The following is a 72,089-nucleotide window of genomic DNA, read 5'->3' on the forward strand; positions in this document are numbered from 1 at the left end:
GCGGAAGCAAAAATCCAAACTTCCTGCTTCAAAACAGGGGTGCTCGCTCGATCGGTAAGAGTCTGCCGATCGAGCGAGACACCTGCCCAGAAAAATCTTTTGGTTTTTCTTTCTTTCTTTTCAATCCCAAATCAACTCAATAATCCATCAATTCAACAACTTGCATAAATTGAAATCTTGGAACTAAACTCAAAATCATCATACATACTATATACGATATTCCATACATCCAAATTATAAACGTGCTTTCAATACATAAACTAGATTGACATGCATTTCCAATCCTAACTCGAAGTCTCACTTCTATTCTTCATTTCGTTCTAGCCCTGTCGTCTCTGACTCGATCCTGCCCCACCTGTTGCCATGCACACATACAAAAACAAGAAAACAGCCGGATAATCCGGTGAGAATACAATTCCCAGTAAAAGAGACAATCATGCAGTATCAATCAAACATATCAATCATGATACACAACAAATCCATCTTATATATCAACTTCAGATATAAATCACATCAAGACATGTATGAATTTCCAAATATCTATCACATCAAGATCAATTCAAGTAATTCATCCAAGTACTGGAGTAAAATGATATGCATGTCTTTAAAACATCTGGATTATCAGACTCAGATAATCAAATGGAATTCTTCTTTCTTTCTTTCGTTGGTTTGGGATCCCGAGGTTAAAATATCCAACAATCACACCGAACTCCCCTCTCGAGGTGGACGAGGCATATTTTAATCCTCTAGACTCCAGAGCATTATAAAGAGTTTATTTGACAAGGTATAAAATCTCCAACCAGGTCACTCAACTACAATCTCTAGATTTTCTAATCAAATTGAAATGAATCAAGGCTCAATATGAATGCATATGTCATCTCATGCATTCTAATATCATTTCAATCATCAGTTTATATAAGCATTCAATCATGCTTTCATTCATCAATTCAAATAATCATTCAGACATTATTTCGTCAATATAAATGCATATATAATCTCATGCATTCAAATAAACATTCAAATATGATTTCAAATAAGCATTCAATCATGCAAGTATGTGATTTCTTCGGAACACTCGAATAAAGTCTAATTCGAGTTAATCGTTCCATTCAATTCTAAATCGTCTTTTACCTTATTCTCTTCGAAGGTACTGAAATCCGAAAATCAATAATAAGGATAATAATCAATATCCAAACAAATTCATTCAAAACTCAATCAACTTCTTCAATCGATAAATAAGAAAATCGATACTATACCGACTTCAATCTTCCAACTGACCAAAGCTGCTACCTCGCAACTCTGCTGACTTCAATTCAATCTATCATAAGAAGTCAATAGGATCAATATCGACATCCAAAAGCTCAACAAACTCGATACGATCAAAATATTGAACGATGACCAAAACTTAAACTGACGGCATAACGACTAAAAACTGATCAAACCAGAAACGCAGACAACAAGATATCAATTCAATAAACTCATAATCATCTCAATATCATCAAAAAAATTCAAATCCTTCAAATCTAAAATCTCCATTTTTGAATAATCTTCCTAAAATCAAAACAATTCCGAACGACGCTCTATTTCAAAACCGACAAAGAATAAACGATCAGAACTCTGTCAAGATCAACATACTCCAAACTCAATCGATTCGAACAACATCCGAAAATAGAAGTCTAGTTGATCGGAGAAAAACTTACTATAGAACGAAGCTCTCGCAGCCGTGATCGCTAATCTTCCTTTAGAAATAAATTCCAATGGACGGATCGACAAAAACGGAGAATTCTAAAGCATGAAACTCACTTTTCTCTCAACAATGGAGGAAGAAGGCGAGATGGGGGAGGAGAGAATGGAGGAGACTAAGTCAAATCCCTCATAAATATCTAACAAAACCCATTTTTGCATTTTAGTCCTTGAAAATTCCAAAAATTGCATTCTAGTCCCTGATCAAAATCGAATCGGCCCTCGACTTCTAAAATCTCTAATTATCTCAAATAATGTCCATTAAGATAATTTTGGGGCGTTACAATAGCAGAGCGGTTAAAATAATTTAAACAACTAGACGAACGTTTAAAATTAATTTAAATAAATACACAAGCAGTATAAAAACCTTTAAAATGATTTGGACGGATATAAGAATTTAACTAAATAAGATAGACATTTAAAATTATTTAAATGAATAAACTAAACAATTAATTAAAATCATTTAAATAAGCAAGCTTATACCTTTAAAATATTTAAAATAAATAAGTTGCACAATAAAATCATTTGAATAAATAAATAATATTCTATTAACACATAATTCAAATAAATAATTTAAATCAATTAAACTTAAAAAAAATAATAATCATAATATTTATTTAATTTAATATATGCGAATTAGTAGATTGGATTTTAGGTACTACAATTCCTTCCCCCCTTAAATGGAATTTCGTCCTCGAAATTCAGGATTTACTAACTAGGTCCAGATATATTAAACCCGGTTGGCACTAACTTTTCTTACCGATCACCCACATGAGTTGACGTTAAATAACTTTCGATGTACACTTTGATACTTATTAGTGTCTATATCATCCAGAATCGGACTAATTATTACTGCAATACATATTCACAATTCTTATTTGTTCCCAAATGACTGCTTCCTAAGAGAGATTTCAAATAACTGCTCTCATGTGACTTTAAAAGTTTTAATTTGTCACCTAAAGTCCTAAAATATCTTATACCTGCCTTGGTTCGATAACCTTAAATCCTGGATCGCAAATTCTAAGCATTAAAGTTTTGTATACCCAATAAAGAATTTATGTCGATCTTTACCATAAATTAGAAGCTTTATAACCACGAAACTATGCTTAATGTCTATTCACCAGTTAAACTTAACTCATATAATCCAGAACTTGAACTCTTGAGATATCCACAAGTTCCCAGAATACTTAGCAACTAAACACTAAACTTTTCTAAATAAGATAACTAAGGGACTATACAATTCCACCTCATTAGACCTTGAGATAAGATATGAATCTAACCCATATTTCCCCAACATCGATACTAAACTTTTCTAAATAGGATAACTAAGGGACTATACAATTCTACCTCGTTAGACCTTGAAATAAGATATGAATCTAACCCATATTTCCCCAACATCGATACAGGAAACCCATCATGTATCACTAACAACTCTGTGTCTGCTCGAATGATAAAACAAATTACCTATCTCCTCAACAATTGCATAAGGACCGACAAATCGAGTTAATTTTCTTATATACCCTAGTCAATAGTACAATCGAACAATGATACCTTCAAAAAAAACCTAACAACCATTTTGAAATTCTAAAGGTCTACGCCACTTATTAGCAATGATTTGATCAATGCTCTTGGACTATGCTCATTCCCTTATTAGTTACTACATCTCACAACGCCTCTATGGATGATTAAAATTCTCTTAAGCAACGACTCTAGTTTAGCTAACCTTTAACTGGAACAAATGACTCTACTCAACTTAGGATTGATTGACCCATTTCTCTAAATAAATCTAAATTAATCGTTGATAAGAAAATATAACCATATAATCCATTGTTGCTCAGCTCCAAGATGTTATCCAATAATATAAAGAATCCAATTAGGAAACTACACAGATCTAAATTATCCATTCACCAACTTATACTTTCGTCTCTTAGGCATTCTTGATTCTATCGAAAGTTTGATTCTTAGTTAAAATCTTCCAATGGATTAATCCACCTTTTCTATCCCAGACGCAACGACTAGGAGATCCATATTTACACCTTAAGTCAAATTATACCACGAGTTATTATCCACTTATTGGATTAGATAGCCTCTAAGTACCAAAAAATTCTTACATATCGCCTGAAGTCATTTCTCAAATCCCTAGTTCAATTCGACATCATGTTCGAAAATCCAAAATTTCCAAATTATTATATCTACAACCTGAATTTATATTTCAAGAACTTAGTATCCAATAAGGTACCTTTAAGAGTTTGTAACCGATCGTATATGCTTCCTCAGTATTCCCCTAGTACCTTAGTGTTTCACCGGTAATTAAATCTATAGCTTATCCGGTAAACCGCTTGAATATTCTATTCGTCATTTTGTTCCCATATTTGGTGCAATAGTCCTACTGGTTGACATTCACAAAACCTTAGAATGCTAATATAAAGTACCCAAAAGTCTCTAGGGACAACTCTATTTCCTATCTCGCAAGTGTTCACCCATTTAGCTTAACAAAAATAATATGTTTACTCTTAATGATCCTATTTAAAATTGAAACAACCCATTCAAATAATTTACTACCTAGAAATCTACTCACTAGAACTAGATACAATTGATAGTCGCCACTCCTAGGATCACAACAATAACTTAGGGTTTTATCTAGTATGAATGCTAAATTCCAACAGTCTAAACGCTCACTAAGTGGCTACGAGTTAATTATCTACACAAGAATTTGAAATAATAATTGAAATTATGATCCACCCAAATCCTCATCATGATGGATCATGAAAGGAAACAGATATACAAGTAATTATGCTTAATGTGAAATGAAATGATGCAAACATTACAAACAAAACGAGCTGAAAATGTAAATCTAGATAAGTGAAAACAACCAAGTCATAATTAAATTTCAGGGATGGGTGAATAATAATGGAGGCTCCAAGAATAATGAATATGAGCCAACAAGATACAAATCTCGTGATCATTCATCCATGAGCAATGAAATCATGCTCAAACAATCAAAGCATGATTAAGAGCAATCGATGTGACTTCAGTCGAGAGAAGTCCACACAAGTCAATAATCAGGGGAAACAACGGTCCCAACACATATTCGAATATCAACCACAAAATAAATAGATCACCGAAAATAAGGACAAAATAAATCTCACTCACATCAACATGTGACTCTAGAACCGAAGAAAAATTTCAAGAAGTGTGAGATAAGAATAAAGTCTTATTAAAAGTTCAACCTATGTCAAAGTAGCAAAATATAACGTTGACTAATGGCATACGAATCCATAAATGAACAAAGGATGTGCAAAGAAATTTTGGATACTCAAGCGTATTCTTTGCAATGGATATGAACACAAAAAATGAAAAAGGAATTAATGATCGGAATAATAGTTCATATAATTGAAATGCTCATAGTAACTGACTCACTATTTCCAAAATCATATTTTCCCATATAACAAAAGAGAAACTCAAACTATCCATAATAATATAAACAAAGTATATACCTCAAGTCTTCACACCAGTCCGATTCACAACTTAACTGACAAAACATACATCTATAAATTTCTAAGCAAACTATACACTTAGTTTATCCGACTAAATTCTATCCATAAGAGAATAAATTACAACAAGGACACATCAATTAATATTTCCTAATGTGCAAGTTTAATGTTTTCAACCAACTCCTACAATCTCATCAAAAATTGTTAACACTGCCTAATAACTCAAACAATTTTTCTGTACTGTCCAAAACTGGAAGGAATATTGGTACACCAACTCCGTTTAAATTGAAGTCGCATGCTACAAAAATAAACATTTGAATGACACACTTTAAAACTACTAACAAAAATTTTTAAACAAAATTAAACACTAAAATTACACATTTAAAGGATTTAAACATCTATTTTAAAAATATTCTTAAAAAGATGACATCAAAACATTTAAAGCAATAAATCAATTACGACTATCATATAAAATTCATTAAAACTTAATGACCTTGAGGCGAGATCCCTTGAGTTTCGGCAACCGGCAGTAGGCTCAGCCAAAACCAAGACCGTGCTCTGATACCAATTGAAACGACCCTACACTCTATACTTAATTAAATAATAAAAGAAAATACGGATTTTTAAAATTTTTTTGCCATGACTTGTTTGTAAGTAGACAAGCCAACCTGTCACAAGCAAACAACCGAGCATAAAAGACAAGAAGAAGACGTAGAAGAAAAGAAGGTTCCATACTACGACAGTCATCAATAAAGAAAATAAAGGCAACCCCACACTGTTGCAATAATATCGATAACATACTTTAAATCGTAAACTCCAAGTACAGGGAAAACACATCCTGGCTATCACCAAAAGTACTTAATTTAAAAATTTCATTATTACAACATCACTAATGCAGAAAACATGAAATAACAATGGTCATAGGGCCTCGCTCCGCAGGAGACCTCCCCTCAAGGACCCTGCCTCTCGGTCCCTACAAACTCCTCCTCACCTGGCAATCAAACAAGCATAGTGAGTATAATGACCCAGCAAGTATAAACAGTGTAATAACAATGGTTTAAAATAACTGCAGTAATACTCAAAATACTATACATAGTATACTTGAAACATAAGCTGTAAAAATGCGCATGCTACAAAAGAATGAGACAACATGTAAACGATGAACACACACCAACTCATGCTATGAAACTCTGGAACTCTATTAAATTTATTGAAACTCATGCATGACTGAAAACTTAATGCAATAAGACGAGTCAAACTGATACTGAAAGTGAAACTGTAAACTTAGATCCTTGAATTGTGACCCTTTGTTTTGATCGATCAATGGCTGCAGTGCACTATGCTGGCAAGACACCGACATTTCTCCCAACTGACGTTGCCCCTTTATGGCAAGGACACCAAAATTTCTCCCGGCCCCGCATTGCCCTCCTTGGCAAGGACACCGAGATTTCTCCCGGCCCCACATTGCCCTTCTATTTTGGTAGGGATCCCGGGATGTCTCCCGATCTCGATCTACCCGTTTATGGCAAGTTAGTGAGGCATCCCCCACCCATCAATACCCTGTCTCGTCACAATCAAATCATTTTGTTCAAAAATATTTTTCTTTTCTTTTTCCTTCTTTGACTCGGCATTAAAATACTTAGCATGCATGAAAAAGCCTTTCTTTGTAACCTTTTTGCTTGACCCATAGCCAAGGATTAAAGACACATGTATGCAATTATATGAATGAATACTCAACACATAAATGTGGGTATTAGGTGAGTAAGTGGCTTTCCCTAGGTGCTAACCCAACCTTAACTCAAAATTCTCACATACAAGGCACAACCCGAGCAATCGCACCGAAAACCGCTTAACTCTATCTTTCTTTAACCAAATTCGACACCGCTCAGACCAACACTCTCCAAACACTACAAACAAACCATAGGACCTGTTTTCAACCTCATTTGACAGCCTAAGCAACTTGAACAAAAACCCTTTCCGGACAGCCCACTTTTCCCTCTAAAATTCTGCACCGACACCATAACTTCAAAAACCCATAACTTATTGAAATCTTAACCGAAACGAGCCCATTTTATACCGACGCGATCACAACATAATGATCGTGACCTAGGACCAGCCCTAACCATGTCCAGACCTCATATGATGCCTCCCCTGCCCCAAACTCAGACTGCCCTGCCCAATGCAAACCTCAACATTCCACACATCTACTTGGAGGAAACACCACCGAGCCCTACTCCATTGCCCCCACCTACTTCCAAACCATCAAACGCACTAAAAAAAACATCTCTTAGGAACTTAGCACAAGCACCTTGGCAGCCCTCAACACTACCTCCACTCCACAATTCAAAATTCAACAAGATTATGCACCAAAAAAGCCATCAATCTTTGTACAATCAATGGAACCAATACCAAAAAAAAAAATACATAAACAACCTTCAATTTCAGCCCTAACATCATGCAAAATTCGAAATTTATAGGGCATGAACTTCTCAATTTTCGAAAAACCATCATATGCAACCAAGACCTTTCATGCCTTCAATCACAAATCACCATACTACAACTTCAAACCCATGCTAAAGCATAAATTCAAAAATCACACATGAAAATCTAAATTTTCAGAGGTAAAATCGAGCCCTACATGTTGAAAATCACATTCATTTCGAAATTTAAGAAAAATCTAGGAGAAAGAACATAATAGCAAGCTTGAATGCCCAAGAAATGCTCATACTTGCCTTCACTAAAAATTACCCAAGAACAATTCGAACAAAAGGGAAAGGAAGGGCTGAAATCTTTGCACCAACACTAAGTTGACTTCCCACAGTGGTTTCCAGGTGGTGGCGGCGGCGTGAGGTGGCCGGCGGCAGCCGAAAAGTTGGAGGAGGGGGCGGCCGTGAGTGGTGGAAGGGAAATGGGAGAGAATAGGGGTGGAGGCGGCTACAATGGGATGAGAGGCTAGGGTTTGTGTAATCTTTTAATTTGTATTTAAAAGTTGAGTGTGTAGTGTGTACATGTGTGTGTAAGCATATGTGTAAGTAATTAAAAGTAGGTGTGAGTGTTGCTTTAATAGTACAACTTTTACCTACTAACTTACACTAATAAAATTCCTATGTTTAAAAATCCCATATTAAAAATATTAAATTGGGTTTTACTAATCCGGGTTTATGAAAATCCTAACTTTTGAAAAAGTTAAAGAATAAGTTCAATATTGAAATAAAAAGAAAAATGCTTTCTGATACCCGAAAACTTATAATTTTTGAACTCTCATCTAAATTCCACCTACCTCCCTACTAAACTTTTAAAATAACAAATCTTGGAATTCACCGCCGAAATCCACCATCGCCAAACGCCGGAACCGAAAGTTACTGTCTCAAAAATTTTAGTAATAAATAACTTAAAATATCTGAGCACTAGAACTTTAAAGGAAACTTAAGCAATTAATTCCAAGCAATAAAAATCATAGTTATAATAAAAAAAATATTTAGGCACTATCTTAGGAATTAAAATCAACATTTTAAATATTTTGATGTCACTGTAATATATGGAATATTTAAATAATAGCAGAGCGATTAAAATAATTTAAACAACTAGACGAACATTTAAAATTAATTTAAATAAATACACAAGCAGTATAAAAACCTTTAAAATGATTTGGACAGATAAAAGAATTTAACTAAATAAGCTAGAAATTTAAAATCATTTAAAAGAATAAACTAAACAATTAATTAAAATCATTTAAATAAGCAAGCTTATACCTTTAAAATATTTAAAATAAATAAGTTGCACAATAAAATCATTTGAATAAATAAATAATATTATATTTACACATAATTCAAATAAAGAATTTAAATCAATTAAACTTAAAAAAATAATAATCATAATATTTATTTAATTTAATATATGCAAATTAGTAGATTGAATTTTAGGTACTACACGAACGATGCCTCCAATACTCGAAACTCCTCCCTATTTTGAGCATCCATCTGTATTAAGTTTGAAATAACCAACTGGAGGTGGAATCCAATGCACCATCCAAATAATAATTTTCGAATGAACCATGGAGTCTACCCCCACTGATTCACCACATGACCAAATCCACTCCAGTTCACCGCCTTAAATAAACCTGCATGAACAACTGACACAATAAAATAATCAATTTTACAAATAATCCTGCTGGCCAGAATACAAATTCTTCTATGCTTTTGTTCGTTTCTGGCATTCCAGAGAAACCAAATAATGAGGAACGACAAAATTTCCCTAATATGACCATCCTTCCTCCAACTCGACCCTACCATCCACTGATTAAAATTATACGGGATATGGACATTGAAAATTCAAGCATAGTGATTCCATACGGCCATACCCGGAGTACTATCCAAAAATATCTGCCTAAATGTTTCCTGACCCGGACAACATTGACACAAAAAATCCAAAGAAAGTCCTCTAGCCTACAAAATATCATCAGTAGGCAGTCTGCGAAAGAACCAATGCCAACAAAAAATCAAAATGGATGGTCTCAAGAGTTTAGCCAGCAACCAGAGAACAACCCATTCGAATGGGTTTTATTCCTCACAAGCTCCCTGTAGTGACCCGTATCCGTGATTAATGATTAATGAGTAATTAATCATGTAATCATGTTTGGGTTAAGTAAAACATGATTAAGGAAATTCTAGGAGGATTAACGGAGCCCAAAAATGGATCCAGGACACTCGAAATTGGTTTAGAGGGTTCCAAGACTCGAGTGGGATCGGAAGCAACGATCTAGGATCGGAGCGTCCGATCGACGATCGGAACGTTCGATCAAGAACGGAGCTTTCGATGGCTGTCGGTGACAGGTGTGTGGTTTCATGTAGACCAAATTGACACGTGGCGAACGGAGCATCCGATCGAGGAACGGAGCTTCCGATCTTCCGGAATGGAGCTTCCGATCAACGTCTATAAATATAGGGTCCGAGCTCCTCATTTCTTACCAATTCCGAATTCCTCTCCTTCGCCCTAGTAGCTGTATTTTGGGCTTTGGGTACTCTTATTTTAGAGTTGGAGTAGGAAATATACTTTAGTATAGTCAGACAGTGTCTGACATAGTAGCGGGGTAGTGCTCGTGTAGCGGAGCAGTGCTCGAAGCTGTGAAGCTGCAGCAGGGGTGTGCCCTAGTTGCGGGATAGTCGCCATCAGTGGGCTGACGACGGACGCAGGTATAGCTATGGTCTCCTTAAATTATTTAAGAGTATGCAATAGCTTAGTTAATGTAGTGACCCTTACCCGGATCACCTACTAAACAGAACTTATGCATGCAATTAACTTAATAAAACAGATATCAGAATAAAACTGCGGAATCCAATAACATTATACAATCCCAAGTAAGGAATCTGTAATTATCCAATAATATACAACCAAATCGAATAGCTGTATAAACCCAAACAATAGTAATAAAACCTAGACGAAGCTCCAGCTGGCCAACCACTGACTAGCCCCTCCTGGATCCACCCTCCTCGTCCAATCGCAAACCTGCCCCATGGAATAGGGTGTCCAGAAAATACAGAGTACGAGACGTGAGCATAAAACGCTCAGTGCGAGAGTATGAGTATACATGCATGCAAAGTGAACTCCCTATAGACTCAAGGTCAAAGATCAGATAACAGAGACAGACCGGGCCCTGGTATGTAGCACGCTGTGCCATCGCTTCAGGAGGTGGCTCCCATACCGAGATAATTGTGGATACGCCGGACCCAAATCGATGGAAGTCCATCCACTAACAGGATAGGGTACAACCCTACTACAGACATCTCGAAGGAGATACAGCAAGATGCAAATGAATGCAGCATAATATCATGGCATATAAATCATGCAGTCATATAATACATGCATACTCAGTCAGGATATCTCGAACAGTACTTTCGTACCTCAAAACAGTGAAAGCTCTACCAACTCTAGGTCCACGCCTATAGTCTGCTCTACACTGCCAAATGATACTACTATCATTAAAGTGCTCTAAAAGCCTTAACTAAGCTATTGCATACTCCTAAATATTTATAGGAAGCAAAAGCTATACCTTCGTCCGTCGTTAGCCCTTTGATGTCGATGCCTCCAGAACTTGGGCACGACTCTGCTACGACTACCGAACGCCTCTCCGACCTCCGGACCAAGCCTAAGAAGACTAGAACAGCTCCAAAAGGACTAGAAAGGAAAGGAGAACTCGGAATTGGCAAATGAAAGTGAAGCCTCGGCCTTCTATTTATAGACAATGATCGGAACTTCCGATCCTTGATCGGAACGTCCGAACCTCGATCGGAACGTCCGATCCTGCCATCGGAGCTTCCGAAGATCCTGATCTGCCACGTGTCAAAATATCACTTGTTGACTCCGGATAGGGGTGATCGGAGCTTCCGGTCCTGATCGGAGCTTCCGATCCAACCACACGTCATGCCTGACGTAATAACATCGGTGCCTCCGATCGCTCATCGGAGCTTCCGATCCTGTTCGGAGTTTCCGATCGTGCCTTCGGAGCTTCCGATCCGTCCGATACCTAATTCAATTAATTAGCATTAATCCTTTAATTACTCAATTAGGGCACGGGCTACTACATTCTCCCCCACTTAAGATATTTCGTCCTCGAAATCAGATCTTAAGTACCGAATGCAAATACAGAAATCAGAAACATTTTTTATTCAAATCAAACGTTTACAGAGTTTGCAACTGAATACAACTTAAAGAATGAAATCAAAACAACTCAGGATGGTCTTTACACATCCTGTCCTCAAGATCCCAAGTAGCTTCTTCAGTGCCTCGGCGCTGCCACTGAACTAAAACCAAAGGAATGACTTTGTTCCGTAAAACCTTATCCTTATAATCCAGGATACGAAGAGGTTTCTCAACATATGTCAAATCCTTGTCTACCTGAACCTCAGACCGCTGCAGAATATGAGATTCATCCGCCACATACCGTCGCAACAGAGATACGTGGAACACGTCATGAATGCTGGATAGATGCGGTGGCAATGCTAGTCGATAAGCCAAATCGCCAATACTCTCCAAGATCTCAAACGGACCGATAAATCTGGGAGACAACTTGCCCTTAAGGCCAAATCTGAGAACCTTGCGGAAAGGTGACACTCTCAGAAACACTTTCTCCCCGACCTCGAACTGCAAAGGCCTACGCTTGATATTAGCATAATTGGCCTGACGATCCTGTGCAGTCTTAATCCGTTTCTTAATCTGATCAACAATGTCTATCGCCTGCTGGATAAACTCCGGTCCTTCAGCCTGTCTCTCCCCCACTTCTTCCCAGAAGAGTGGAGTACGACAACGTCACCCATACAACGCCTCAAAAGGTGCCATCCCAATACTAGTATGATAGCTGTTGTTGTAAGCGAACTCGATCAACGGCAATTGATCCTGCCAGGCTGAACCAAAATCCATGACGCACGCTCTAAGCATATCCTCTAACGTACGGATAGTGCGCTCTGACTGACCATCAGTCTCCGGATGATAGGCTGTACTCAAACTGAGAGTAGTACCCATCGCACGCTGAACACTCCCCCAGAACCTAGAAGTAAACCTGGGGTCCCGATCGCTGACAATGCTCACAGGCACTCCATGAAGTCGGACGATCTCCTGAATGTACATCCGTGCCATGCGATCCACAGAGTACTCTCGGCTATAGGCAATGAAATGCGCTGACTTGGTGAGTCGGTCCACCACAAGCCAGATAGCATCACAGTTCCTCGGGGATACCGGCAAATGGGTCACAAAGTCCATTGTGATAAACTCTCATTTCCATTCAGGAATAGGCAGACTGTGCAGCAATCCTCCAGGTCGTCGGTGCTCTGCCTTGACCTGTTGACACACCAAACATCTCGAAACAAACTGATAAACACTACGTTTCATTCCCTTCCACCAAAAACGAGTACGTAGGTCCTTGTACATCTTGTTGCTCCCAGGATGAATACTCAACTTAGTGCGATGTGCCTGAGACAAAATCTCCTCTCGCAACTCTTCATCCTTTGGAATCACAAGCCTACCAGACAAACACAGAAAGCCATCTGACTGATAATGAAATCCAGACGAGCTACCCTCGTTAGCTAGATGAGCTAAACGCTGGGTCTTTGAATCAGACATCTGAGAATCTCGGATCCGCGAATACAAGGCTGGCTCAGATAATATCGCAAACATCTGGATACTCTGCATACCTTTCTTATGCTTGAAGGTAAAACCTGAAGTACAACAGTCACTGATCGCACTAGACATCGAACAAGTCTGAAGTGCGGATAGTCGCATCATGCGACTCAAAGCATCAGCGGTGAGATTAGCAGCTCCCGGATGGTACTTAATCTCGCAATCATAGTCCTTAAGCAATTCCATCCAATGTCTCTGTCTCATGTTCAATTCTGCCTGAGTGAACAAATACTTGAGACTCTTATGGTCGGTGAAGATCTCAAATTTCTCGCCATAAAGATAATGACGCCAGATCTTCAAAGCGAACACAATGGCTGCCAATTCCAAATCATGGACTGGGTAGTTGTCCTCGTGAAGCTTCAGCTGTCTAGAAGCGTATGCGATCACATGCCCATTCTGAGTCAGGACACAACCTAACCCCTGAAGAGAAGCATCCGTGTAAACTACATACCCTCCAGATCCTGACGGTAATGCCAACACCGGCGCAGAAGTCAACCGCCATCGAAGCTCACGGAAATTCTCCTCACACTTGGAGGACCACTCGAAATCCACACCCTTGCGGGTAAGCTGCGTCAACGGTCGAGCTAACTGAGAGAAGTTCAGAATGAAGCGACGATAATACCCTGCTAGACCCAGAAAACTACGGATCTCAGCAACCGTCGTCGGACGCGACCAATTAAGTACCGCTTCAATCTTGCTTGGATCAACAGAAATCCCTTCCCTGGATATGATATGGCCAAGAAAGACCACTCTATCCATCCAGAACTCACACTTGCTCAGCTTGGCGTATAACTGCTCATCTCGAAGAGTCTGTAGTACCAACCGCAAGTGAGAAACATGCTCTTCCGTATTACGTGAATACACCAAGATGTCGTCTGTAGTGACCCTTACCCGGATCACCTACTAAACAGAACTTATGCATGCAATTAACTTAATAAAACAGATATCAGAATAAAACTGCGGAAACCAATAACATTATACAATCCCAAGAAAAGGAATCTGTAATTATCCAATAATATACAACCAAATCGAATAGCTGTATAAACCCAAACAACAGTAATAAGACCTAGACGAAGCTCCAGCTGGCCAACCACTGACTAGCCCCTCCTGGATCCACCCTCCTCGTCCAATCGCAAACCTGCCCCATGGAATAGGGTGTCCAGAAAATACAGAGTACGAGACGTGAGCATAAAATGCTCAGTGCGAGAGTATGAGTATACATGCATGCAAAGTGAACTCCCTATAGACTCGAGGTCAAGGATCAGATAACAGAGACAGACCGGGCCCTGGTATGTAGCACGCTGTGCCGTCGCTTCAGGAGGTGGCTCCCATACCGAGATAACCGTGGAAACGCCGGACCCAAATCGATGGAAGTCCATCCACTAACAGGATAGGGTACAACCCTACTAACAGACATCTCGAAGGAGATACAACAAGATGCAAATGAATGCAGCATAATATCATGGCATATAAATCATGCAGTCATATAATACATGCATACTCAGTCAGGATATCTCGAACAGTACTTTCGTACCTCAAATACCAGGTAGGCACTACCAGCTCTAAGTCCAAGCCTAAAGTCCGCCTACACAGCGAAATGATACTACAATCATTATAGCGCCCTAAAAGCCTTAACTAAGCTATTGCATACTCCTAAATATTTATAGGAAGCAAAAGCTATTCCTTCGTCCGTCGTTAGCCCTTTGATGTCGATGCCTCCAGAACTTGGGCACAACTCCGCTACGACTACCGAACGCCTTGCCGACCTCCGGACCAAGCCTAAGAAGACTAGAACAGCTCGAATATGACTAGAAATAGAGAGGAAATCCGGAATTGTCAAGGAGAAATGAAATCTCGGCCTTCTATTTATAGACAACGATCGGAGCCTCCGATCCTCGATCGGAACGTCCGAACTTCGATCGGAACGTCCGATCCTGCCATCGGAGCTTCCGAAGATCTTGATCTGCCACGTTCTTCTATGAGTCCTACGTCTTGTCTTACTTATTTAGCTGATGTATTTGGTCAACTGTTCAAGTTCATAAAGCAAAAGCAGCATCAGTGAATAAGCAGAATAAGATTGAGGAAATTGAATCCCAACTTAATGTAGTTGAGGATATTGTAAGAGATCTCAGAGAAGAGTTGAGTGTAGTGCGTGATGGGATGGAAAAGGTAAAAAATGACAGTAAGCGTCTCATTAATGAAGTTGATGCTCCCTTTTCCCAAAAATAGCCGTTGAGAATCCTATTTTTTACTGGCGGGGAACCGTAGTCACTATTTTTTGGAGGCGTAAAGACACATATAAGATAAACCTACAGAAGACTGCAACATATAAGACTTTGGTGGGATTCAAACTTAAGACCTTATCCCTAAGTTTCATGCACTCAACCAACTATCCAACTCAGTTAGCATCGGGGTTAAATTTGAGTAACTTTACTCGAGGGTTGCTAGCTATATATTGACTGATCACTATTATTTTCTCATCGACAAAATAAGTTCAAAGGCAAACAAATTTTAGCATCAGGATCTAAAGATGGAAATGGGGTCTCAAGGAACAAAAATTTGGGTACCGGTGTAAAACTAGCTGAAAAGAAGAGTAAGCCTGAGCCACCTAAAGGTTACATACATGTTAGAGCAAGAAGGGGTCAAGCTACTGACAGCCACAGCCTAGCTGAAAGGGTATATATATATATATATATTTATAGAAATGTAGGGTGCAGGGGAACTTGGGCGCCAGCTGGCACCCCATCATTTATTTATTTTTTTTTTAAAATTTGGGCCCAAATTTAGGCCCAATTTATCAATCGTCTTTCTTCCTTCTCTGGAATTCATTCATCGTTCGCACATTCCCCTTTTCAAAATCGAGCGGCCGGGGTGATTTGTTGTGACGGGTGGCTGTCCGGGGTGATTCGTGGTGGTGATGGTGCTCGGACTGGCGTGGTTGGGAGTGGTCGGCAAGGCGTGGTCGGGCATGAGGTGGTCAATTGACTTCGGTGTCGGGATTGGGGTGTCAGCTGAGGTGGAGGTCTCGGTGGTGGTGCTGGTTGGGGCGGCGAGGAGATGTTGGTTCAGGTGGTACCAAAGGTGGAGGTGCTGGTGGGGCGGCGGGCATGGTGCTTCAACCGGCGGAGGAGGTGCTGGTTCAGCAGCGGCTGTGGTGCTTCGACTGGTGGCAGAGGTGGAGGTGCGTGTTGGGGCGGTGGAGGAGGTGCTGGTTCATGGGCGGCGGTGGTCGGGCTTGGAAGGGCGGCGGCGACAGATTTGAAGACTTGAAGGTAGAGGATTGGGAAGAAGACGATTGCTTTGGGCCCATATTTTTTTAAATAAAAAATTTTTAAAATAAAGAAAAATACAAAAAAAAAAAAGAAAAATTATGTGGGCGCCAGCTGGGCTGCCAGCTCAGCTGGCGCCCAAGTTCCCCTGCACCCCTAGGGTGCAGGAGAACATTTCTCTCGCTCTCTCTCTCTCTCTCTATATATATATATATATATATGCGTCGAATGTTTCGAAATATATGCACTCATATTATCAAGAATGTTGTTTATAATGGAAACTTTTCATTTTAAGGCCCGGAGAGAAAAGTTCAGTGAGAGGATGAAGATCCTGCAAGGCTTGGTTCTTGGATCTAACAAGGTTTTTCAACTTTTCTACATGCTTTTTTAGGAGAAATGTGTAGTACTAGTCTTATCGCAAAATCCGGATGATGGTTTTTATATGGTGTCCGTGTTTGGTTTTATGATCATCCGTGTTTGATATGTGTGATTAAATTTTTCATCTATTCAGGTTATTGGAAAAGCTCTTGTTCTTGATGAGATAATTAACTACATTCAGTCATTACAGCAATAAGTTGAGGTATCTTTCTTATCTTGCATCCTGTGTAGTTTCTGTCCACGAAGCTTGAAGCAGTTAATTCGAGACTGAACCCCACACTAGAAGGACTGCCTTCAAAAGATGTGAGTCATACAACATTTTTTTCACTTTTCTCATGTTTCCTCTGTCTGGATGAGAATGCAAATTGCCTATGATAAATAAAGTAGGATAAGAAGATCGATGTTGCATGTTCCATTGCAGTAACATCTATTTTGTCATGAATTTTTGTGCTTCCAAGAAGTAAAGAAACACTATATTCTTCCTATTCGAACAAAATACTGGTTAAATTAGAATGTAACATTTTTTTGTTCAAAACAAGAGACTCCAGAGCCTTTAAAATTCTTCTCTTTCGAGGTTGGATTTCAAGTTCTGTAGGTTTTTCTTCATCCTTAGCCTCAATCATGTCACACTTCTACTGAACACAAAAATGATCTGTATCCACATTCTCTATGTAATAATTCAAAAAGTTATTGCTTATCATCATCCTATCTGTTCAAATTTGGAATATTTTTGATAAGTCCAGTGATTTAGCGTGATTTAGCTTTATGAAAGCTGTTTCACATCAGATTTTCATACGTATCTATGAGTCTCATTTCGACCCAATTGGTTACATGCAGCAAGAAAAAATAGCCATTGAGAATCCTATTTATTCATATCAATCCTATTTATTCATATCAATCCATAATTGGACCTGCTTCATCACTATTTACTCCCCTTTTCTTTCCCTTTCCTGCCGTGTTTTTATGCATAATTGGACCTGTCAGTTTCCCTTGAAAATTTGAGTTCGTTTAACTTTACACTATAAATATTATATTTAGTTTTAGATTTCACAATTCGAATTAGTAAAAAATTGTTGCAACACCTGCGCAAAAAATACTTTTTCCTTTCACTTTTGTTGATACAGATGTAATCCGAATTTTGTTTGACCAAACACAAGTTTTTGTCGGTTTGATTTTTCTTGATATGTAATTTTCTTCTCTATCTGGAGGCTTCACTGTCTCTAGCTAATTTTAAATCTTTTACTCGGAATCATAAATTGAAATTGAGCATCCTGTAGCTCTTGCCCTTCGTTTCTTCACCGTGAATCCTAGATATTTCCATATTTTATATAAATATTACTTAATTTTCTTTGATCTCTTGTCAAATTATGATAATTTATTTATCATAGATCTGAAAAAATGGACTTCAGTAAAATTACTCATTTGGTGCCTTAGTCAAACCATTTTTACTTGTACAACTCAAATACGTTGGATACCCATGTGTTACATTGTAAAACAATGCTAGCTGAAACCATGGAACATTGAGTTGGATACGCGCTCAACTTGAATAACCATCCATCTTTAAGGAAATAAAGTATAGATTTTCTTGTAGAATCCAAATTTTCAGGTCAGTAGTGATACCAAGTCTCAAATTCAGCATCTATCTTTCTTGCTAGATTCTTGTGGAATTGTCCAGAATGAATGCTTCTTGTATTGATATATGCTTTAGCAACTTGTGGCTTGAATTTGTTCAACCATTCATTGTCCAGAACGAATGCTTCTTGCAATGATATATCCATTATAATTTGTTCAACCATTCATGTTTAACAACTTGTGGCTTGAATTTCGTAATTCGTTGTTCATGTTATTTGCTGCCAAATTTGTGTTTTCTTTTACTTTTTATTTTAATCTATTCATATTTGTTTTATGATTGTTTTTATTTTTATAATTTACAGTATAGATATAAAATTAAAGGAAAAGAGATTGTTGCGGCTTTTATGAAAGCTTGGGACGCTAACATGTGCTGAAGGAAGGAATCAAAGTTTTTCGAGATTAATGCATAGTTTTTTTCTAGTGTTCATTAATTTAGAATTCGATTATTTATATTTGAATGATTTATAATATTGGTAGACTTTATATTAAATTTTATTTTACAAATTTTTGAATTTTGAGTGATTTATAATATTTAAAATTTGTGAATTAATTTTTTTTTGTTTTTTATTTGAACAAAGACAACGCTTTTTTTAAGCGTTGTCTTTGCCAGAAAAGACAACGTTTTTTTAAGCGTTGTCTTTTCCAGATACGACGACGCTTAAAAAGCGTTTTCTTTTCCAGAAACGACAACTCTTTTTTATAAAAGACAACGCTTAAATCAAAAATGACAACGTTTTTTTATAAAAGACAACGCTTAAAAAGCGTTGTCTTTTTTAGATACGACAACGCTTAAAAAGCTTTGTCTTTTCCAAAAACGACAACGCTTTTTCCGCGTTGTCTTTGAGTGTGGTCTTTTAAAACACTGGCTACGACAACGCTTTTTCGAGGACATTAACAACGCGGAAAAAGCGTAGTCTTTAGCTGTTTTTCTTGTAGTGCATGCCGAATTTTCTGTAGGCCCAAAACACAAATTTTTAACTCGTTTTCGTTATTTATATTAATTAATCTTGGTTGTTTGCTCATTAAATATAAATCAGGACACGGGCCCTTTCATTTGGTATCAGAGCATAAACTGGGATATGCTCGAATTAGAGTATAGGACACTCGAGTTTAGACACTAACAAAATGGTTGCGTATGTGTGTGATTACTTGTTCTTACATGACTTACTTGTTGTGTTTATTATTTGAACTTATCTGATTGAACCAGTAGTTCTTGGCTTTAGAACTTAGTTTATGAATTTTTTTTAGAACTCTGAGTTCCTATCATATTTTTCAGTTCGTTAAGATATTTCTGCCTGTATTTAAATCCTTGTGTCTTGTAGTATGGCACCGGGAGGAAGAGTTAGAAAAGGAAAGGAAGTTGTAGAAGAGTCTGCAGCAGAAAATATTAGAAATATTGATGATATTGCCAGGGGAAGACGTGGTCGACCAGCTGTTCAGCCTCCGAAGAATGTGGAATTAGAGGTGGAACAACAACCATGGGTAAATCCTGACAAAGGAAAATCGATTCAGGCTGAGGTTGATCCAGTAGCCCAATTGACTGAGAAAATGGGAGGAATACGATTAATAATTTCTCAATTTCAGGAGTTGCATCCTCAAAAGTTCTTTGGCAATGAAGGAAGTGAGAAAGCTGCTAGTTGGTTGAAAAGTCTCAACAATATGTTTAATGGACTAGAATATCCTGATGAAATTCGATTGAAGTTAGTTCCTTTTCAACTTAAAGACCGAGCGCAACTTTGGTGGGAAATGACAACAGAAACACTTTTTGATTCTGGCGAAAAGATCACATGGGAAGTATTTTGTACTTAGTTTGCACAAGAATATGCACCACCATCCTATTATTCTGCTAAAGAAGATGAATTTAATCTGTTGGTGCAAGGCAATAAATCTAACTATGCTTCTCAGTTTTCTGCTCTTTTGCCTTATGTCCCACATGTTGCAAAGAATGATCGGTCAAAGCTTTCACATTTTCTGAAGGGGCTTACACGAACGATCCATAATTTGGTGACTACTGGAACTCCATCGACTTATATGAAATCAGTAGAAAAGGCAAAGAAGATTGAAGCGAGTTTACTAAGGGGTGAACCACAATCAATCCCAGCATCTGTTCCTCAAGGAGCTGGAAGCACTTCGCAAACACCGGTAGGTTTACCTTCATATCAGCCTAGGCAATCTTCTCAGCAAGAGAAGAAGCCTTGGTTTAAAGCTAGAGAAAAGCCATTTAAAAAGAAGTCACAGTCTAGTTCCTCCAGTTCCAGTCGTAGTCGTGGTGGAAGTTCAGTTAGATTGTCTGGTAGGGTGTACTGTGATATATGTGGTGGTAATAATTTGAGTGCACATTGTACAGGATTTCCAGGAACTTGTTATACTTGTGGGCAGGCTGGACATTCGTCTAGAGTATGTCCAAATGCTGGAAGACAGCAAGTGCAACCACAACAGTTTGGTCAGTTTCCTGGAAGACCATCGTTCAGGCCATATGCTCCTGTACCGCAATTTGCTCCTACATAGCCTTATGTTCTGGTACAGCCAATGCAGCAAACTAGGTATCCATCTCAGAGTCAGCAGCGTTTTCCAGGTCCACAGCAGGCTCAAGTGCATGCCATGACTCAGGATAGGGCACAAGATGCAACTGGGGGGAGTTATTGCATGTATTTGTTATATTTTTTATTATCCTGCACGTATCTTGATAGACACAGGAGCATCTCATTCATTTTTATCTGTTACATTTGCTGATGAGCATGAGATTGCTTTTACTCCGTTGTTGGATACTGTGTCTGTAGCTACTCCTGCTGGTGTTTTCCTGATGTCTAATGAGATAATTTTGAATTGTGTGATTAGATTTGAGGATAAGATCATGATAACCAATCTAATCGAACTAGCTATGTCTGATTTTGACTGTATTCTGGGTATGGATACACTGATGAATTATAGAGCTACTGTTGATTGTTTTCATGGAATTGTGAGATTTAGACCGTATTATGGCAATAAGTGGAATTTTTACGGTACTGATTCAGAATCTCGCATTCCATTAGTATCGGCAATGGAAATTTTTAGATTATTGTCGATAGAAAATGAAGGTTTTATGATCTATGCTCTTGATACGACGAAGGATGAGAAATTGAAAGTTTCAGATATTCCTGTCATCAAGGATTTTCATGATGTATTTCCTGATGAGATTCCGGGTTTTCCATCTCAGAGGGAAATAGATCTTAGCATTGAGTTGATGCCAGGGACAAGTCCGATTTTTCGAGCTCCATATCGATTAGCTCCAGCAGAATTGAAAGAACTCAAGACGCAATTGCAAGATTTGCTGGAAAAAGGTTATATTAGACCAAGTGTGTCGCCTTGGGGTGCTCCAGTTTTATTTGTGAAAAATAAAGACGGAACGATGATAATGTACATCGATTATCGGCAACTGAATCAGGCTACTGTGAAGAATAAGTATCATTTGCCACGAATTGATGACTTGTTTGATCAGTTGCAGGGTACATCTGTGTATTTTAAAATTGATCTTCGTTCCGGATATCATCAACTTCGAGTTCGAGAGGATCGTCAATCCAGCTATGCTAATAACAGGCGTAGACCTTTAGAATTTCAAGTTGGCGATTTTGTTTTTTTTAAAGTATCACCATTTCGTGGTACTATGAGATTTGGGCGTAAAGGGAAATTAGCTCCCCGTTATATCGGTTCGTACGATATTGTTGAGAAGATTGGTATTTTGGCGTATCGTTTGAACTTGCCGCAGATTTTGTCTGCGATACATGATGTATTTCACGTATCTATGTTGCGGAAGTATGAACAAGATCCTTCTCATATCTTGAGGGCTTATGATGTGGAGTTGGATAGTTCCCTTAACTTTGTTGAATATCCAGTGAAGATTCTTGATCGTAAAGAAAAGCAACTTAGGAACAAGACGATTCCTTTGGTTATGGTTGAATGGAGTAGACATGGGAGAGAAGAAGCTACATGGGAATTGGAGTCTCGAATGCGTTAAGAATGGCCTCATTTGTTTGACTCTGTGATGACTTATTCTATGTACTCTGATTTTCCTATGTACTATCACTGGTAGATGTTTGACCACTATGTATATAAGTTTGATGTGTGTTTGATTTCGAGGACGAAATCTTTTTTTTAGAGGGGGAGAAATGTAAGGACCCGATTTTAATATGTTAATTAATTTGTGTGTTACAAATATGTAGTATTAAATTGTGTTACAAATATGTAGTATTAAATATCGGTTAATAGACGATATTAATATGCATATTTTATTTATAGAGCACACAGGAGTTGAAATAAGTCAAATCGGGTCAAGTTTCAACCCGGAATGAATAAATAGAACACACATTTAAAACTAAAGCATATGTTAATTATAGATATACATATGCGTAGACATATATAGATATATGATACATATCTTCTATCTCCTCGTACGTCATCATCTTCCACGCCTGCGTCTTCTTCGTCTTTTCATTTCAAATATTTCTCGTCGCTTTAACTGGTCGTATCTCCTTCGTTTGTGGCTTATTTTCAAAAGTAAATATAGTTCTGGAATCCTCGCGACGTAAGCTTTAATTTGATACCGATCATGCAAGGTTTCTCGCAACCTGTTCGAATGCGATTTCCGACAGCCGCCGTCGTTCGTCCTCCCTCGCCACCGTTGATCGCCGCCGGAGTTTAGGGGGTTGTGGTTTCGATTGATTAGACCTCTAATTCGAATATTTGAGGTAGATTTCGAGACTAGGGTTTCAAATTTTGGGAATATTGATTCAATTGACTTCCGATAAATATTTTTTTTATTATTGGTTGTAGGTATTATATCGGAGTTGATTAAAGGTATTGACTATTTTTTAGAAATTATTGGGGATTAATTTCGAATTTTCAGATTTTTAATATTGGGAATTTTCGAATTTTAGTGTTGATTATTCATTAATAGAGTGCTTAGATGCTCTAGAAAATATAAATGCGAATTTTCGAAATTTGTAGGAATTTTCGAAAAAATTCAGATTGTTCTAATTTCAGTATTTCGACGTTTTGGAGTCATATATTCGATATTTGGTCATTGATAGAATATTTAAATATGAAAATATGAATTTTAGGATTTATGAGCAATTTTTCTGGAATTACAGATTCTAAAAATTTGGGATTGGACTATCCGATAAATACTTGAGATATTTTCTGTGGTAAATTAAGTGTTGGTTGAGGTACGTATGAGCTGTTTATATTACGACGCCTATAATGACATGTAATGATATTCAGTATTTTCTAATGAGTGATAACGTGTTTTATGTGCTTATGTGAATTATATGATTGCATTCACTCATTTACATTGATTGTTAATGTGCAGAATTGAGAATAATCCCTTTTTTCTTGTAATAAAATAAAATAAATTTCAAATATCTTTTTATTGGAATTATTAAGTGATACTCGTCAAATAAGCATGTTAACAATTCTACATAGCACGTTGAGCCTTGACTCCTTTGATTGCTATTGATATTGATCTCTTGAGATGTATTGAGTCATCATGGAGCGAGTGACATTGTTTAGTGCACTCCTGAGATAGCATGAGGCACGAACAGGTTGCTCCTGTCGCCCTCCGATGCTACGTACGACACTCCTGATGACAGCATGAGGCTGGACGGGTCGCTCCTGTCACCCTCCAATGCTACGTGTATGGATTAGCAGTTATGATTCGAGGTCTGCTACATTCCTGGCACGGGTGGCCATTGAGATTATTGTGATACGATTATTTGGACTCCATTTGGTTTCCCTTATTCCATTGATACCTATCACGCATTACATTGCATTGTACTTGATTTTATTCATGTCAGTTATATTTGTCGTAATTTTTATAGTTCGTCGTACTGGGGTCCGACCCTTGTGTTCTTTTTATTCTATGGTTGTTTGTGATTCCATTGCAGGTTATCCAGGGGGATTTGACGCATCTGGTGGAGCGTCATCTAGTGGTACCCAGTGAGACGAGCGTGGAGTCGATTTCCCAGATATATGTATATATTAGTTTAGCGAGTTTTATATTTGCCGGGGTGATGCCCTGTGTATCTGTATTGATAGTTTTTGACTTTGTTTTGGATTTTTTGGTGTGATCGAGCCTTGCCGGCTCTGCATGTGTTTAGTCCTGGCCAGTACGGCTATAGGTTTGTAAATTGGTGTTGTGTCTCTATTTTCGAGTATATATATTGCTGGTTGTGTTGTACAGGTTTTTGGGATGTCCTATTTATGAATAGTTCATGCCGAATTTTCTGTAGGCCCAAAACGCAAATTTTTAACTCGTTTTCGTTGTTTACATTAATTAATCTTGGTTGTTTGCTCATTAAATATAAATCAGGACACGGGCCCTTTCAGAAGAAGCTAGAAACCATTGATCAACACCTAGAACAACCTCCTTATATGGTCTTCCGGCGATGGCGGCGGCGGCTGGAGGCGACGGCGGGAGGTGACAGGAGGCGGCGGCGGCGGCGGCGGCGGCGGCGGCTGGAGCTCAAAGAATGGGGCGGCCGATAAAAAAAAAGAGAATGGGAGAGGAGAGAAGAATGGGGCGGCTCTTTGATTTGTTTGGAAGACTAGGGTTTCCCAAAAATATTTTATTGTGTTTAAGATTGAAGTGTGTAGTGTGTAGGTGTATTTTAAAAGTGCCACTACACTTAATAAAGTGCTAGTCCAACTATTACAAGTTTTGCTCTACAACTTGGCACCTTTAAAACACTTAAGTAAAAAAAAATTATTCCTAGTCAAGATATTTAAATTGGGTCTTTACTAATCCGGGTTTATTAAAATTCTAATTCTTGGAAAAGTTTAAAATTTAGGCTCAAGAATGCAATAAAAGTTATTTTCATCACCCAGAATATTCTAAAAACTAACTTTCACCTAATTTCCTCATTCCTCCCAATTTAAAATTTTAAAATAAAAGCCTTGGGAATTATACCGCTGAAACCCTCCATTGTCGCTTGCCGGGACCGGAAACCTTTTGCTCAAGCATCTTTAAATAAATAACTTAATAAATTGAGCAACTATATCTTTAAAAAAAAATTAAGCAATTAAATTCAAATAATTAAAAGTATAAATATTAAAAAGAATTTAGGCATGAAATTCGCATTATGAAATTCTTGGCGCTACAATTCCTCCCTCCCTAATATGGAATTTCGTCCTCGAAATTAAAACTTACCAATTAGTTCTGGATAGCGAGTCCTAATATCTGCCTCTGTCTCCCAAGTGGCCTCTTCATCTGAATGATTCAACCACTTAACTTTGACCATTGGGATAGTCTCATTACGGAGTCTCCTCTCTTGCCTCTCCATAATCCGGTCAGGTCTCTCTTCATAAGTCATATGAGGTGATAACTGAAGAGGCTCAAGGTTGAGCACATTAGAAGGATTTGAGATTTACTTCCTTAGCATGGATACGTGGAAGACGTTGTGTACTCCAGCAAGATTAGGCGGCAAAGCCACCCTATAGGCTAACGTCCCCACTCTATCAAGAATCTCAAAAGGTCCAATGAACCTCGGAGCCAATTTCCCCTTCTTCCCGAATCTAATCACGCCTTTCAAAGGGGCTACTCGGATAAAAACATGATCATCCACTGAGAACTCCAAGTCTCTCCTCCTGTGATCGGCGTAACTCTTCTGCCTGCTCTGTGCAGTTCTCATCCTATCCCGGATCTTGGCTACAACTTCAGCAGTCTGCTGAACAATCTCGGGTTCCAACTCCAACATCTCACCAATCTCGGTCCATAATATCGGTGATCTACAAGGTCTCCCATAGAGTGCCTTGTAAGGCGCCATAGCAATGGTGGCCCGATTGCTGTTGTTATAAGCAAATTCCACCAATGATAACCTCGACTCTCAAAAATCATGAAAGTCAATAACACAGGCTCTCAAAAGGTTCTCTAGAATCTGAATCACCCTCTCGGACTGTCCATCCATCCGGGGGTGGAAGGCAGTGCTAAATGAAAGCTTCGTCCCCAAAGCTGAATGAAGACTCTTGCAAAAAGACGAAGTAAACCGCGGATCTCTATCAGACACTATGGAAACAGGGATACCATGTAGTCTGACTATCTCCCGGATATACAACTCCGCATACTGAGTCATGGAGAAATTCGTCCTTACTGGCAAAAAGTGCACCGACTTAGTGAGACGGTCGACAATAACCCAAATAGCATTCGAACATCTCACTGTCCTTGGCAAGCCAACAACGAAATCCATGGTAATATTTTCCCATTTCCACTCGGGGATAGGAAGTGGCTTAAGCAATCCTGCAGGTCTCTGATGTTCTGCTTTGACCTGCTGGCATGTCAGACACTCTGACACAAATCGGGTGATATCACGCTTCATGCCCGGCCACCAATACAACTTCTGAAGGTCTCGATACATCTTGGTACTGCCTGGGTGAATAGAGTACGGTGATGTATGCGCCTCTGCCATGATAGTATCTCGCAGAGAATCATCTGCAGGCACCCAAAGTCTATCTCTGAACCTCACAATCCCATATACCACTGAGTACAAATCACTGCCTCTCTCGTCAGCCCTTCGTCTCCACTTACTCAACTGCTCATCAACTGCTTGAGCAACTCTGATACGGTCGAACAACGTAGTCTGCACCGACAATGCTGACAATCTAGGAGCTCTACCCTCGGCATAGAACTCTAGTCCGAATCTCTGAATCTCATCCTGCAAAGGTCTAGACACCGTCAAAGAGGCAATCACTGCTGACTTTCTACTCAATGCATCTGCGAATACATTAGCTTTACCCGGGTGGTAGCTAATATCGCAGTCATAATCTTTCACCAACTCTAACCATCTCCGTTGTCTCATATTCAACTCCTTCTGGGTGAAGAAGTATTTGAGGCTTTTATGGTCGGTGAATATCTTACACTTCTCTCAGTAGAGATAGTGTCTCCAAATTTTGAGAGCGAACACCACTGCTGCTAACTCCAAATCATGAGTAGGGTAGTTCTTCTCATGCTCCTTCAACTGTCTAGAAACATAAGCGATAACCCTATCTCGCTGCATAAGCACTGCCCCAAGTCCCAACTTGGAAGCATCAGTGTAAACCACAAAATCTCCCTCTCCAGATGACATAGCTAACACTGGTGCTGTCGTGAGAGCTTCCTGCAACACATCAAAGCTCTCTTGACACTCTGGATTCCAAATAAACTTGGCATTCTTCTTGGTCAATGCTGTCAAGGGCACCGCAATTGATGAAAAAAGCCTTGATAAACTTCCTATAGTATCCAGCCAATCCGAGAAAACTGCGAATCTCCGATGCGCTTCTTGGCACAGACCACTCCTTCACTTCTTGAACCTTGGAAGGATCTACTTCCACTCCATCCTTGGAGATAATATGACCCAAAAATGGTACCCTCTCTAACATAAATTCACACTTGTCGAACTTAGCATACAACTTCCGCTCTCAGAGTACTCCTAGAATTGTCCTCAAAGGTCATGTATGTTCTTCTATATCCCTCGAGTAAATGAGGATATCGTCAATAAAGACAATGACAAACTGATTCAAGTACGGCTGGAACACGCGGTTCATAAGATCCATGAAGACCGCGGGCGCGTTTGTCATTCCAAACGACATCACAAGGAACTCGTAGTGGCCATAACGAGTCTTAAACGATGTCTTGAACACATCAGACTCCTTCACCTTCAACTGGTGATATCCAGAACGAAGATCAATCTTTGAAAATACAGAGGCTCCTTGTAACTGATTAAAGAGATCCTCAATTCTAGGAAGTGGGTACTTGTTCTTCACTGTAACACCATTCAACCCTCGATAGTCTATGCACAATCTTAGACTTCCGTCCTTCTTTTTCACAAAGAGGACTGGTGCCCCAAGGAGAGAAGCTAGGGCGTATGAACCCTTTATCAGGTAGCTCTTGAATCTGCTCTTTCAGTTCTTTCATTTTCGTAGGAGCCAATCTATATGGTGCCTTAGAGATTGGCCCAGTACCCGGTATCAAGTCGATAGAGAACTCGACTTCTCTATCAGGTGGGATACCTGTAACATTGTCCGAAAACACATCCTCAAAATCCTTGACCACATCCACATCTGAAATATCCGGACGTGCTGGCAACTTTGACAAAGATATACTGGCTAAGAATGCCTCACATCCATCATGCACCAACTGCTGAGCTTGCATGAGAGATATAAGCTGAGTCCTCTTCGAACCCCTAGTGGCCTCGAACCATAATGGTTCCTCTCCTTCCGGTCGGACCATCACTGTTTGCTGCTGAAAATCAATCACCACAGCGTTCTTCGTCATCCAGTCCATCCAAAGTATCATGTCAAACTCAGGCATGGGCAACACTATCAGATCGGCACTCACTGGTTGCCCTTGCAGTAAGAGTTCAAGATCCTTCACTATATTCCTTGTGGACAGTTCTTCCCCTGACGGGATGGTCACTGTGAATCCACCAAACAACTCTTCACACTCAATACCCCGCTTACAGGTAAATGCCTCCGAAATAAAATAATGTATAGCTCCTGAGTCTAACAAAGCTCTAGTGGCTACACCAGCAACTACAATCCTACCTGCATTGACGGTGAATACATCCACAGAACAGATTGAAGTTAAATAACACAAGTTCTACTTAGACTCATTCTAAGTCATCAAATCCCAAATAAGATACTACGCCTGCTAATACAGTCAAGTTCTCCAAACATGCAACATGCTACAAAATTATTGACCCCGAACCAGAAAACTTAAAATCACATGCGGTAGTGAATCGTTTAACTGCTCTAAACCCAAAAACTTAAGATGTTACCTATGATGAAGGTGGTGTCTGGGTCGGCCTCCTCGGCCTGCATCACGAACACTCGACCCTGCACGGGCCTCCTCAACTCTGGGAAGTCTTTAGCTAGATGAACCGGCTTCATTCATTTGAAACACACTCCTACTTCCTTCAAGCATTTCCCAAAGTGTGGACGGTGGCATTTCTGGCAAATAGGCTTATCCTCAGTCCTAGGAGGAGCGGGTCTCTGGGACTGATGGTACCCATGGGGCCTCTGCTGCCTCTGCTGTCCCTGATATGGCTTTTTGCCATGCGGCTGCTGGTGACCCTGATGAGTAAAGACCCTCTTGCTATGAACCTCGGCACTGATGTCCTTCAAGGAATGCTCGGACCTCATAGATTTCCTGACGGCAGCTGCATAATCCACTGGCTCAGCCATCATCACATCCCTACGAATGGTAGGCCTCAGACACGCAACAAAGTGCTGCAACTTCTCCGCCTCATCATTCCCTTTCAATGGCACGAAGTGGCAGCCCCTCTCAAATTTCCGAAAAAACTCGGATACAGTCATATCTCTCTGCCGGAGACTCATAAACTCTTTCTTCAACTGCGCCCTCACCTCAGCCGTAAAGTACTTCTCATAGAAGAGAGTCTTGAATGCTTCCCAAGTCAGTGTGGTAACATCAACAGTCTTCTCCACACCCTCAAACCATAAGGCGGCGTCATCCTTGAGAAGGAAATTCATACAGCGAACTCGGTTTGCATCTCCCAACTCCATGTAGCGGAAAATCACCTCTAGCGAGCGAATCTAGCCCGCCGCTACATCGGATCCGTAGTACCAAAGAATTCCTTAGGATCCATCTTCCTGAACTGCTCATAGACCACGCTAGGTCTAGCCCTCGGGGCCTCAAAATGCTGCTCTAAGATACGAGCCAGGCCGGCTAGCACCTGAGCCCCAACATCAACCGGTGGAGGGGGTGGAGGAGGTGGTGGCGGAGGAGGCGGTGGAGGTGCATGGGAATCACGTCGAGGTGCCATCTGTGCGCAAGTTCAAATTCAAAAAATTTAAATTTCATGCCTTAAGAAAAATATTTTATCTAAACTTAAACATGCTCAAATAATTTAGGGAAAACCAATGATACTAATCCGAACAAAAAGCAATAAATGAAACATAATTCTTACAGACTTTGAGGCGAGATCCCTTGAGTTTCGGCAACCGGCAGTAGGCACAACCCAAACCATGACCGTGCTCTGATACCAAATCTAACGACCCTTACCTCTAATCTTAATTAAATAAAAAAGAAAAATGCGGATTTTTAAAAAATTTTGCCATGACTTGTTTGAAAATAAACAAACCACCATGTCTCACGCAGCAGTTCTAACATAAAGGAGTAAAAGTGATAAAAGAAATCCAAGCTGCGATAATCATAAACTTGAAAAAATAAAGACAACCCCACACGATTGCAATAATAGCGATAACAAACTTCAAATCATAAAAATCAAGCACTGGGAAACCACATCCTGCCTAATACTGAAAGTACTCATAGTTAAATTCTTTATTTCAAAACATAGTCTTATGCGGAACTTAAAATAGAAATAGCGACAGTCATAGGGCCTTGCACTGCCAGCGACCTCAACCTCGAGGATCCTGCCCCTTGGTCCCTAGGTACTTGTGAGACCCCGTTTCTAATCTTCTAAACTCGAATAATTAATCATAATCGAACACAATAAGGCACGGAAAACGAATCAAAATTTTTTTAATTTTTTTTTTAAAGAAGCCTCGCGCCCGCGCGAGGTAATCACCTCGCGCGCGCGCAGGCTACGCGAACAGAGACTCGCGGAGATACTCGCGCCCGCGCGAGAAGGGAGCTCGCGTGCGCGCGGGCAAAATCTCCCGAGCCTCTCAAACTCCTTGTGCGCGCGCGAGGTGTTTCCTCGCCCGCGCGCAGGCAAAATGGGCAGAGGGGTCGAGGAGCCTGCGAACAACCAACAAGGCAATTCTAAACATTCCAAGTTCAAACATAATACAAATCAATATTTAGAACATACCAAATCTAGGTTCTGCCCAAAATACAATAACCAGTCGAGTTTCATAAATGAGTTCCACCGACTCAACAAAACTAATACAATTCCAAATAGACTCGACCCTACGACCCGGAGTCTCACTTCTATCAATCTCACCCCCAAACTAACCAGGACGACTCGGTCCAGCTCCTGATCCTCCTGTTGCCAAGTTACACATACAAAACAAAGACAACAGCCGGAATAATCCGGTTAGAAATATAATTTCGAAGTAAAAGAGACATGAACTCAATATCAAATAAACACCTCAATCGAAATGTGTCAACATAAATCATAACATCGAAATGATATTGAATGAATGCATGGATTTAAAAGTCAAGATTATCAGTCAGATAATCATAAAATCGATCGGTACTCGGTTGGGATCCCAGGGTCAAGTCTTCACGACAACTCACCGACGCATCCTTTCGGGGTGGAAGTCGATCAACTCGATCCCCTAGACTTCAGAGCAACTATAAAAGTATTCTGGCAATTGGAAAAACTCGAAATCCAAAGCCACTTCAATATAGCTCTCTAAAACGTCTCATTTCAAAACGAATCGAAAGTCAGCTCAATATGAATGCAAATGCATTAATAACTAAATCAAGTTCACGCAAGCAAAACATCGAGACACGGATTCGATATCAACTCGGAGTTCAAACTCAATCAAATTCGATATACAAATCAAACCAAACCAAAACCGATAACTCAAACTCAATTTCGACGGCATAACGGCTATAAACTAACTATCCGAAAAATACAAACCATCCAACAACATCACAATAACTCAATCATCATCACAATCCATCAATACAACTCAAATCCAACCTCAATCAAAATCATTATTTTTGAAAATATGCCTCTAAAATAATATAAAATCCAAACTTCGTTCTTTTTCCAAACCTACTTTGAATACACGATCCATACTAGCTCAAGAACGACATACTCCAATATTATCAAATTCTGACAACTCAACAAAATCGAAGTTCAAGAGATCGAAGCAAAACTTACGTCTAAACGAAGCCTTCGTTGTGGTGATCGTGAATCTCAACTCGGAAATGAAATCTAAAGGTCGGATCGAGCGAATCGAGCGGAGAGAAAGCTTGAGAAATCGATTTGGCTATGGCTTCCGGAGGAGAGAGAGATCGAGAGAGGGAGGGAGGAAGGAGAGGTATGGGAGAGTGAAGTGATGGCTATGTCAACTTGCATCTAATAATAATAATAATAATTCAACTTTTGCATTTCAGTCCTTTATTTCTCCAATCTTGCAAAGTAACCCCCTGTTAAATAACAAAATAATCCCCAATCACTGAAAACCCTGATTATCTCGATTAAACTCAATTATAATAAAATCGGGGCATTACAGTACTCCTCCTCACCTGGAAAACGAACAAGCATAGTGAGTCTAATGACCCAGCAAGTATAAACAGCGTAATAACAAGGGTTTAAAATAATTGCGGTAATACTTAAAATAATGTACATAATATACTTGAAACTTAAACTGTAAGAATCCGCATGCTACAAGAGAATAAGACAACATGTAAACAATGAACACACGCCAACTCACACTATGAAACTCTTGAACTTTCTTATCTTAACTGAAACTCATGCATGACTGAAAACTGAATGCATTAAGACGAGTTAAATTGATACTGAAACTGAAACTGTAAACTTAGATCCTTGAATTGTGACCCTCTATTTTGATCGATCAATGGCTGCAGTGAACTATGCCGGCAAGACGCCAAGATTCCTCCCGATGCAACTTACCCCTTTATCTGTCATTTGGTAGGGATCCCAAGATTTCTCCCGATCTCACACTACCCGTCTATTTTGGTAGGGATCCCGGGATGTCTCCCGATCTCGATCTACCCATCTATGGCAAGTGAGTGAGGCATCCCCCATCCATCAATACCATGTCTCGTCACAATCAAATCACTTCGTTGAAAAAAATGTTTTCTTTTTTTTTTTTCCCTCTTTGACTCGGCTCAAAATACTTAGCATGCAAGAATAAAAGCGACTTCCTTTGTAACATTTCGCTCGGCTCAAAGACGAGACTCAAACACACAAGTATGCAACTATGGGAAATGAAACTCAACACAAAAATTATGGGTGTTAAGTGTGAGAGTGGCTGCCCCTAGGTGCTACTACCCAAGGCATAACCAGAGTAAGCACACTAAAAAGCCCTTAACTCGATCTTACCTTAACCGAATTCAACCCCGCTCAAACCGACGGTCCCCAAACACTACAAACTAACCATAGGTCTAGTCTATAACCTCATTTGACAGCCCAAGAAATACAAGAACAAACCAACATTGGACAGCCCCTTATTTCTTCCCAAAAATTATGCACAGACACCTCAACTTCAAAGACCCATAACTCATTGAATACTTAACCGAAACGAGCCCATTTTATACCGACATGACCACAACATCATAAAATAGACCTAGGACCATCCCTAACCACGCCGTGACCTCGTTCAGTTCCTCCCCTGCCCCGAAACCAGACTTCCCTGCCCATGAAGGTCAACACCTTACAACCATTCTACTTGGAGGAAACCATCCCAAGCCCTATTCCTTCGCCTCTACCTCCTTACAAACCACCAAAAACACTTAGGCAGTCCTCAACCACACTCCAACTCCACATTTCGAAAATCGCATGATCATGCACCAAAATGCCTCAAACTCATGAACAATGAATTAAGCCCAATGCAAATCATTAAAATGCTTCAAACTCACATCAATTTCAGCCCTTGCACATGCAAACTTTCGAATTTATGGGGCATACAACTTCTGGATTTTTCAAAAATACATCAAGCATTCAAAACACCTCATGCCTCCAATCACAAATCACCATGCAACACCTTAAAACCCAAGCTCAATAAAAAATTCGAAATCACACATACCAAATCTGAAATTTCAAAGAAAAAAATCAAGCCCTACATGTTAAAAATTGCAATAATTTCAAAATTTAAGAAAATGTTAGGTGCAAGAACATAGTAGCCAGCTTGAATGCCCAAGGAATGCTCATACTTGCCTGGCCTACCAAAAACCCAAGAAATAAATCGATCAAGAAGGGAAGAAGTTGGAAACCCTTGATAAACACCTAGACCAACCTCCTTAGATGGTCTTCCGGCGGCGGCGGCGGCGGCGGCGGCTGGAGCTCAAAGAATGGGGCGTCCGATCAAAAAAAAAGAGAATGGGAGAGAAGAGAAGAATGGGGTGGCTCTTTGATTTTTTTGGAAGACTAGGGTTTCCCAAAAATGTTTTATTGTGTTTAAGATTGAAGTGTGTAGTGTGTAGGTGTATTTTAAAAGTGCCACTACACTTAATAAAGTGCTAGTCTAACTATTACAACTTTACCTCTACAATTTGGCACCTTTAAAACACTTAAGTAAAAAAAAAATTCCTAGTCAGGATATTTAAATTGGGTCTTTACTAATCCGGGTTTATTAAAATTCTAATTTTTGGAAAAGTTTAAAATTTAGGCTCAAGAATGCAATAAAAGTGATTTTCATCACCCGGAATATTCTAAGAATTAATTTTCACCTAATTTTCTCATTCCTCCCAATTAAAAATTTTAAAATAAAAGTCTTAGGAATTATATCGCCGAAACCCTCCATTGTCGCTTGCCGGGACCGGAAACCTTTTACTCAAGCATCTTTAAATAAATAACTTAATAAATTGAGCAACTCTATCTTTAAAAGAAAATTAGGCAATTATTATTCAAATAATTAAAAGTATAAATATTAAAAAGAATTTAGGCATGAAATTCGCATTATGAAATTCTTGGCGCTACACAAGTTGTTGAAGAATGGGAGGTATTTGAAGAGCTGCGTCTTTATCTTTCTACTGTTCATCCACAAGGTTTGGTGGACCCTGAGAGAGACTATGCTGTCCAAATGTGGCATTATGAAGAAAAGCTGGGGTCGACTGATCCGGTGAAGATCTTCAGTCCTGAGGGTTTGTACTTGATCTTTCTCTATAAGGATCTTGAAGGACTGGAGCTTATCCGGTCAGAGGACATTGGCTAAGTTCTCTTTCCTACCAGAGAGCTTACGTTCTTCATGCTCTCATGGAGAAATGCAGTAGAGAAAGAGATTGCTAAGGCAGTTTCAGCCTTTGAGGCTCTTATGTAATCAAATTCTCCTGTAAAACTTATATTAGTATTAATGAAAATATTTTGCATATTTTATCTGACTTGGGACGATTCTCTGTCGTAAAATATACAAGTATCAAATGCATTCATAAAATAAATATTGTTATCACGCCTTTTCACGTAGCAGATGTTTGAACATTAAGAGTGATGTGACTAAAAGGCGGATATTCATGAGTATGAATTGCAGATGAAATAAACTTAAAATGAAACAATAATAAAAAAAGTACGATGCAAAAAGTAATTGTTTTAAGCTTTCATTAAATGCCTAGTGCACGAATATCAGTAAAGTAGGCTTATCAAATGTCTGTGCCAATATTTTGTAAAGTTATTCTCGATGGTTCAGTGTATGTGACTATTTACCTACTGGACCTTTGGCCTTCTGATTTTCTCGCCTATAAATATGGTGCCTCAGGAAAAAGAGAAAACACAACTTAGTTTAATCAAAGAAAATCACGATGGATGAGTCTGATTTTGAGAGAAGAAAGGCCATGTATAGAAATAGAGTAATTGCAAGAGGCATGCGTATCTGGTTTCTTCTGGAGGAGATACGTCGCAACCTGCCTACTGATTTAGCTCTTATGCATCCACGTGTTGCTGAGGGGTTGCTGCGATGCAAACTTACCTTGCAGACTCAGAGCACTCGAGATGTGCTAAGGCCTTCTGCTGTGAGACTCTTGATGCTTTTGGCATAGAGAGATGAAATGCAGAACATCTGCTTTGAGGATTATGTATGCAATGGTCAAGGTTCACTCACTCGCTGGATGATTGAGTGGAGTCGAGAGATGAAAAGCAGAATCTCTGCGACTCACTTTGAATATAGACACAGTAGGGGTTAGTGTAAAATGCTTTATGCATCGATGTAATCACGTTATTTTAATAAAATGCAGTATTCCCCCTAAACTCATGCTTATCTTAACTCAATTCAATTAAGCCAAGTACATTGCGAAAATAAGAAAACTTAGTGTCCGGTAGTGTCTTGGTGAATATATCTGCTGCCTGCTGGTCAGTAGATATGTAAATCATCTGAATCTCCTTCTTTAGCACATGTTCTCTTGTGAAGTGATTTAGTACATCAATGTGCTTTGTTATTGAATGCATCACGGGATTCTAAGTGATTGAGATTGCACTAGTGTTCTCGCAAAAGATGGGGGCTTCACTAGATTGTATTCCATAGTCTCGAAGCTGTTGTTGAACCCATAGTATTTGAGCACAGCAACTGCCAACTGCTAGATATTCTATTTCGGATGTAGAAGTGGCAATTGACGTTTGCTTCTTACTGAACCATGAAATAAGTCTGTCTCCCAGAAATTGACAAGATCCACTAGTACTTTTTCTGTCAATATTGCATCCTGCATAATGTAGTAACCCGTATTCAGAATTAGAGATTAATGAGTATATTAATCGTTTAATCATGTTTAGATTAAGTAAAACATGATTAAGGAAATTCCAAAAAGGTTAACAGAGTCCAAAAATGGATTCAGGGCACTCGAAAATGGTCAGGAAAGTTCCGAGGGTTCGGATGGATAGGAGGATCCGAACGGGTTCGGAGGATCCGAACTCGGATCGGAGGCTCCGATCGAGATCAGAAGCTCCATCGGTGAGATCGGACGTTCCGATCGGGACCAAGGCATGTGTCATCGCTGACGTCAGCAAAGTGACGTCATGGCTGACGTAATATTGGGCGATCGGACGCTCCAAATATGGGATCGGAGGTTCCGATCGTGTTCGGATGTTCCGAACCGGGTTCAGAGGCTCCGAACTCCGTCTATAAATAGGGGGCCGAGATTTCATTTTCAAATGCACCTTTCCCTCTCTTCTCTCTGATTCCTAGGCCTTCTAACTCAGATCTAGGCAGTTCTAGGCATCCTATTGGGAATCCGGAAGTGGCATAGCGATCCCGACGTCGAGGCGGAGATGTGCTTAAGTTTTGAGGCAATTATCATCAGCGGGCTGACGACGGACGCAGGTATAGCTATGATCTCCTTAAATTATTTAGGAGTATGCAATAGCTTAATTAAGGCTTTTAGAGCTTAATTATTGATGCATAGGTATTTTCATTGTAGATCTGATATAGTCTTGGAACCTAGAGTGGGACTGCTAGGAACTGCCTGTAGTAAGGTACGTCAGTACAGACTGAGATAGCCAGCGGGTTTTGCATGCTTATATGTTGCATTTGTGTGTCATATTATGTGAGGACCCGGATTCTAATCTCTCGAACATAAATAAATCATGTAAATCAAAAGAAATAAAAATAATCAATAAGATATTTAGCGACCACATCTTACATTCGGCGACGCAAAACCACGTCGCGAAAAGTAGGTTTTTTTTTATATTTTTTTTATATCGGGGTGACGCGCGGGCGCGCCAAACGAGGTGTGGGCGCGCATGACACCCTGTCCAGGCCTCCGAGAGAGTGCAGGATGCGCGGGCGCGCATGGCCTGCTGTTTCTGCACCAAAAATGACTCTGAAAGTGCAATATCATACCCATAAAGACTCTAACATGATCCAACTAATATTTTTTCAACAATGAGGTATTCAAATACATAAAAATGTAGAACAAACATCGATTCTAAGTTCTACAACTCAAAATGGAATACAAGGGTGTTCGAATACAAGGTATGACTTTTAAAACCAAGTCCTCACTCTATCATTTCCCACTCGATCTAGTCCTGTAGCTCTTGCCTCGATCCTGCCCCACCTGTCGTCAAGTACACATACAAACAAAACGATAGCCGGATAATCCAATGAGAATATAATTCCCAGTAAAAGAGACAAATAATGCAATTCTAAATAATATACCAAATCATGTTATATAAAACAACGAGTCAATCTGTGAGGGCTTGATTCTAATCTTCTAATCTCGGAACTAAACAATGATTCCAATACAAGAAACAAGACTAAAACAAATAAATTTTTTTTTTTAAAAAGGAACAGTGCTCGCTCGATCGGTAAAAACATACCGATCGAGCGGCAGCAAAATGACTCACCTCTGCCTCTGAACAAAGGTGCTCACTCGATCGGTAAGATCCTACCGATCGAGCGGCACCAATTCTGCAGAAAAGAACAGATGCTGCTCAACTCATTCAAATCCAATTCTTTCAAACTAACACCATTCAACATGCAACAATCATCCAAAAATCATGCATAATCAAATACAAGGTAGTTCTAGAGTTATACATTCATCCAAACTAATAGAACATGATTTGGTTAAGGGTTTACAACACCAAAATACAACAAGAGTTTGAATACAATTCAACTCCTAAAACCAAAGGCCTCACTCTATCCTCTCAATCACCTAGCCATGCTGCCTCTGAGTCGGTCCTGCCCCACCTGTTGCCAAGTACACATACAAACAAAAACAACAGCCGGATAATCCGGTGAGAATTGATATTCCCAGTAAAAGAGACAATCATGCAGTATCAATCAAACATATCAATCAAGACATGCATCAATCCAATTCATATATCAACTTCAGATATAAATCAAGTAAACATATCAAGTCATGACATGTATCAACTTCCATATATCTATCACATCAAGATAGAATTCAAGTAATTAATCCAAGTACTGAATTAAAATGATATGCATGTCTTTAAAACTTCAGGATTATCAGACTCAGATAATCAAATGGAATTCTTCTTTCTTTCTTTCTTCGGTTTGGGATCCCGAGGTTAAAATATCCAACAATCACACCGAACTCCCCTCTCGAGGTGGACGAGGCATATTTTAATCCTGTAGACTCCAGAGAATTACAGTGTTTATTTGACAAGGTATAAAATCTCCAATCAGGTCACTCAACTAAAATCTTTAGATCGTCTAATCAAATTGAAATGAATCAAGGCTCAATATGAATGCATTTGTCATCTCATGCATTCTAATATCATTTCAATCATCAGTTCATATAAGAATTCAATCATGCTTTCATTCATCAATTCAAATAATCATTCAAACATGATTTCGTCAATATAAATGCATATATAATCTCATGCATTCAAATAAACATTCAATCAAGAAAGTATGTGATTTCTTCGGAACACTCGAATAAAGTCTAATTCGAGTTAATCGTTCGATTCAATTCTAAGTCGTCTTTTACCTTATTCTCTTTGAAGGTACTGAAATCCAAAAATCAATAATACGGATAGTAATAAATATCCAAACAAATTCATTCGAAACTCAATCAACTTCTTCAATCGATAAATAAGAAAATCGATACTATACCGACTTCAATCTTCCAACTGGCCAAAGCTGCTATCTCGCAACTCTGCTGACTTCAATTCAATCTATCAGAAGAAGTCATAAGGATCAATATCGATATCCAAAAGCTTAATCAAACTCGATACGATCAAAATATTGAACGAAGTCCAAAACTCAAACCGACGGCATAACGGCTATAAACTGATCAAACCGGAAATGCAGACAGCAAGATATCAATTCAATAAACTCATAATCATCTCAATATCATCAAAACAATTCAAATTCTTCAAATCTAAAATCTCCATTTTCGAAATAACCTTCCAAAAATCAAAACAATTCCGAACGACGCTTTATTTCAAAACCAACAGAGAATAAACGATCAGAACTCTGCCAAGATTAACATACTCCAAACTCAATCGATTCTAACAACATCCGAAAATAGAAGTCTATTTGATGGAAGAAAAACTTACTATAGAACGAAGCTCTCGCAGTCGTGATCGCTAATCTGCCTTCAGAAATAAATTCCAACGGACGGATCGTTTGGAAACCGAAATCCCAAAGCTTGGAAGGTTTGGGCGGTTCTTAAATGGAGGTAGGCGAGATGGTGGAGGGGATGAAGTGAAAGAAATAAGACAATCCCTTATAAATATCTATCAATTCTCAAAATTGCATTTTAGTCCCTGAAAATTCCAAAAATTGCATTCTAGTCCATGATCAAAATCGAATCGGCCCTCGATTTCTAAAATCTCTGATTATCTCAAATAAAGTCCATTAAGATAATTTCGGGGCGTTACACAATCAATTCAGAAAGGCATATCAGCACTCATCTTGAAATGCATTAAAATGCAATGCATGACTTCAAAACTCGAGATTATCTAATCGGATAATCAAATATCATTCGGTACTCGATTGGGATCCCGGGGTCGAGTTTTTGCGAACAACTCACCGACACACCCATTCGGGGTGGATGTCGCTCAACTCAAACCCCTAAACTTCAGAGCAACTATAAGAAGTATTCTGGCAATTGGAAAAACTCGAAATCCAAAGCCACTTCATTATAGCTCCCTAAATCGTCTAAGTTCAAAACGAATCGAATCTTCGGCTCAAGATGTATGCAAGTGAAAATAAACTCATTCAAGTTAAAAACAAATAATTCAAATAGCATACAAGCATGTGATTTCTTTTGGGCCTTCGAATTAATTCAAATTCGAGTTAATCGTCCCATTCATTCAATCGTCGTCTTTTTACCTTTTCAAGTTCGTCGAGGATTCAAATCTGAAATGTGAGACCTCGATTTTAAACATCTAATCTCGGAATTAAACAACAATAGGGCATTCAAGATCCAAGATTAAAAGTAATAAATTTTTTTTTTTTCAAAAGTGACCAGTGCCCGCTCAATCGGTTAATTCTTACCGATCGAGCGACCACAATCTATCAAGCCACTGCCCAGAAAATCGGGACGCCCGCTTGATCGGTGAAGTCTTGCCGATCGAGCGGCCAACAAAATTCAACCTTCTGCCTCTGTACAGGGGTGCTCGCTCGATCGCTAAGAGTCTGCCGATCGAGCGAGACACTCTGCCCAGGAATTTTTGGTTTTTCTTTCTAAATTCTTTTTCCAACTCAATCAATCCATCAATTCAAACATTATACATAATTTGAAAGCTTGGAACTAAACTCAAAATCATCATACATACTATATACGATATTCCATACATCCAAACTATAAACGTGCTTTCAAAACATAAACTAGATTGACATGCATTTCCAATCCTAACTCGAAGTCTCACTTCTATTCTTCATTTTCGTTCTATCCCTGCCGTCTTTGACTCGATCCTGCCCCACCTGTTGCCAAGTACACATAAAAATAAAGACAACAGCCGGATAATCTGATGAGAATACAATTCCCAGTAAAAGAGACAATCATGCATATCAAATAAACATATCAAGTCATGACATGTATCAACTTCCATATATCTATCACATCAAGATAGAAATCAAGTAATTCATCCAAGTACTGAATTAAAATGATATGCATGTCTTTAAAACTTCTGGATTATCAGACTCAGATAATCACTTGGAATTCTTCTTTTTTTCTTTCTTCGGTTTGGGATCTCGAGGTTAAAATATCCAACGATCACACCGAACTCCCCTCTCGAGGTGGACGAGGCATATTTTAATCCTCTAGACTCTAGAGCATTATAGAGAGTCGTTTGACAAGGTATAAAATCTCCAACCAAGTCACTCAACTACATTCTCTAGATCGTCTAATATGTCATCTCATGCATTCTAATATAATTTCAATCATGAATTCATATAAGCATGAAATCATGCTTTCAAATAAACATTCAATTATGATTTCAAATAATCATTCAATCATGCAAGTATGTGATTTCTTCGGAACACTCGAATAAAGTCTAATTCGAGTTAATCGTTCCATTCAAGTCTAAGTCGTTTTTTACCTTATTCGCTTCGAAAGTACTTCAATCTGAAAATCAATAACAAGGATAATCATTAATATCCTATCAAACTCATTCAAAGCTCAAACAACTTCTTCAATCGATAAATAAGAAACTCGATACTGTACCGACTTCAATCTTCCATAATGTCCAAAGCTGCTACCTCGCAACTCTGCTGACTACACTTCAATCTATCAGAAGAACTCAATAAGGATCAATATCGACATCAAAAGCTCACTCAAACTCGATACGATCAAAACATCGAAATGATTCCAAAATTCAAACTGACGGCATAACGGCTATAAACTGATCAAACCGGAAACGCAGACAGCAAGATATCAATCCAATAAACACATTTCAATCCTCAAACATCAATTCCAACACAATCCCAACACATCACAAAAACCATAATTTTCGAAAATAACTAGAAAATTCATATGAAATCCGATCGTCGTTAGATCTTCACACCATCATAGATATACTATCACAGCTATCTCAAAATCATCCTCTCCGAATATAAATCAATTCTAACAACATCCAAAAATTCAATTCTATCGGACGGATTGATCAAAAATGGAAATCACAAAAGCTTGGAAGCTTTTCTCTCGCCTTCAATGGAAGAACACAGTTGAGAGGGTGAAGAGGAAGGAGAAAGAATAGTCAACAATCTTATAAATATCTATCTAAGTCCAAATTTGTGTTTTAGTCCCTGAAAATTCCAAAAATTTCATTCTAGTCCCTGATCAAAATCGAATCGGCCCTCAACTTCTAAAATCTCTGATTATCCCAAATAAAGTCCATTAAGATAATTTTGGGGCGTTACATGAAAATAACAACAAACTAAATCAATATCGAATCGAATCAAAACAAGTCATACAAGAAGTTCAATACTATACCGCTCTTCAATTCTCGAATCGATTCAACTTCCAAGTTCGATCCAAACCCGAATATTTCAATTCAAATCTAAAAATATGAAATACGGATTCGATATAAATCTTCTAACTCAAACAAACCCGGAAATCAAACCGAATAATAATATCGATAATCCAAAACTCGATTTTGACGGCATAACGGCTATAAACGGTCAATCCAAAAATCAACAAACATCATCAAACAACTCAAACTCTCTCATATCATCTTCCAATCCATCAAAAAAACCAAAATCCAACAAAATCCAAAGACCCATTTTTTTAATTTAAGCCTAAAAATTCATATAAAATCCAAACTTCGATCTTTTTCCGAACCGACTTCGAATACACGATCTATGCTAGCTCAAGCACGTTATACTCGAAAATTATCAAATTCTAACCACCCAACAAAATTCAAAGTTCGTGGATCGTAGCAAAACTTACGTCATAATGAATCCCTCGTTGCGGTGATCGTGAATCTCAACTCGAATCTAAAATCTAACGGTCGGATCGTGCGAATCGGACGGAAGAAAAGCTTGAGAATTGTTGGCTATGGCTTCCAGAATCGGTACGTACGAAAGGAGAGGAAGAGAGGAGAGTAAAGTGAGGGGGGGGGGGGGGGGTAGGCCACTTGCTTAATAATAATAATATAAGTCAAGCTTTGACTTGGTCCATTCCACAATTGCAACTCGGTCCCTGAATTATCAATTTAAATCGATTCAATCCCATCTCAATTAATCTCCATTAATTCCAACTCTAATAATTAATAAATTCCACTATTCCCAAAATAATTAATTTCAGGGCCTTACATATTATTATGCAGCATGTGCATATCATATTGTGCCTGACCATCTTGTGAGATGAGCCATGTAGGGCCGCTCAGCCATGTCTGGACGGGTGATGTCTAGTGCCTAGTGACTGACGGGTCATGGGTGATTAGCATCTGGGGACACAGTCCACGTCCTATAGGAATGAGCAGTGTCGACAGGGTTTGCTCCCCGGGTTGTACCACTCATGTCCTAGGCACCATACTGAGCAGTTATATACAGTTATCTCAGATATGGATACCCTATCATTTGCATGCATCATATTTGTATGTTTTACCCAGTGCTTTCGTATTGATCTTAGAGCTCACGTCCAGTCTTTTTTGTGTATCTGGACACCCCATTCGACAGGGCAGGTGTAGGTGCAAGGTGGAGCACCAGGAGCTTGGATTGTCCAAAGACCAGTGAGGAAAGCGTGATTAGCTGTAGGTTTTTCCTTTAGGCTATTTATTCGATTGTGTTGTATGAATCGAATTTATTTAACCGGTTGTATTCTGCCAGTTTGCTTTTATTTAAGTCTTCCGCAGCGATTTATTTAATGCATGTTTAATTATGCTCTTAAACTCTGATTAGGTAGTGGATCCGGGTAAGGGTTGCTACATTTATTGGTATCAAAGCATATGCATGCAAGAGACTTGGGATATAGTAGTGAGACTTTGGGTTATCCTTATAGGATTGATTAGACCTTGGAAGAGGTGATGATGCGGCAATTAATTTGCCTAGAAACTATCATCATCGGCAGGATTTCTGAAGAATTGGCTTATGGGATTCCAGCAAGTGCGGACAGGAGTGATGGATCGTGTCCGAGTTTTCGAGATTTCTACTCAGGTGGATCCTAGTTTTGGATCGAGTATCGGATGCTAGAGGTAGTGGCAGAGGATTGGTGGGGACTTACTTGATGCTTGCATCTGTACAGTCATTACCATGATGACACTACTCTGAAGATTCTCCACTAGTAGTTGGAGATATTGTCAGATAGACCTTTACCAGGGAATTCCTCGAGTGCCTAAGGCATGACAGGTTTCGAGCGTAAGGTCTTTAACCTCATGCAGTACATGGTTTTGCCGGTATGCTGATATCGATGCATTCGGTAGGCACATTGGAAACTTCATGTTCAAAAGCATGATATGAATACAAGAAGAACGCTGATGGTAGATCGTGAGCAGAAGAGGTCGACTGGCATGCACTGACGCAGAGCATAGCTGGATAGCTATCACGAGCCATTTCTCCGGAGTTCTTCATAGGAGGACATGTAGAGAGACTTGGTCGGGAGTATGCTTGTATCGATGCGTGTGTCGATTAGAAGCTTCATGCTCAAGAAACGAAGACTAGTACGATGATTTAAATACTGTATTGATGTAGTTGTATACAATATTTCAGTTGTAATGAATCATCATACTTTGGTTGTATCATTTCAAGTTCGATTGTACATTTCATTGTATTTTGAATACTGTATGTATTACATGGGATTGTAATAAAGATAATTGTACATAAACTTGAAATAAGTGATACATGTTTTATTTATCCAGCAATTCGTGGATGATTGCATGATTGTGCGGAAGTTTGGATTGGGTTTAGTTGATTAGCGTTCAACTATTGCAACTCATGGGATTTGAGTGGGCCAACTGTGACTGTGTGACTTGCGGTTAGTCTAGGCGTTTTCCTAGGATTGACCTAGTTAGTCAGTGGACTATGTTAGTGTCAGCGATGAGTGGACTCATATAGAGGCATTAAGGGTATTGTTCGGTTTAGAACATTTGGGTTTTGTTCTAGGTTGTTTCCTTGAGAATAGTAGGATGTCTGACCTTTGTTAGGTTGAGGCTTGTGATGATGGGTTTTCATCGGGATACCAGGTCCAGTATATGCCAAGAGTTGTGGACTATGACCAGGACTAGATGTGATGGGGCGCGACCCTATGCCAGTGTTAATCTGGGAGTCCTTGTACTTCAGAGGTTATCTGGGAGCCTTTGTGCTTCAGGAGATGGCGGTGGGAAGGCTACTCAGTCTAGGGATTTGGTGACAGTCATGACAAGGTATGACCTTGGATTAGATATCAGGTTTGATATCGATGTCTTGATATCATCTAGTGTGCCAGAGATATAGTTTGAGTGTTCTGCTATGGGAACCAGCCATGGAGGGATTTTCTTGACAAGTGTGTAATCTGAGCAGATAGGTATTAACCTTTGGGTTACTGCTATACGTGTGGATCAAGTAGGTGGACGGATTTCTACCAACGATGACTAGGGGTTGTCATCAGAGTTGTGGTTATAATTTCCTTGTGATAGGAATTATCCGAGATACTGGATGGAATGTTGTTCTAAGACTTAGACTCGAATACGAGGACTACTCCATGATGAATGACTTCATATGCGAGGGATTACATCAGATGTTGAGGATTGTACATGACTATTTAAGATGTGAGGGAAGCATGGCCTATGACCGTGAAACCTTGGTGGTTGTCCAGGTGGGTTATTGAGGTAAGGTACCTTAGTCTTGAACTGTTGCACAATCTTAACAAGGGATATGATCAGGAGAGTGTTCGAAGATTGTGGAAATCTTTAGGATTCTTTAGTTATTCTTCTTGGACTTAAACGAGCCGTGATGTTCATTCTGAATGAACAAGGCAAGGTCAGTGATTCCAGTGGTTGCACTAAGTACTGTCTGATATTTTCAGAGGTTGAGCGTAGGATTTTTCATGGGATGGAATGGATTTAGTTTATCTTCATGTTTTCCTTGGGTGAACAAGACAACAATTAGTAGTGCTAAGGTGGCACGGGATCTGTGCTAGTGACTACTAGTGGGTATTGGCTAACTCTGTCAGAGTTAGGATGATTAAGTTCATAATACGAAGCAGCGGTAAGTAGTGATGAAAAGGTGCGGGACTTGTGCCAAGTAAACTACTTATGTACTGTGATCTGACACCGTTTGGAAATGGTTCTTTGTGGCAGCTGAGTCATAGTTATTGACCGAGCCATGTAGGTTGGATGATCAGTGGTGGTCTGATCTGATAAGTGCGAGCTTAAGTAGATCGACGAGTTCGATTGGTTGAGCCAATCAGGGTTGATCAGGATGTAGCAATCGAGAAATACTTGGGATGGTATTTTATTGCTTGGTGCTTAAGAGATGAGTACTTGGTACAGTCTCAAAGCATTCGACAATTTGGATGATTTAGAATCTCTAGGGTTGCCAGAGACGAATATACCGAAAGATTGCAAGTGGACTTATATGATCAAGTTAGGTGCTAACTTGACAGTGGAGACAAGCAAGGGAGTTGGTAGTTTCCAGTATAGTGCATTCTTGTTAAGAAGGAAGCTGATATTGATCCAATCAATTTCTTAGTGATAGCAATAGGTCAGGAAAGGATCATGTTGTTGTTTCATGTGAGAGTTTTCCATTGAACAACAATAGTGAAGATTTTTGACCGGACATTTCGGTTAAAGTGAGGGCATCTATATGTACCGTTGTGTTTGGATCCGACGAGTAGTTAGAAATGCTAATGGACATTAGCAAGGAACATTAGTTGTCTAATCATGTGGTACGACATTAGCTGGGATCTAATCCTTGAGATCTAGCAAGTTGTGTGAAAGAGTGGGTGCCCGGTGAGCCAACTTGTGGCTAAGGGCTTTTATGACTCTATGTATAAACAATCTTTTGTTTAATATAATTTACACTTTTATAATGGCATTTACTTTATCTTTTATCATATTATTATGTTGTGAAATACTATAAGATGTTTAGATGAAGACCTTGAATATACTATAGTGTATGTAAGATGTGGTAGCACATGGGGATGACTATCATGAAACACATCTCAAAGTCACTGTATATTCTAAACAGTTCCTAGTCAATTGAGCCGTCCATTAATAAGGATAAAGATCGCTCGAGATTGAGACTAGCATTTGCGATGCCGAGTACCACGTTTCATTGTTATGGAATATAGAGATGTTCAAAGCATGCAAATGGATATTCATACGATGAATGATCGAACTACCCTATCCGGACTTTCCAAGTGGTTATCACTTATCGAGTGGATAAAGTCCGCGGTTTTGGTTGTACACCATTAGTCCTTACTACTTGAAACATCATTAAGACTCTATATGTTAGTACTGTACTTTGACTCGTTTACCGACTCTATTGGGGTCATCAGGTGTCGGGATTGGGTACTGTTACGACATATATAGGAGTCGATGCTTTGTTGTCAAGGATTCACCACATACTTGCGAGTGTGGATATCCTATGCAATCTGAGGAGATATTAGTGTGACGAATCTCTGGCCAGAGTACATGATGTGTTTTAGGTTACTTGGTTTCCTAGTAGCACATGCGATGTCACTATTTGATCTTCAAGATGTATTGTATAGTTATCGAATCTCGAACGACTCTCGATTTACCAATGGTTGTTGATTCAATCGGGATATATGGATGAAGGGACCGTACTGTATGCTAACAAAAATCTATTGGTTCTTGCAGGCACTATCAATGATACCTAGGGAATCATGGGGCGATGTTGCTAGGCGCTCTTACCATGATTCGATGGGCAAGTCGGAAATTGTTGTTCCGAGTCACAAGGAGTTGTGAGCCCACGGCTAGCTGTATCCCTGAACCATTGAGGTTCACATAAGTAATGGATTTTTAATCCCCGTTGAGATAATTAAATTTAAAGAGTTAAATTTAGTGAATAAAGAAGTGGGACTTCTTATTTAAGAGTAGAGGGAGTAAGATTTCCTAAAATGACATAGTGATGGACATTTTTGGAAACCAGTGAATTCGGATTCAAAAAATTTATCTTGACTTTAAAAGATGCAGAAATGGTTTCTGTGCACATTGGTGAAATTGGTTTATCAATCTGAGTCACGATGAATTTTATATTAATTTTTGAACATGCGGGTTTTGTTTGTCAGGCTTGAACTTAGGACTAATGGGCCCTAAGCTGTTAGCAGCCCACATTATAAATAAGTTATTGCAGTAAAAAAAATTACACACAACTTACACTCAGATTTTCGAAAACCCTAGCCTCCAGTATAGGAATTTCGGCCGCCCCCCTCTCTCTGTCTTAGAGAATTTTCAGTCTGCGAATTTCGAATTTGCAGTCTGAATTAGCTGATCATATCTGTTCTATCTCTTCGTAGAAACTTCTGATAGACTTTCTAGTGCAGTCTATCAGGGGGATTAAACTTTTGTTCGTGGACCTGATTGAAGAATTGTTCGTTCATCAGTTCCTGGGATATACAACAAGAGCAGTTTAATCTGTTGGTGTCCATAATCTCGTTTCGAGATTTTAAGGTAAAATTTTATATTGTTTAAATTTTATATTATCAATTTTAATCGTATGAATTTTATACCCATATGGAATCGTTCCATATAAAAATTTAAAACTTTCGCTGCACCGGGTATCACTTTCTTTTTCGATCCGGAGAACGACCGTGTTCCAACAGTGGTATCAGAGCCAGGCTGTTCTCGGATTTTAGGATTAAAATTTTATCGATTGTACAAAGCCTCGATTTTTCAGAAAAATAAAACGGAAAAGAAAAAAAAATATTTTCGGGCTGCCCGCTGCCCGAAGGCAGCGAGCAGCGCCGCGTGCAGCCCTGCGCGCAGCTTGGCTGCACGCAGCAGCCCTAGCCCGCGCAGCTGGGCCGCACGGAGCGGCCCAGCGGCTGGGCTGAACGAGTCCAGCCCAGCGACGGGCGGGCAGCCCGGGATTGTCCCGGGTTGCCCAGAAATTTTTTTTTATTAAAAATTAAATTTTTTCGTGAATTATGAATTCTAGCCCAAAATGGTTTTGGGCCCTGTTTTTGGCCCGAATGAAAATTGTTTCAGTTGGTCCACGAGGCAATGAGTCAAAATTGTTTGAGCCCAAAATTTTTAAGAAAATTAATTTTTGGATAAATTTTGAATTTTGGAAATTTATAAATTTAATCCCATAAATTAAATCTTTAATTATTAATATTGGTACAATTGATAATAAAATATGATTTTATATATAAAATTGGATTTTATATGTAAAATATGATTTTATGGATAAACTAGATAAAATATGATTTTATATATAAAATAAGATTTTATGTATGAAATATGATTTTATCTATTTATATTTATTGCCATTGCATGATATCCAATAAATTAATTTTTGAATTAAATATTATTGGATAAGGATGATCGATTTCCATGACCAATATTATTGGTGTATGTTAGGTTGTTTACACTTGACTTTATTATTGATTGTTGGGTTTTATTAATGGGTCTGGTTTATGGCCCAAATTTGATTTTATCATTTGTAATAAAAGTGGGCCTGGTTTATGGCCCGTTCCCACCCCTACAATGTATCCCTTTATTTGTCATAGTAATTTATTGTAAATTCACTAGAAATAGTGGGAGTTTTTGAAGATGGAGGTGGGACCAGCAAGCAATGATAAAGACTGAAGAAATGTAAATTGGAAGCACAATGTAATAGGATTGCATTACATACTTGCATATCACCTAGGATTGGACTTAGACTCGTGATTGGCAACCATGGGTCGATTAGTAATGGAATCGATCATCCTAAAATATAATATATGATATTATCGTTGTATGCATGTTTAGACTAAATTGTATGAATCCCGCAAGCATACAAATTTTAAATGATGAGACAAATTTTCAAAATTAAAAATTCCTCATTTTAAATATGATTTAAAATTGATATCAAGATAAATAAAGGAAATTTAAATATTGTTTAAATGTTCCTACCTTCCATCAACGATCAATGTATAAGATGCTACCCGCGAATACGGTCTGGCTCATATTATTGGGGGGGCCCGTTCGTCGGAAAGTTGTACATTGGATCGACACATGTTGTAAGTTGGATGGAACTCCCATGGGATTGGCTCATATTATTGGGGATCCACATGGCGACCGTCCATCACAACTTAATATTGATGGGTCATCTTGACATGTCACAATAAACGGCGTCATATTATTGGGCCCTTATTGGACATGAGATAAAAACATGGAGGTTGCTTTGGAAGCAATTGGGCTCTACCTTTTGAAAATTATGGTTGGCTGATATTATTCGGGACCATAAGTTTGTCAATTGGACTCCATGTTCTCACTAAGGAAAACAGTTTCCCGTTTTCACTAGAGGGTAGTGAAATCGTTAAAATAGTGGGAGTGAGATTCATAAAATAAATATCGCCTATTTTATGTCTTAGTAAATTGCTTAAACAATCACTGATATTTGTCTGTTTCTTTTCAGTATTTCATACGATGAATTCGCGTAATCCACTTTTCTCGATCCTCGAACAAAATAAGTTGACTGGCGCAAACTATACGGAATGGTTCCGTAAGTTGAAGATTGTCTTGACTTCGGAAAAGATGCTCTACGTGTTAGAGAAATCTCCTCCGAAGGAAGCACCAGCTGACGTAAGTCCGGAGGAGTTAGCCAAGCTTGATACATGGTGGGACCATGATATCAAGACCAAATGCTATATGCAAGCCTCGATGTCTGATGAACTCCAGATGCGATTTGAGGACACCGTGAATGCTGCTGACATTCACGTTCAACTCAAGGAACTTTTTGGGGCTCAATCGAGGGCTGAAAGGTTCGCTACTGTAAAGGAGCTAATGACGTGTCGCATGCGTGAAGGGACTTCGGTCCGTGATCATGGGGTACGAGTGATTTGGCTCATACAGAAGTTGGTAACCCTTGATTTGGTGTTGGAGCATGAACTCAACGTGGACTTACTACTTCTGTCTCTTCCTTCTTCGTTTGACGGATTTGTGGTAAATTTCAATATGAACAAGATAGAGGCCTCCCTTGAAGAGATGGTCAATATGCTTGTGACATATGAATCCACATTAAAGAAGGATAAACCGGCTTTCTTGGTGGGCTCCTCTTCTTCTGCTAAGAAGGGGCCAAGTACGAAGGGTAAGAAACGTTCTGCCCCACCCAAGAAAATCGAACCCGAGAAGAAGTACAAGACAAAGGCTTCAAACATGGAAAAATCCAAGGATGTTTGCCATTACTGTAAGAAGCCCGGTCATTGAAAGCGTAACTGCAAGGAATATCTAGAGCAGTTGCGAATTGCAAAGGGTATGTTCTATATTGAAATAAATGTTTCACTTAATACTACTTCTTGGGTATTGGATACCGGATGTGGATCTCACATTTGCAATGATTTGCAGGTGATGACAAGAAGTCGCAGGCTTAGGATGGGTGAGACCCAGCTGAGGCTCGGAAATGGTTCCAGAGTTGAAGCAAAAGCCGTGGGAGATGTTTATTTAATTTTGCAGAACGGTTTTAAGTTACTTTTAAGAGATGTTTTATTTGTTCCGGATTTGATTAAAAACATTATTTCTGTTTCTATGCTTGATAGAGATGGTTATTCTTGCAATTTTGTGAATGGGATTTGCAATATTTACAAGAATGAATGTTTGATTGGAAATAGACAACTTGAAAACGATCTATACAACTTAAAACTAAAAGACGTTCCAATAAATTATGTTGATAAACCGGCAACAACAAACAAAAGGAAAATCGATAGCCAAAACCCGGCAAACCTTTGGCACGCTAGGCTAGGTCATATTTCCTCAAGGAGGATGAACAAGCTAGTGGGAGAGGGCATGTTTGATATGTCTGATATTAACTCTCTACCTACTTGTGAATCCTGCCTAAAAGGAAAAATGACTAAATCTCCTTTTAAGGGGAAACCTGAGCGTAGTCAAAATCTGTTGGATTTGATCCATACAGATGTTTGTGGTCCATTTAGAGTTGGGACTCAATATGGCCACACCTACTTCATTACCTTTACTGATGATTATTCAAGGTATGGGTATTTATATTTAATGAAATATAAGTCTGAAGCATTTGAAAAGTTCAAAGAATTCAAGGCTGAAGTAGAAAACAAGCTAGGTAAAAGTATTAAAGCACTTCGATCGGATCGAGGTGGAGAATACTTGAGTACCGAGTTTTTGGACTATCTAAAAGAGAATGGGATTCTCTCTCAGTGGACTCCTCCTATGACACCACAGCTTAATGGTGTATTGGAGCGTCGTAATCGAACTTTGTTGGACATGGTTCGATCCATGATGAGCTTCACTGAGCTTCCACCTTCGTTTTGGGGCTATGCGCTTGAAACGGCGGTATTTTTGTTGAACAACATCCACACTAAAGCAGTGGACAAAACACCATACGAGTTATGGAATGGCAAAGCTCCTAAGTATTCGTACTTGAGGATTTGGGGATGTCCTGCTTACGTGAAGCGGACAGTGGGAGATAAGTTGGATAGTCGATCCAACTTATGTTATTTTGTAGGGTATCCGAAGAACTCAATCGGATATTATTTCTATTATCTTGCTGAAACAAAGGTGTTTGTTTCAAGGAATGCCACCTTCTTGGAGAAGGAGTTCTTATTGGATAAGAAAGGCGAGATGATGGAACTCGAAGAAATTCGAGAAGAACCCGAAACACAAAATAACGATCCTACACCTCAGGAACCATTGCTGGACATGCCTGTACCTAGAAGATCCGAGAGGACTTCTAGACCTCCTATTCGATATGGTCTTCTTCTTGAAGGGGATCAAGATGAACCCGATGTTGGATGTGATCCAAGAAACATCAAGGAAGCAATTTCTGATGCGGATTCAAATTTATGGCTTGAAGCTATGCAGTCGGAAATAGATTCGATGCATACAAACCAAGTTTGGTCTTTAGTAGATCCTCCCGATGGAATTGTTCCAATAGGGTGTAAATGGATCTACAAGAGAAAGCTTGGGCCTGATGGTAAGGTATTGACCTACAAGGCGCGATTGGTGGCGAAAGGTTATACTCAAAGACAAGGAGTTGACTATGATGAAACCTTTTCACCAGTTGCAATGTTCAAGTCCATAAGAATCCTTATTGCCATAGCTGCATGGTATGACTATGAGATATGGCAAATGGATGTGAAGACTGCTTTTCTTAATGGAGACATTAAGGAAGAGATCTATATGAAGCAGCCTGAGGGGTTCACATCCATGGGAAGCGAGCATAAGGTATGCAAGCTTCAGAGATCAATTTATGGTCTAAAACAAGCATCAAGAAGTTGGAACCAAAAATTTGATGAAACAATAAAAGATTTGGTTTCATCAAGAATCCGGAGGAACCATGCGTGTACAAGAAAGTAGTTAAGGATGCTGTGACATTCTTAGTACTTTATGTTGATGACATCCTACTCATTGGGATTGATGTAGGGATGTTGCAGTCAACAAAGATATGGTTATCAGGTAGATTCTCGATGAAGGATTTGGGTGAGGCATCCTATATTCTTGGGATACAGATCTATAGAGATAGATCTAAGAGAATGATAGGACTCACTCAATCAACCTACATCGACACCATATTGAAATGGTTTTCAATGGATGGGTCCAAGAGAGGACATCTACCCATGTGTCATGGAGTTTCTCTATCCAAGTCTATGTGTCCCAAGACTGATGAAGAGATAGAGAAAATGACACATGTACCATATGCGTCAGCCATAGGTAGTATCATGTATGGGATGATATCTACCAGACCGGATGTAGCATTTGCTCTGAGTGTCACGAGCAGATATCAAGCTAATCCCGGTCAAATGCATTGGAAATCCGTGAAGGACATTCTTAAGTACTTACGAAGGACTAAGAATATGTTCATGGTATATTGAGGAAGAGAACAAAAATTGGAAGGCTATACCGACTCTAGCTTCCAAAGTGACGTGGATGACTCGAAGTCAACCTCTGGATTTGTGTTCATGCTCAATGGCGGTGCTGTCTCTTGGAAGAGTTCCAAGAAGGACACCACAGCGGATTCCACCACTGAAGCTGAATACATTGCAGCATCAGCTGCTGCTAAAGAGGCTGTTTGGATGATGAATTTCGTCCAAGAGTTGGGCGTCATTCCTGAAGTTGTTGGTCCAGTCCCGGTGTACTGTGACAACACGGGTGCCGTTGCTCAGGCAAAGGAACCAAGGTCTCATCAAAGATCCAAACACGTACTGAGGAAATACCACATCATCCGGGAGATTGTGGAAAGAGGAGACATCACTGTCGAAAGAGTGGCCTCTGCAGACAATATCGCTGATCCACTTACTAAGCCCTTGCCAGGACCATTATTTGACAAACATCGCGAAGCAATGGGTCTACGTAGTATGACTAGTTGGCTATAGGGCAAGTGGGAGATTGAAAGAGTGGGTGCCCGGTGAGCCAACTTGTGGCTAAGGGCTTTGATGACTCTTTGTATAAACAATCTTTTGTTTAATATAATTTACACTTTTATTAATGGCAATGACTTTGTCTTTCTTCATATTGTGAGATTGTGATATACTATTGTTGCTTTGATAAAAACCTTGAATATACTATAGTGTATGTAAGATGTGGTAGAACATGGAGATGTCTATCATGAAACACATCTTATAGTCACTGTATATTCTAAACTGTTCCTAGTCGATTGAGCCGTCCGATAATAAGGATAAGGATCGCTCGAGTTTGAGACTAGCATTTGCGATGCAGAGTACCACGTTTCATTGGTAAGGAACATAGAGATGTTCGAAGCATGCAAATGGATATTCATATGATGAATGATCGAACTACCCTATCTGGACTTTCCAAGTGGTTATCACTTATCGAGTGGATATAGTCCGCGGTTTTGGTTGTACACCATTAGTCCTTACTACTTGAGACATCATTGAGACTCTATATGCTAGTACTGTGCTTTGACTCGTTTACCGACTCTATTGGGGTCATCAGGTGTCGGGATTGGGTACAGTTACAACACATATAGGAGTCGATGCTTTGTTGTCAAGGATTCACCACATACTTGCGAGTGTGGATATCCTATGCGATCTGAGGAGATATTAGTGTGACGAATCTCTGGCCAGAGTACATGATGTGATTTAAGAAATGGTTTCTTAGTAGCACATGCGATGTCACTATTTGATCTTCAAGATGCATTGTATAGTTATCGAATCTCGAGCAACTCTCGATATACCAATGGTTGTTGATTCTATCGGGATATATGGATAAAGGGACCGTACTGTACGCTAACCAAAATCTACTGGTTCTTGTAGGCACTATCAGTGATACCTAGGGAATCATGGGGCGATGTTGCTAGGCGCTCATACCATGATTCGATGGGCAAGTCGGAAATTGTTGTTCCGAGTCACAAGGAGTTGTGAGCCCACGGCTAGCTGTATCCCTGAACCATTGAGGGTCACACAGTGTAATGGATTTTTAATCCCCGTTGAGATAGTTAAATTTAAAGAGTTAAATTTAATGAACGAAGAAGTTGGAATTCTTATTTAAGAGTAGAGGAGTAAGATTTCCTAAAATGACATAGGGATGACCATTTTTGGAAATCACTGAATTCGGATTCAGAAAAATTTATCTTGACTTTAAAAGGTGCAGAAATGGTTTCTGTGCACATTGGTGAAATCGGTTTATCAATCGGAGTCACGATGAATTTTATATTAATTTCTGAACATGCGGGCTTTGCTTATCGGGCTTGAACTTATGACTAATGGGCCCTAAGCTGTTAGTGGCCCCCCCCCCCCCCCCCCCCCCCCCCCCCACCCCCCACCCACCCGCCCCCCCCCCCCACCCACACCCCCCCCCCCCCCCCCCCCCCCCCCCCTCTCCCTCTACTTGAGAAAAATCCAGCCTGTGATTTTGAATTACAGTCTGGTTTAACGGATCAAATTCGTTAATCTCTTCGTAGAAAACTTCTGATAGATTTTCTAGTGCAATCTATCAGAGGGATTAAATCTCTGTTCGTGGACCTGATTGAAGAACAGTTTCTCCATCAGTTCCAGGGATATACAACAAGAGCAGAGAAATCTGTTGGTGTCCAAAATCTCGATTCGAGATTAAAGGTAAAAATTTTATAATTGTTATTTGATTTTTACACACACAATTTAATCGTAAGGTTGATACCTATTATGGAATCGTTCCATACAAAAATTATAAACTTCCGCTGCACCGGGTATCAATCATAATTGATCTGAACGCCGCGTTCTCCAACAATTTTAAGTTACTTTTGAGAGATGTTTTATTTGTTCCAGACTTGATTAAAAACATTATTTCTGTTTCTATGCTTGATAGAGATGGTTTTTCTTGCAATTTTGTGAATGTGATTTGCAATATTTACAAGAATGAATGTTTGATTGGAAATGGACAACTTGAAAATGATCTGTATAACTTAAAATTAAAAGACGTTCCAATAAATTATGTTGATAAATCGGTAACAACGAACAAAAGGAAAATCGATAGTCAAAACCCGGCAAACCTTTGGCATGCTAGGCTAGGTCATATTTCATCAAGGAGGATGAACAAGCTAGTGGGAGAGGGCATGTTTGATATGTCTGATATTAACTCTCTACCTACTTGTGAGTCCTGCCTGAAAGGAAAAATGACTAAATCTCCTTTCAAAGGAAAACCTGAGCATAGTCAAAATCTATTGGATTTGATCCATACGGATGTTTGCGGACCATTTAGTATTGGTACAAAATTTGGTCACACCTACTTCATTACCTTTACTGATGATTATTCTAGGTATGGGTACTTATATTTGATGAAATATAAGTCTGAATCAGTTGAAAAGTTCAAAGAATTCAAGGCTGAAGTAGAAAACAAACTAGATAAGAGGATTAAAGCACTTCGATCAGATCGAGGTGGAGAATACTTGAGTACCGAGTTTTTGAGCTATCTAAAAGAGAATGGGATTCTCTCTCGGTGGACTCCTCCTATGACACCTCAGCTTCATGGTGTTTCGGAGCATCGCAATCGAACTTTGTTGGACATGGTTTGATCCATGATGAGCTTCACTGAGCTCCCACCTTCGTTTTGGGGCTATGCTCTTGAAACGGCGGTATTGTTGTTGAACAACGTCCACACTAAAGCAGTGAACAAAACACCATACGAGTTATGGAATGGCAAAGCTCCTAAGTATTCGTACTTGAGGATTTGGGGATGTCCTGCTTACGTGAAGCAGACAGTGGGAGATAAGTTGGATAGTCGATCCACCTTATGTTATTTTGTAGGGTATCCGAAGAATTCAATCGGATATTATTTCTATCATCCTACTGAAACAAAAGTGTTTGTTTCAAGGAATGCCACCTTCTTGGAGAAGGAGTTCTTATTGGATAAGAAAGGCAAGATGATGGAACTCGAAGAAATTCGAGAAGAACCCGAGATACAAAATAATGATCCTACAAATCAGGAACCATTGATTGACACGCCTATTACTAGAAGATCCGCGAGGACGTCTAGGCCTCCTATTAGATATGGTTTTCTTCTTGAAGGGGATCAAAGTGAACCCGACATTGGATGTGATCCAAGAAACTTCAAGGAAGCAATTTCTGATGCAGATTCGAATTTATGGCTTGAAGCTATGCAGTGGGAAATAGATTCGATGCATACAAACCAAGTTTGGACTTTAGTAGATCCTCCCGATGGAATTATTCCAATAGGGTGTAAATGGATCTATAAGAGAAAACTTAGGCCTGATGGAAAGGTACTGACCTACAAGGCACGATTGGTGACAAAAGGTTATACTCAAAGACAAAGAGTTGACTATGATGAAACTTTTTCACCAGTCGCAATGTTCAAGTCCATAAGAATTATTATTGCTATAGCAGCATGGTATGACTATGAGATATGACAAATGGATGTGAAGATTGCATTTCTTAATGGAAACATTAAGGAAAAAAAACTATATGATGCAGCCCGAGGGATTCACATCCATGGGAAGCGAGCATAAGGTATGCAAGCTTCAAAGATCGATCTATGGTCTCAAACAAGCATCAAGAAGTTGGAACCAGAAATTTGATGAAACAATAAAGGATTTTGGTTTCATCAAGAACCCGGAGGAACCGTGCGTGTACAAGAAAGTAGTTAAGGATGCTGTGACATTCTTAGTACTTTATGTTGATGACATCTTACTCATTGGGAATGATGTAGGGATGTTGCAGTCAACAAAGATATGGTTATCAGGTAGATTCTCGATGAAGGATTTGGGTGAGGCGTCCTATATTCTAGGGATACAGATCTATAGAGATAGATCTAAGAGAATGATAGGACTTACTCAAGCTACCTACATCGACACTATATTGAAAAGGTTTTCAATGGATGAGTCCAAGAGAGGACATCTACCTATGTGTCATGGAGTCTCTCTATCCAAGTCTATGTGTCCCAAGACTGACGAAGAGATAGAGAAAATGACACACATACCATATGCGTCAGCCATAGGGAGTATCATGTATGGGATGATATCCACCAGACCAGATGTGGCATTTTCTCTGAGTGTCACGAGCAGATATCAAGCCAATCCCGGTCAAATGCATTGGAAAGCCGTGAAGGATATTCTTAAGTACTTGAGAAGAACTAAGAATGTATTCATGGTTTATGGAGGAAGAGAACTGAAATTGGAAGGTTATGCCGACTCTAGCTTCCAAAGTGATGTGGATGACTCAAAGTCAACCTCTGGATTTGTGTTCATGCTCAATGGCGGTGCTGTCTCTTGGAAGAGTTCCAAGCAGGACACCACAGCGGATTCCACCACTGAGGCAGAATACATTGCGGCATCAGCTGCTGCTAAAGAGGCCGTTTGGATGAGGAATTTCGTCCAAGAGTTGGGCGTTATTCCTGAAGCTGTTGGTCCAGTCCCAGTGTACTGTGACAACACGGGTGCCATTTCTCAGGCAAAGGAACCAAGGTCTCATCAAAGATCCAAACACGTACTGAGGAAATACCACATCATCCGAGAGATCGTGGAAAGAGAAGACATCACTGTCGAGAGAGTGGCCTCTGCAGACAATATCGCTGATCCACTTACTAAGCCCTTTCCAGGACCATTATTTGACAAACATCGCGAAGCAATGGGACTACGTAGTATGACTAGTTGGCTTTAGGGCAAGTGGGAGATTGAAAGAGTGGGTGCCCGGTGAGCCAACTTGTGGCTAAGGGCTTTTATGACTCTATGTGTAAACAATCTTTTGTTTAATATAATTTACACTTTTATAATGACATTTACTTTATCTTTTATCATATTATTATGTTGTGACATACTATAAGATGTTTAGATGAAGACCTTGAATATATTATAGTGTATGTAAGATGTGGTAGCACATGGGGATGGCTATCATGAAACACATCTGAAAGTCATTGTATATTCTAAACAGTTCCTAGTCAATTGAGTCGTCCATTAATAAGGATAAAGATCGCTCGAGATTGAGACTAGCATTTGCGATGCCGAGTACCACGTTTCATTGGTATGGAACATAGACATGTTCAAAGCATGAAAATGGATATTCATACGATGAATGATCGAACTACCCTATCCGGACTTTCCAAGTGGTTATCACTTATCGAGTGGATAAAGTCCGCGGTTTTGGTTGTACACCATTAGTCCTTACTACTTGAAACATCATTGAGACTCTATATGCTAGTACTGTACTTTGACTCGTTTACCGACTCTATTGGGGTCATCAGGTGTCGGGATTGGGTACAGTTACGACACATATAGGAGTCGATGCTTTGTTGTCAAGGATTCACCGCATACTTGCGAGTGTGGATATCCTATGCAATCTAAGGAGATATTAGTGTGACGAATCTCTGGCCAGAGTACATGATGTGTTTTAGGTTACTTGGTTTCCTAGTAGCACATGCGATGTCACTATTTGATCTTCAAGATGTATTGCATAGTTATCGAATCTCGAACGACTCTCGATTTACCAATGGTTGTTGATTCGATCGGGATATATGGATGAAGGGACCGTACTGTACGCTAACCAAAATCTATTGTTTCTTGCAAGCACTATCAGTGATACCTAGGGAATCATGGGGCGATGTTGCTAGGCGCTCTTACCATGATTCGATGGGCAAGTCGGAAATTGTTGTTCCGAGTCACAAGGAGTTGTGAGCCCACGGCTAGCTGTATCCCTGAACCATTGAGGGTCACACAAGTAATGGATTTTTAATCCCCGTTGAGATAATTAAATTTAAAGAGTTAAATTTAGTGAATAAAGAAGTGGGACTTCTTATTTAAGAGTAGAGGGGTAAGATTTCCTAAAATGACATAGTGATGGACATTTTTGGAAACCACTGAATTCGGATTCAGAAAATTTATCTTGACTTTAAAAGATGCAGAAATGGTTTCTGTGCACATTGGTGAAATTGGTTTATCAATCTGAGTCACGATGAATTTTATATTGATTTTTGAACATGCGGGCTTTGCTTGTCAGGCTTGAACTTAGGACTAATGGGCCCTAAGCTGTTAGCAGCCCACATTATAAATAAGTTACTGCAGTACAGAAATTACACACAACTTACACTCAAATTTTCAAAAACCCTAGCCTCCAGTCTAGGAATTTCGGCCGCCCCCCTCTCTCTGTCTTAGAGAATTTTCAGTCTGCGAATTTCGAATTTGCAGTCTGAATTAGCAGATCATATCTGTTCTATCTCTTCGTAGAAACTTCTGATAGACTTTCTAGTGCAGTCTATCAGAGGGATTAAACTTCTGTTCGTGGACCTGATTGAAGAATTGTTCGTTCATCAGTTCCTGGGATATACAACAAGAGCAGTTTAATCTGTTGGTGTCAATAATCTCGTTTCGAGATTTTAAGGTAAAATTTATATTGTTTAAATTTTATATTATCAATTTTAATCGTAGGAATTTGATACCCATATGGAATCGTTCCATATAAAAATTTAAAACTTCCGCTGCACCAGGTATCACTTTCTTTTTCGATCCGGAGAACGACCGTGTTCCAACATTGTGTCACTAATCTTCCAGTGAGTGATGTGCGATATGTGACTGAGATAGTCAAGGATCGACTTAGTAGCCAACGAGGTTTGCATTTGGGGTCGAAGATTTCGCAAGATCGTGACGGATCGAGTTTGTTCTATCGAGTCAGTGAGTCACATCTATGCAGACTGTTTGTCAAAGAATATTGCGTTGTTGCAATAAACGACAATCAGAGATGCATTGTGTGACAAGTTACTTCGAGCACAAGTATTTCCCAGGATTGACTAGGGAATCGACAAGTTAGATCATTCAGTGCTGAGACTGATGCGTTCGGCAAGGGAGCAATTTGACTTTTGAGAATCCATTGGGATTTAATTCCCGGATCAGTATGTTCAACCTTGGGAGGTTGGTATGAGCTGATAGTATTATCAGAGACTCTGAGTGAAGTTATACCAGGTGCAATGACTGTCTAGTTTCGAGACGGAATAGGAAGCGTTTCCATATGTCTGTGCACTGTGGAATGTCCCAGTAGAGCATATTGGTGGGAGCTTGCCTTAGTCTTGATGAACGTATAGTGATTGCGAGTATGTATAACTATCAGGAGGATGTCTATCGATTGAGACTCATGGGTGAATAACCTATGGCTGAGATGATGTATATCATCAGAGCCGTGATGACTTCCATTGCAATGTATGCATGATTTCGCAGGCCAATGGCTAGGAGATGACGTAGCGTCATGAATTGCAAGTGATGATAGTTATCATCAGGGCACAGTGTTGAGGTTATACTAAGAAACGTGGACAGCAGAATGTACTAGACATGATGGTTTAAGTTCCCAGTATTCCTTGGGAAGCCAGTAGTGCATCAGGGAGAGTGGGGAGGGTAACCAGTCTAGGGAACATTGTGAACAGTTACGTTGAAGTATACTTGAGTCCACTGGATTATCTTAAAGCGAGATTCATGTTAGAATGTATCAGCACAATGTTGGGATTAGTGTTTTCCTGACTAGAGGTGTTGAGCACCGAGAACTTTTGAAACCATTAGATGGTAAGATTCGATAAGTAATTCGATGAATGTCGTAAACCAGTCAGTTTATGACTTGGTCTTCGTTAGTCTAAAACTACTTTGGGACGATGATATTGATCAAATGGGTATTGTATCCTTCGTGGTCAGGAAGATCATGGTCCGAGTGAAAGATGTATCAGTGTTACGATACACTAGCGCTAGGGAAGTTCGATTGTCGACCAGTAGCACAGTAATTTTCAGCTGGGAAAATGTTAATGCGGTTCAGCATTAATGAAGCTTGCAGAGAATTCGACGGGAGTCTGAGTGTGTCGGAGGATATTTCGACCAGACACTCGAGCAAGGGTTTCTTGTACGTTCTCGAGGTTTTACCCTAGATTTTGAGGACGAAATCTTTTAAGGGGGGGAGAATGTAGTAACCCATATCCAGAATTAGCGATTAATGAGTATATTAATCGTGTAATCATGTTTAGATTAAGTAAAACATGATTAAGGAAATTCCAAAAAGGTTAACGGAGTCTAGAAATGGATTCAGGGCACTCGAAAATGGTCGGGAAGGTTCCGAGGGTTCGGATGGATCGGAGGATCCGAACGGGTTTGGAGGCTCCGATCGAGATCGGAAGCTCCTTCTGTGAGATCGGACGTTCCGATCGAGACCAGGGCATGTGTCATCGCTGATGTCAACAAATTGACATCATGGTTGACGTAATATTGGGCGATCGGATGCTCCGAAAATGGGATCGGAGGTTTCGATCGTGTTCGGATGTTCCGAACCGGGTTTGGAGGATCCGAACTCCGTCTATAAATAGGGGGCCGAGATTTCATTTTCAAATGCACCTTTCCCTCTCTTATCTCTGATTCTTAGGCCTTCTAACTCAGATCTAGGGAGTTCTAGGCATCCTATTGGGAATCCGGAAGTGGCATAGTGATCCCGACGTCGAGGCGGAGATGTGCCTAAGTTTTGAGGCAATTAACATCAGCGGGCTGACGACGGACACAGGTATAGCTATGGTCTCCTTAAATTATTTAGGAGTATGCAATAGCTTAATTAAGGCTTTTAGAGCTTAATTATTGATGCATGGGTATTTGCATTGTAGAGCTGATATAGGCTTGGAACCTAGAGTGGGACTGCTAGGAACTACCTGTAGTAAGGTACGTTAGTACAGACTGAGATAGCCAGCGGGTTTTGCATGCTTATATGTTGCATTTGTGTGTCATATTATTATGCAGCATGTGCATATCATATTGTGCCTGACCATCTTGTAAGATGAGCCATGTAGGGCCGCTCAGCCCTGTCTGGACGGGTGATGTCTAGTGCCTAGTGACTGACGGTCAGTCCACGTCCTATAGGAATGAGAAGTGTCGACAGGGTTTGCTCCCCGGGTTGTACCACTCATGTCCTAGGTGCCATTACTGAGCAGTTATATACAGTTATCCCAGATATGGATACCCTATCATTTGCATGCATCATATTTGTATGTTTTAGCCAGTGCTTTCGTATTGAGCTTAGAGCTCACGTCCAGTCTTTTCTGTGTATCTGGACACCCCATTCGACGGGGTAGGTGTAGGTGCAGGGTGGAGCACCAGGATCTTGGATTGGCCAGCGACCAGTGAGGACAGCGTGATTAGTTGTAGGTTTTGCCTTTAGGCTATTTATTCGATTGGGTTGTATAAATCGAATTTATTTAACCGGTTGTATTATGTCGGTCTGCTTTTATTTAAGTCTTCCGCAGCGATTTATTTAATGCATGTTTAATTATGCTCTTAAACTCTGATTAGGTAGTGGATCCGGGTAAGAGTCACTACACATAATCTGCATCTGAATATCCAACAAGATTAAATTCTGAATCTTTGGAATACCAAAGACCCACATTTTTAGTACCCTTTAGGTATTTAATAATTCTTTTAGCAGCAATATAGTGAGATTGTTTGGGTGCTTCTTGTAACCTTGCACAAAGACATACAACGAACATAATATCAGGCGTACTGGCTGTTAGTTAAAGTAGAGAATTTATGAGACCTCGATACATTGTTACCTCAACTGGTGCTCCTGCCTCGTCTTTATTAAGCTTTATGGGAACACTCATAGGAGTAGAGATGACAGAGAAATTTTCCATGCCAAACTTTTTTATGAGTTCTTTGGTGTACTTAGCCTGATTTATGAAGATGTCATTCTCAAGTTGTTTCAGTTGTAGCCCGAGAAAGAAATTCACAGTCAAACAGACTGATGATGTCTCCAATCCACAGTCAAAGACTCAACGTCTAATTGATCTGACTACTGATCGTATTGTCAAGCATGTCAATATAAAGATGAAGATCTTTGATAAATAGTTATTTCATCGCACTGAGGATCACTTCACCAATATAAAAAATTTGAACAAACTGGAGATCATTGCAACTCTTGAAGAAAGAATTCTTGAATGGGCTGAGACTCAAGTAATTTCTCGATCTCTGGAAAGAAGAGAGTTTATAAAACTCAGGCTTCAGGAAAGCATTCTTCGATCTCACATTCGGATCCAGAGAGCAAAGCTTCTCCCCACAAGTTTGAACATCTTTGAAATATCTGCCGCACTTACTCAACTGGAGAATGACACTCATCTGCTCACTTCTAAGGCAAATTTAATGAGAAAAGATTTTCCTCTGGAAGCTCCAATCAACGCACAGGCTTCTTCATCTGATAAGTGTCCTGAGATAGATGATTTAAACCTATCAGATGAACTCAGTCTGTCTACTGATCCAACCTCACCAACTGTCTCACCTGTTAGAGCTACTTCTCCTCCACAGAAGTCATTAATCATTGATGTTGTTCCCTCAGATCAATCTGCCCAGGAATATCTGTCTAAGGAACCACTGACTTCTTCTCACCTTTTAGATGCTTCAAGTGATCAGTTTATCATTACAGATCAGACAGACCACTCTGCACATCCTTGATTTGAAAGAGAAATAGAGGTACTACTGGCTACATCAACTGTCCCCTCATCCTTTCCAGATGAAACTCTTTTGTCTACAAAAGGAGCAGTTATAAAGTATTATGCCATATCGTTGGAGTATAAATAGCCAGAACAAAGTGCCCGATATCCAAATCAATCAACCAGATAAAAATCTTGACTTCAAAGTAACCGTTGCTGAGTTTGTTGAAGAAAAGACAAAATCATTTAATGATATCTTTGAACGATGATCTGCCTCCATCGAAGTCAAGATTTGCGTGCTATCTTTTAAAGATATGTTGGCGGCTATTTATCACAGATCTGTTGGCGGCTCATCTTCAGAAGTTGTTGGTGACTCAACGGCTACCTATAATGATTATAAATACTCAAAAACATTGAAGATTCAAACAAGAGACCAAGAGTGAAAAACACAAGATATCAAAATCGAAGTTCATTCAAAAAGGCTTTCACTCAATATAACTCAGATACCCATTTCATCAAATGAAAGCCTCGACATTCTGAGTTAGATAATATCTCCAGATCGATCAAACTTCAAAATAAGCATATACGAAATCGATCTAGATCAAAGTCATTCATAGCCAACCAGATCAAAACACAGAAACACATTCTATAGTTGTTTTGTATAACTCAAAGCAGAAAGTTTGATCTGCTTCGAGAGAAAGTATTGCTAGGAGTTCTTGTTTAGGCATTGGATAAGTCCTAGATTGGATTGGATTTGTAGAAAGCATTGTATAAATCAAAGTCTTCTAGTGAAATCCTTTTGGAAACAGAAGAAGGGGTGACGTAGATGAATTCATCTCCAAACATCCAAAAACAACTCTATATATTTATTTACTGCACTTACTTACCTTATCTGCCTTAGTTATACATATATTCAATCTGCGAGAAAGATTTCTTCGGCCTGATTATCCCTCAGATCTTTCGAACAGATCAAAAGTTTTAAGCAACAAAAACTTATGTCTTATTTTAACAAATCAGATCGAAGACTCTTTAAATTTTAAAATAGTGTATTCACCCCCATCTACACATATTTTCGATCCTAACACATATCATCCATTGATTTGATTATGTTGTCTTGAAAGCACGTTGTTATTATATTACATGGATTTCTTGTTATGTTGCTTTTACTAGGAATATCATTATCACCAGAGTTATCCGGCTGTTTCTTTGTTTTGTATGTGTACTCGGAAACAGAAGGGGCATGACCAAGTCAGCGGAGACCTAGTTAGCAACAAGAGGGAGAGCTAGTAGTTGGACTCGGTTTAGAAGTCGTGTCAGCATGTCTACCTAGTCTATGTTAGGAAATGTTTAGATCTCAAACTTCGTTGTTTATGTTGTATCAATTATGCGAGCTTTTTGGTTGCATGTTCTTGCCTTGTGCGTAGTTGATCAACTCCAGAACTTCATGTATTAATCGGAGAATTTGTGATTGTAATGGATGATTGTATTGTGAATGTTTTGGACTTAAGTTTCTAGCAAGTTTTCTGCTATTTTTTGCTTCAGAAATGTCACTGCTCGATCGGTGAGATTTAACCGATCGATACGAGGTCTTTTGCTGAGTTTCTATTTTGCAGTTTTGGTGGCCGCTCGATCGGTTGGATCTTACCGATCAAGCGGAGTTGGATGTTTTCTCGGGCAGTAACTTTTGCTAAGTTGCTCGCTCGATCGGTTAGATATTACCGATCGTGCGAGGCACTATTTCAAAAAAAAAATTCTTTTGCTTTGCTTTTAGTCATGGATCTTGAATGCTTAATTATTGTTTAATCCGAGATTAGTTGTTTAGAACCGAGGTCTCACAAGGCCAATGTCATATCTTTTCTACAGGCGAGACAACTTATGTTGGAGGGCTATGAGACATTCTTGGCAAGTTTGACCTTGACAGAAATGCCATTTAGTCCCGTGATTACAAATGTGGATGTACTCCGAGATTTTGGAGATTGTTTTCGGAATACATTGCAGGTCTTCCGCCCGATAGGGAGATTGAGTTCTCTATCGATTTGGTCCCAGGTACCGCGCCAATTTCTAAGGCACCATATAGGTTGGCGCCTAAAAAAATGAAGGAGTTGAAAGAGCAAAATAAAGATTTTCTAGATAAGGGTTTTATACTCCATAGTTTCTCTCCATGGGGCGCACCGGTTCTCTTTGTGAAGAAGAAGTATGGGATCCTAAGATTGTGTATTGATTACGGGGAGTTGAATGGAGTGACTGTGAAGAACAAGTACCCATTACCGAGGATTGAGGACCACTTCGATCAGTTACAAGGAGCCTCTGTATTTTCGAAGATTGATCTTCATGCTGGGTATCACCAATTGAAGGTGAAGGAGTCAGATGTATGCAAGACAGCGTTTAGGACTCGTTACAGCCACTACGAGTTCCTTGTGATGCCGTTGGAGTTGACGAACGTGCTCGCGGTCTTTATGGATCTCATGAACCGTGTCTTCCAGCCATACATAGATTGGTTTGTTATTGTTTTCATTGATGACATCCTCATCTATTCCAAGGACCGAGCGGAGCACGCCCAACATTTGAGGACAGTTCTTGAGGTGCTTCGAGATCGAAAATTGTTTTCTAAGTTAGACAAGTGTGATTTTTGGTTGGAGATAGTAGCATTCTTGGGTCATGTAATCTCTAAAAGTGGTGTAGAGGTTGATCCCTCTAAATTTCAAGCAGTGAAGAAGTGGGCTATACCTAGTAATGCATCAAAGATTCACAGCTTCCTTGGTTTGGCAGACTATTATAGGAAGTTCATCAAGGGCTTTTCGTCCATAGCAGTGCCCTTGACCGCATTGACCAAGAAGAATGCTATGTTTTATTGGAGTCCGGAGTGTCAAGAGAGCTTTGACGTATTGAAGACAGCTCTCACGACAGCGCCACTTTTAGCCATGCCATCTGGGCAAGGTGACTTGGTTGTTTACATGGATGCTTCTAAACTGGGATTAGGAGCAGTTCTTATGCAGCGGGAGAAAGTGATTGCCTATGCTTCAAGGAATTTGAAGGGACATGAGAAGAACTATCCTACTCATGATTTGGAGTTGGCCGTCGTAGTCTTCGCACTCAAGATTTGGAGGCACTATCTCTATGGAGAAAAGTGCAAGATCTTTACGAACCATAAGAGCCTCAAGTACTTCTTCACCCAGAAAGAGTTGAACATGAGGAAGTGGATATGGCTAGAATTGGTGAAGGACTACGACTGCGACATTAGTTACCATTCGGGTATGGCTAATGTCGTTGCGGATGCCTTGAGTAGGAAAGCAGCAGTGATTTCCTCCTTGTCAGTGTCTATACCTTTGCTGTATGAGCTTCAAAGGTTTGATTTGAAGTTTTATGCCAGGGGTAGAGCGCCGCGATTATCTTCATTGACAATGGGGACTACATTGTTTGACCGTATCCGTGCCGAACAGTCTAATGATGAGCAGTTAAGTAAGTGGAGACAGAGACGAGGAGAGGAGTAGTTGAAACGAACCAAACTCGAAGGAATATTTTTTTTAGAATATTACATATATTACCATACATATATTCATCTATACTTAAAATAGATTTTCATAAAATTTAATACATAATAAAAATCGATTGCATCTTAAAAGTTTAAAAACTCGAACAAGTTAAAATCCATGCAAACGACTATAATCTCAAAAGTATGCAAACTAATGAGAAATAGTAAACATGTGCGGAAAATAGCTCAATACATAAAATATCTCATCATAAACTAAATCAACTGAAACATGAGCTGGCGAAGGTCACGGGTGTGCTAGCTCGCCACGGATGCACAGAGGTCTTCACCACCAGTCGGGACCACAACCTCCTGAGTAACATAAAACTCACCTGCATGCCATTTAGATCTAGTGAGCCTAAAGACCCAGCATGCTCTACCTTTAATAACGAGTACTACTAAATAAAACACATGCAATCACATAACGTATATAAAAATAACTTGAGGATTCTAATGCATGCATGATCGTAAAATCGTATGCATAAACTGCGTCTTAATCTAAATCATAACATAATATGTAACAAAATACATAACATAATCTTTGACATGTCATAAACATAAAAATCATTTCATGTGGGTCATATCAGTGAAGTGTGACAATAAACATAAGCGATTGATCAATCTATAAACCAATGTACGCGGCGGCGAGGTTCACCTAACCTTAACACGGGGATCCGTAGGCTCTTGAACATAATTGCCACAATTCACATCAACTTCCCAAAAATATTTCCTTTACATGCCCTTAATATTAACATAAAATACATGCATGAATCATGAACTTAAAATATCATCTTCCTTAAAATTATGCCCGTAAATATATATTTAATTCATTTTCCATAAGAATCATATTATATCAAAATATACATATACATCTATTAAATATATATTTACGGACTATTTTGTTTGTCACTGGATAGTCGAGTTGTTGCCCCTTAACTAAAGTCCTTAAACTCATATTTGTCCGATAACACTTAGATTGACTCATTAACACTTAAACTGGTCCAATAATACTTAGACTAGCTCAATCACACTTAAATTGATCCAATTAGACTAAGATTGGCTCAATAGTACTTAGTCCAGCTTAGAACTTAGCCCAACCAAATAAATTAAAATACTTTGGCCCATTAACAAATTTTAGGTCCAATAACTAAATTAAGCCCCAATGAATAAACTAAATACTTAGACTCTTAAATAAATTACCCGGCCCAAAATAAATAATCCAGACCCAAACCATAACATATGACCCTAATACACTTGACACGACCCGGACAACCCACTTGCCCGAGCTCTGCCTAAGCTGCCCGCTAGATAGACCACCCTTACAACCATCCAACTGTTCACCTAGCCGACACTAGTTCAAGACATCTTAAACAAAGACCCAAAGGGACCTAACCCAACCATCAACCAGTGAACAGCAACTACGACCCAGCCATGACAGAAAAATCATTCACAATACATAAAAAACACGAATGATGCATGAGTTAAAATTTGATCTACCATATTCACATACAAACGCAACAACACAATTTAATCATCAAAACAGTGAATATACTGATCTAAATTGTGTGAGAAAGGAAGGGTATAACATGCCTTTGCATTTAAAACGCACGAAAAACTTATACGGTTGCGGTTGCGCATATCGGGACTCGGGAAACCTACAAATTATTCAATTCTGGAAGCTCAAATCCCTAAAATGCTGATTTCTGCCTCTATTTATTCTCAATTAGCTTCCGATCTGCGAAAAATCACATAACGGTCAAAGGTCAACCCTAGTCAACTATGGTCAAACTTTGACCAAAAATTACCAAACTTTATTGCTCTCTCACCGCTTAACGGTTTTGAATTTTGACTCGAAACTTGGATATTTGGATTTACCACGTCGAACCGATCAAAAATTATTAACATGTCGAAGGTCGCCGAAAATTGGGGAAGACGGCGGTGATCTGCAATTCAACTCCAAAATTCACGAAATTTGGCATGGTTGTATAGCTCAACGAGATTATTCTAACGCACTAGGCCATGACCAGAATGGACCAACATGGCCGCCGAAAATCGTGAATTACAAAGGCGTCGGCGGCAAGCTTCCCAAGCTCCGATCCATGCGATTTTCCGACTGAAAATGTTGAAAGAAGCTTGGGAAACGATCTACACACATCCTAGAACCTTTAAACAACACAAAAACAACAAGAATTGACTAAAATCTGACGATTCGCGCGAGGAAGATGATGAATAGTGCTCGGCCGCGATTTGTCTTCGATCCGACCCGAACGGACGTCAAAACTCACAATTCTTGGTATGGTTGTGACCGCCTCGATGAGAGCTACAAGATGGGAGGGTCAATTGACGGCAAAGGGCTGCGGCTGGCGGCCGGGGAAGGGAGAGGCGTGAATGGGGGTTAGGGTTTAGTGTGTGTTCTTAGGGTTTGTGTGTGAGAGAGGAAAAATACATACTATGCATAGAAAATTGGTCCTAAAATGATCTGTTCCAATCCAATTCAATACACTTGTGTTATTTCACTCCAAAATATAATTTAACACATTTTTACCATAATCTGGAATAGCAAACTTTGACCTGTCAACTAGACCAGTAAATTCTCAATAAATAAATTGAGTCAATATAAGGCTTTGACCAGTCACCCAAACTGATTATTTTCTACAATTTAAATTATCTGGCATAAATAATTATTTTAATTACATTATCTCAATAATTATCTCAAAAATGCCAATATTACCAGATATCCAGAAATAGTCAAACCCATTGACTAATTGTCACATGTATTTTATAAATACACTCTATAACTCAATTGGCCGCAATAAATATTTTATCCACTCCATAATTATTCCAATTACCAATTAATTCGTAA

At 39.4% G+C, this 72,089-nt stretch overlaps 1 protein-coding gene across 1 annotated transcript; it reads right to left on the minus strand.

Moving 5' to 3' along the window:
- Window positions 1-25,016: 25,016 nt before the first annotated feature.
- LOC140862285 (uncharacterized) lies at window positions 25,017-29,512 on the minus strand. The gene is made up of 6 exons (XM_073265295.1): window positions 29,470-29,512; window positions 28,446-29,236; window positions 26,809-27,369; window positions 26,125-26,541; window positions 25,869-26,043; window positions 25,017-25,177 (listed from the first exon to the last, which is right to left on the minus strand). The coding sequence occupies exons 1-6, from the start codon at window positions 29,510-29,512 to the stop codon at window positions 25,017-25,019; spliced, it is 2,148 nt and encodes a 715-aa protein (XP_073121396.1).
- Window positions 29,513-72,089: the final 42,577 nt, after the last annotated feature.

The sequence above is a fragment of the Henckelia pumila genome, chromosome 4 (assembly GCF_033568475.1).
Source record: "Henckelia pumila isolate YLH828 chromosome 4, ASM3356847v2, whole genome shotgun sequence".
NCBI classification, from domain to species: domain Eukaryota; kingdom Viridiplantae; phylum Streptophyta; class Magnoliopsida; order Lamiales; family Gesneriaceae; genus Henckelia; species Henckelia pumila.

Coding starts and splice junctions, on each gene's coding strand:
- LOC140862285 (XM_073265295.1), bottom strand. CDS start 29,512: ATGCAGGCCGAGGAGGCCGACCCAGACACCACCTTCATCATAG. Junction 29,237..29,469: donor AGACACCACCTTCATCATAG/GTAACATCTTAA, acceptor CCGTCAATGCAG/GTAGGATTGTAGTTGCTGGT. Junction 26,542..26,808: donor AGTCGGTGCACTTTTTGCCA/GTAAGGACGAAT, acceptor GATTTTTGAGAG/TCGAGGTTATCATTGGTGGA.